This window comes from Entelurus aequoreus, linkage group LG26 (genome assembly GCF_033978785.1).
Source record: "Entelurus aequoreus isolate RoL-2023_Sb linkage group LG26, RoL_Eaeq_v1.1, whole genome shotgun sequence".
NCBI lineage: Eukaryota > Metazoa > Chordata > Actinopteri > Syngnathiformes > Syngnathidae > Entelurus > Entelurus aequoreus.
Genome location: NC_084756.1, coordinates 17,008,057 through 17,065,914, shown reverse-complemented (window position 1 = coordinate 17,065,914; position 57,858 = coordinate 17,008,057). Strand labels below are relative to the sequence as shown.

At 39.4% G+C, this 57,858-nt stretch overlaps 1 protein-coding gene across 1 annotated transcript; it reads left to right on the top strand.

The window, feature by feature from the left end:
* Window positions 1-6,394: 6,394 nt before the first annotated feature.
* ptpdc1a (protein tyrosine phosphatase domain containing 1a) lies at window positions 6,395-41,177 on the top strand. The gene is made up of 11 exons (XM_062037598.1): window positions 6,395-6,721; window positions 11,202-11,297; window positions 14,120-14,291; window positions 14,433-14,513; window positions 18,051-18,169; window positions 22,652-22,789; window positions 24,094-25,151; window positions 28,716-28,898; window positions 31,138-31,248; window positions 32,913-33,011; window positions 39,654-41,177. The coding sequence occupies exons 1-11, from the start codon at window positions 6,610-6,612 to the stop codon at window positions 39,813-39,815; spliced, it is 2,331 nt and encodes a 776-aa protein (XP_061893582.1). The 5' UTR covers window positions 6,395-6,609; the 3' UTR covers window positions 39,816-41,177.
* Window positions 41,178-57,858: the final 16,681 nt, after the last annotated feature.

The following is a 57,858-nucleotide window of genomic DNA, read 5'->3' as shown; positions in this document are numbered from 1 at the left end:
TTTACTTTGCAGCCAGTTCAGTTTTAGCTTGGTTTTGCATAGCCATGTCTAAGCTTCAATGCCTTTTCTTAGCAGCATTCGCCTTTTGTTTGTTTTTGGTTTAAGTGTTAGATACCTTTTTACTCACACGCTGCCTCCCGCATATCGTGATCACCACAAACCATGTTCCCGACATCTACAAAGCAATTAGCTACCTGCTGCCACCTACTGATATGGAAGAGTATTACACGCTTACTCTGCCGAGCTCTAGACAGCACCGACACTCAACAACTGCACATTTGCGGATTATAATTACTGGTTTGCAAAAAATATTTTTAACCCAATTAGGTGAAATGACATAATCTCCCACGGCACACCAGACTGTATCTCATGGCACACTAGTGTGCCGCGGCACAGTGGTTGAAAGACACTGCTCTACTGGCTGTAATGCGCGCATATTCCGTCTAAACAGTAAAAAGTAAGAAGTAGCAAACTGCAGGACATAGTCAGTACCCGGATGTTGCACTCACTACACCCCAAATGGTGAGTGTGTGTGTGCAGTGTTGTTCTAAATCCACTACTGTCGGTACATTGGCCTATGCGTCGACCTTCCTAAGGAGTTTGAGCTGGAAGAAGGCAGTTTTTACCACTGAGCTTATTTGCTTGTCAAGTTTAAAATAATTAAACAAGAAAGAAAGTTTTTTGCAGAAGGGTGACCGCAGCACTATAATGGATCATTTAAATAGAACAATTCCAGTCTTTTACCTCTTGCAGACATTTAAAGGGGACCTAATATTAAAAAAATATGTATAATTCTTACATATTATTACCTGTGTTGTGTATTAGGGATCCGGAAGTCCTGAACATTTGAAGTAAAACCTGGCAGAGATTTTTATGAAATAATCTTGCCTTCCTTCATACTTGCAAAACCTGTGTTTTTCCGCACCGATGACATCACCGGATTCATGGTAGAAATGTACCGTATTTTCCAGACCATAGGGCGCACCGGATTATAGTGAGCACTGCCGATGAGTGGGTCTATTCAGGTCTTTTTTCATACAAAAGGCGCACCGGATTATAAGGAGCATTTAAGGAGTCATATTATTATGATTTTTTTCTAAATTTAAAAGACTTCCTTGTGGTCTACATAACACGTAATGGTGGTTCTTTGGTCAAAATGTTGCATAGATGATGTTTTACAGATCATCTTCAAGTCGCTTTCTGACAGCCGCTTCAGGATGCGCTGTTTTGTGGGCGGTCTTATTTACGTGGCTCACCTTCGACAGCATCTTCTCCCCGTCATCTTTGTTGTAGCGGTGTAGCGTGCAAGGACGTGAGTGGAAGAAGTGTCAAAAAATGGAGCTAACTGTTTTAATGACATTCGGACTTTACTTCAATCAATAACGGAGCAGCATCTCCTCATCCGGAAACAACAAGACCGGAAATCTGTCCCGTGAAAAAACGTTCGACCGGAACTCTCTAATAACTAAAATTCCCTGGGTGAATAATGCTGAAAATAAGTCAGGGTTAGAGCTAGAGGTGGCATTAGGGTTGCATTTAAACACCCAAAAAAGCAAAATATTCAATCTAGTGTCCACTCTTGCATTGTCGGCACCACTGTGGGCATGTCTTTAAGACACGCTTCACTTATGTTGTCGTCGGCCGCCGGCCAAATTTTTTAAGCCCAATGCGGCCACCCCTGGCTTGACCTTTCTCTCGTAGTCCGACGCTGTAGTCAATAAGCTCTCATTTTTTTCTAGCTGTCCTTTTGTTGTGGCGAAGACTGATTCGTACATGGACATGATCCTGCGCTAATGCCATTCCTAATACAAAACCCAAAACCGGTGAAGTTGGCACGTTGTGTTATTTGTGAATAAAAACAGAATACGATGATTTGCAAATCCTTTTCAACTTATATTTAATTGAATAGACTGCAAAGACAAGATATTTAATGTTCCAACTGAGAAAATATATATATTTTTTTGCAAATAATCATTAACTTAGAATTTAATGGCAGCAACAGATTGCAAAAAAGTTGGCACAGGGGTATTTTTACCACTGTGTTACATGGCCTTTCCTTTTAACAACACTCAGTTAAACGTTTGGGAACTGAGGAGACCAATTTTTGAAGCTTTTCAGGTGAAATTCTTTCCCATTCTTGCTTGATGTACAGCTTAAGTTGTTCACGAGTCCGGGGTCTCCGTTGTGGTATTTTAGGCTTCATAATGCGCCACACATTTTCAATGGGAGACAGGTCTAGTACCCGCACTCTTTTACTATGAAGTAGTTTACGCTGTGTGTAACACGTGGCTTGGCATTGTCTTGCTGAAATAAGCAGGGGCGTCCATGATAACGTTGCTTGGATGTCAACATATGTTGCTCCAAAACCTGTATGTAACTTTCAGCATTAATGGTGCCTTCACAGATGTGTAAGTTACCCATGCCTTGGGCACTAATACACCCCCATACCATCACAGATGCTGGCTTTTCAACTTTGCGCCTATAACAGTCCGGATGGTTCTTTTCCTCTTTGGTCCGGAGGACACGACGTCCAGTTTCCAAAAACAATTTGAAATGTGCACTCGTCAGACCGCAGAACACTTTTCCACTTTGCATCAGTTCATCTTAGATGAGCTCGGTCCCAGCGAAGCCGGCAGCGTTTCTGGGTGTTGTTGATAAATGGCTTTCGCTTTGCATAGTAGAGTTTTAATTTTCGCTTACAGATGTAGATACGAACTGTAGTTACTGACAGTGGTTTTCTGAAGTGTTCCTGAACCCACGTGGTGATATCCTTTACACACTACTCCTTCCACATTTTTCAACCCACTTCAACCGTTCCACCGTCAAAACATTCCTCTTAATCAGGACAAAAAACGAAAATGTTTTTTTAACTGCAAAAATTCCCGGTTTTCCCGAAATTCTGGAATAGTATTTCTCAGATAAAAATGCTACTACTTCAACATATCTCGACCGATTTAGGAGAGGGGGATCCAGACTGAGGCCAAGAAGAAAAAAAACTCATAGCCATAGCATACATAAACATGTGTGTAAGAGGGAAACATCAAAGATCACAAAGGACATTAAAGGCATTAAAAGAGCAGAGCTGATGCAACCAGCCACTTCTACACACAGCCATAAAAGTAAAACACAAAAAAAAAAACACAAAAAAAAACCATATACAATGTGGTGGCCTCTGCGGTGTTCCACGCCATCGTCTGCTGGGTTGAGGGGAGCATTGCCAGAGACAGGAGCAGCAACCAAGAGAGCCGACTCCACCCTCGGCCGCCCACCAACTCTCGGCCAGTGTCCAGTCCGCATGGATGAGAGAGGATAATAAATAATGATAAATGGGTTATACTTGTATAGCGCTTTTCTACCTTCAAGGTACTCAAAGCGCTTTGACAGTATTTCCACATTCACCCATTCACACACACATTCACACACTGACGGCGGGAGCTGCCATGCAAGGCGCTAACCAGCAGCCATCAGGAGCAAGGGTGAAGTGTCTTGCCCAAGGACACAACGGACGTGACTAGGATACGTCTAAGAAGACCGAGGTGTCCAATACCTGCTCATTCAGCCAAGACACTGTGAAGCTTGTCCGTCCCGGCGCTCAGCGCCAGCTCCGCAGCCCTGTCTCTTCATCCGCATCTCCTCCAGTCTCTCCAAACGGACTCTGGTGTGGCAGAGACCCAGCAGCTGGTTCCATGGCCAAAAGGCTTCCGGGAGGCAGATCCAGAAGTTCACAAAAAAGCACCGCAGAAGTCACCAAAGTGGCACCCCTTGTCGCACAGTCCCAAAGGGTCCCGAACCAAAAGGCCAAAAAAACATGAAAACAAGAGGGAAATATCAGGAACACAAAAGGATGATACAAGAGTACAAAGCTCCTGCCAATTCACACGCAATTCCTTCAGGAAATGTGTCATCTAGTTAATATATATATATATATATATATATATATATATATATATATATATATATATATATATATATATATATATATATATATATATATATATATATATATATATATATATATATATATATATATATATATATATCAGTGTTGGGTTAGTTACTGAAAACCAGTAATGAGTTATAGTTACTAGTTATAACTAGTAACTAAGTAAGGAAGTATATACTTCATTTCAAAAGTAACTCAGTTACTAACTCAGTTACTTACACCAAAAAGTAATGCGTTACTTTGAAAAGTAACTATTTAGTTACTTATTTTTTTCTTTTCTTTTTTAAAAGCTCCCATTAATGCCCTTTAGCCTTCATTTCAGTACTGTTATTGCACTGGAGAATAATACAATCTGTTGATCAACTTGACATGCATTTGCATCACTGAACTCTGCTAAGCAATGTGGTCTACATACAACACACAAAGACAAAGATATGTTTCAAAGGCCAATTTGTTTCTGGCCAGAACAAATTGACAAAACTATTTTAAATAGCTGCAACATAATGGCACTTTAACTTGAACTTGAAGTAGATAGGATCTTTGATCCAAGACCCAACTTACATTTAACTAAAATGTTATTTTCTTTGTGCTCGACAAAAGAAAAGTATTGAGAATTTCTCCTTGTTAAAAAAATCGACTCTTGGCTTCGCCTTGATGTCTTGTTAGTTGTTATGATAGTAGCGTTTATGTGTGCGGGTGTGTGTGTGTGTGCGTGTGTGTGTGTGTGGCCCTTTAAGATATGACAGCATGTGGGTGAGGGACGTCAGTGAGTGAGTGGGCTAGAGAAGTGAGGGACCGGCGACAGTGAGTGCTTGCAGGTGCTCTCTCTAGCTTGCTGGATGGCTGCGTCCAATAAAGTCACAAAGTTGCAACAAACCGCCGGCCTCGTCATTCACCCTCAGCTGTAAAGACCACTTCCGGGTAAAGTGAAGGTTGTTAGCCCCGAAGGAACGTCTCCCCTGCGCTCCTCAACTACGGTATGGGAGTCCCCCCCCCCATTTTCCACCGCAGCGCTGCCACAAAACACACTCAGATCTTCAGTTTCTAGCCGATACTACATAAAAAATAACGTAAAATAATGCAGTAACGCGTCCTTTAGTAACGGTAACTGATAAATGATAATGATAAATGGGTTATACTTGTATAGCGCTTTTCTACCTTCAAGGTACTCAAAGCGCTTTGACAGTATTTCCACATTTACCCATTCACACACACATTCACACACTGATGGCGGGAGCTGCCATGCAAGGCGCTAACCAGCAGCCATCAGAGGCAAAGGGTCTTGCCCAAGGACACAACGGACGTGACTAGGAAGGTAGAAGGTGGGAATTGAACCCCAGTAACCAGCAACACTCCGATTGCTGGCACAGCCACTCTACCAACTTCGCCACGCTGTCCCTAACCTATGTATTAACATTCTATTGCACCTTGTTGGTCAGCTTAATGGAGGCTGGGACAAATGATAATTTAAGGCGGTTCGATTTGCATAGTGGAACCCGGAGTCTTCTCCCTGATGGCAGGGTTCTATATTCAGGGAAGAGTGGGTGAGTTACTGAATATAAAAAATAACGCGTTAGATTACTAGTTACCGCCGAAACTAACGGCGTTACAAAGTAACGCGTTAGTCCCAACACTGTATATATATATATATATATATATATATATATATATATATATATATATATATATATATATATATATATATATATATATATATATATATATATATATACATATATATATATATATACATATATATATATATATATATACATATACATATATATATATATATATATATATATATATATATATATATATATATATATATATATATATATATATATATATATATACATATATATATATATGTATATATATATATATATATATATACACATATATATATATATATATATATATATATATATATATATATATATATATATATATATATATATATATATATATATATATATATATATATATATATATATATATATATATATGTATATATATGTGTGTGTGTGTGTGTGTGTGTGTGTGTGTGTGTGTGTGTGTGTGTGTGTGTGTTTAAAAAGCGGCTACCAAACGAACTGGGAATTGTGTCTTATCGTTCACTTAAAAGAGCCGTTCATAAGACTCTGTTCGTTCGCGAACGCCACATCTCTAATAGCGATAACAAATACAATGCTTTGACGTTGATAATAAAGTATAAATGAGCAAGTTATGGTTTATTTTCAATATACATGTATTGAGATAGGCTCCAGCACCCCCCGCGACCCCAAAAGGGACAAGCGGTAGGAAATGGATGCATGGATGGATGTAATGCCTATTTGCTTTTTAATGGGAACTTGTGCACTTGTTTGAGTGTTCAGAGTGCGACATCCGGGTACTGGCAGTGTGACACAGCCAGTATTTTCCAGTATTTCAAAAGAAACACATCTTTAAAACCAGTCGTATGTTTGTTCCTTTTTGCTACTCCGCGCTCATCACAAACACATGAAAGAGTAATAAGTTTGACTCCATATGACTCAGAAGACAAACTGCGTCGCCGTGCCTTAGTGACAGCAGTGACGTGTTGTGACGTCACGCGTCATGGCCGGCGATCATGTCCGCCCGCTGAGTTTAGCCTAGCGAGCTAGCGCCACTTTGCTAACCAAAGGATGTGGCTGGAGGAGCATCCCCGGGTGTTATACACCGGCGACAACACATTCTTAGACGAGGACAATGCAAGGGGCGCTAAAGAAAATTGTCCACAAAACGTACAGGACAACGGTGAGTAGAAACATGGAAGCTACAATGTTAGCTGCAGCTAGCACGGTAGCGCAGACGAGCTAGCCTGAAGGCATCAAGTTGCAGCATCAGCACCATTCACTCTTCTTACACATCATGTCACAATATGTTCACATTCATCAAAATAATAACCATTACGACAACACACTCTCCACTTGGCATTAACGTCCACCCCAAACCTTCTTTTTTTACAAGTAATAATAACAATGTATCATGTGGCTAGACAATAATATCAAACATGAGTAAGATTGTATGCTACTAGCATTTAAAAGGTGATGACATTTTGCTGGTTAAAGCTACACTATATTGCCAAAAGTATTTGGCCACCCATCCAAATCATGAGAATCAGGTGTCCTAATCACTTGGCCCGGTGTATAAAATCAAGCACTTAGGTATGGAGGCTGTTTCTACAAACATTTGTGAAAGAATAGGCCGCTCTCAGTGATTTCCAGCGTGGAACTGTCATAGGATGCGACCTGCGCAACAAATCCAGTCGTGAAATTTCCTCGCTCCTAAATATTCCAAAGTCAACTTTATTATAAGAAAAGTGAAGAGTTTGGGAACAACATATTAACTCATTCTCTTTCTATGCCACATCAATATGGAATGTTCTCCCAACAGATGTAAAAGAAAGGGCATCTCTATCCTCCTTCAAAACCGCACGAAAAGAACACCTCCAGGCAACTTCAACCCTAAACTAACACCCTCCCTTCCTCATCATACCTCTTTGGATTGTAAATAATCAAATGTAGACACTTTTTCTTATACTTTCTGATCTCTCTCTCTGTGTCCACTACTTGCTGTACATATCCTACCAAGTCAGTCCTACACTGTTCCAATGTCCATTTCTCTGATGATGCAATTGTTGATGACTAAAGTGTTGATACCAACCAAACCTTTTGAATGCTCCAGGATACCAAAACAATTTGGACAATTTCATGGGATGGCACTTCTAGTTCATATGTTAGTAAAGGCAAGTGGCCAAATACTTTTGGCAATATAGTGTATATTAAAACGTTTTATGTGCGTGCATATTATACCATTTAGAAAATCTAGATTCATATATTTAAAAATATGGTCTAAATAAAAAATGTTTATTTTATTTTGTATATTTACTTTAGTCATTTTAAAACAATTGTAATGATATTATATGTGTTAGAGTTTTTTTTTATAATATGTATGGAGGGATGGCGATATGGCTTAAAATCTATATAACTCTTATTATATGGCAGCCTCCTGCAATATAGAATAGAATATATCTTTATTGTCATTGTACATTGTACACCGAAATTGTAAGCAAAACTAATTTAGTGCAAATTCATAACACATAAAACCATAAGAACATAGATAAATAGATAAAAATACACACAATACATAAAAATACCAAGCACACAGCTCACATGCACAGTCATTGTCGTCTTGTGTTCAGCGACACTATTGCTCTCGTGTAAAAAGTGATATTATTTGGCATATACAGTCATGGCCAAAAATATTGGCACCCCTGCATTTCTGTCAGATAATGCACCACTTCTCCCAGAAAATTGTTGAAATTACAAATGCTTTGATATTCACATGTTTATTTCTTTTGTTTGCATTGGAACAACACAAAAAAAAAAAACACCCAAAAAGCCAAATCTGATATGATTTTACACAGAACTCCAAAAATGGACTGGACTAAATTATTGGCACCTTCTACTTAATATTTGGTAGCACACCCTTTGGAAAAAACTACTGAAATCAATCGCTTCCTGTAACCATCAATGAGTTTCTTACACCTTGCTACTGGAATTTTGGACCACTCTTCTTTTTCAAACTGCTTCAGGTCTCTCAGATTTGAAGGGTGCCTTCTCCCAACTGCTGTTTTTAGATCTCTCCACAGATGTTCTATAGGATTTAGATCTGGACTCATTGATGGCCACTTCAGAACTCTCCAGCACTTTGTCTTAAGCCATTTGTGTATGCTTTGGGTCGTTGTCCTGCTGGAAGACCCATGACCTCTGACGGAGACCCAGCTTTCTGACACTGGGCCCTACATTATGCCTCAAAATTCTTTGGTAGTCCTCAGATTTTATGATGCCACGCACACAGTCAAGGCATCCGGTGCCAGAAGCAGCAAAGCAACCCCAAACATCAGTGAACCACCATGTTTGACTGTAGGGATGGTATTCTTTTCTTTGAATGCCTCATTTTGTTTTCTGTAAACAGTGTGAAGATGTGCTTTGGGTTGAGTTTTTCCTTGCCCTGATATGGGATCTGAGCCGAGGATGTCGTTGTCGCTTGTGCAGCCGTTTGAGACACTCGTGATTTAGGGCTATATAAATAAACTTTGATTGATTGATTGCTTTACCAAAAAGCTCCACTTTGGTCTCATCTGTCCACAGGACATTCTCCCAAAAGGATTTTGGCTTCCTCAGGTAAGTTTTTGTCTTGCTTTTTTATGTCTCTATGTCAGCATCGGGGTCTTCTTGGGTTTCCTACCATAGCGTCCCTTTTCATTGAGATGGCGACGGACAGTGCGAGCTGACACTGTTGTACTGTGTCTGCAGGTCAGCTTGAATTTGTTTGGAAGTGGATCCAGGTTCTTTATCCACAATTCTAACAATCCTTCTTTGCAGTCTTTCATCAACTTTTCTCTTCCGTCCACGTCCAGGGAGGTGCCATGGGCTTTAAACTTCTTGATGACATTGCGCACAGTAGACACAGGACCATTTAGATCTCTGGAGATGGACTTGAAGCCTTGAGATTGTCCATGCTTTTCCACAATCTTGGTTTTCAAATCTTCTGAGAGTTCTTTGCTCTTCTTTCTTTTCTCCATGCTCAGGGTGGTACACACAACACAAAGGTTGAGTCAACTTTTCTTCATTGTAACTGGCTGCAAGTGTGATTTCTATATTGCCAGCACCTGTTACTTGCTACAGGTGAGTTTAATTACAAATTAAAGGGGCATCACATGCTTAGAATACAAATATTTCTCACAATTTTGAATAGGTGCCAATAATTTCTATTTTATTTTTTATGTTCCAATGCAAACAAAATAAATAAACATGTGAATACAAAAGCATTTGTAATTTCAACAATTTTCTGGGAGAAGTGGTGCATTATCTGACAGAAATGCAGGGGTGCCAATATTTTTAGATAATAGAAACATTTTGAAACAGGTTACAAAGACTGTGACATATTGCATCTTTTCTGGTTGTATTTGTCAATGCTGTTATTAGTCACTTGCTAATGTATTGTTAATAGCTGGCTACTTGCTGTTAAAGTGTAGTCCGCACTTATAATTTTGATGTTTAGCTACTTTACACTAATACTATGGTATCGGTATCAGCTGATCTCACTCATGGATAAAAGGTATCGAAATCGGCAGCATAAACCCTGATCTGAACATCCCTATTTCAAAATTTCTAATAAATGATTTAAAAAAAAAAAGAAAGTGTTTTTGTGTTGTAAGTGGATCACACTGAAACGGTGAACCTGAAAGGTGCAGAATTTCACTCCCGCAAAAGCTCACACAGTGACAAATTGGATGAAATACACTACCGTTCAAAAGTTTGGGGTCACCCAAACAATTTTGTGGAATAGCCTTAATTTCTAAGAACAAGAATAGACTGTCGCGTTTCAGATGAAAGTTCTCTTTTTCTGGCCATTTTGAGCGTTTAATTGACCCCACAAATGTGATGCTCCAGAAACTCAATCTGCTCAAAGGAAGGTCAGTTTTGTAGCTTCTGTAACGAGCTAAACTGTTTTCAGATGTGTGAACATTATTGCACAAGGGTTTTCTAATCATCAATTAGCCTTCTGAGCCAATGAGCAAACACATTGTACCATTAGAACACTGGAGTGATAGTTTCTGGAAATGGGCCTCTATACACCTATGTAGATATTGCACCAAAAACCAGACATTTGCAGCTAGAATAGTCATTTACCACATTAGCAATGTATAGAGTGTATTTCTTTAAAGTTAAGACTAGTTTAAAGTTATCTTCATTGAAAAGTACAGTGCTTTTCCTTCAAAAATAAGGACATTTCAATGTGACCCCAAACTTTTGAACGGTAGTGTATGTTTGTTCCCCAACATGACCTACCTGTCAGAAACACAACACCTGTAAAATATACTGTTGATGATACTTGACAAATAAACAAGTCATTTTTTAAAAATGATTCTGCCACTTGTTTAAAAAAAACAACCTTATAGCGTCTTGTGTTACCTGCTTTGTCAGCATTGTTTGTAACTCAGCACCTTGCTTCTCGAGGTGTAGTTTGCGGCAGGACCAGCCAGGTCCCAGTAGGGCAGTCGTCAGGACACCAGCTGTTGACAGGATGCTGCACTTTGCACATTTACTTCTGTCTCCTGGGTCGAAAGCAACCGAGCAACAGTGCTCTCACTTAATGTGTACACACTTTGTGAGTGTATGTGTGTTTGTGTAGTGCTGACTTTAATGTTGTCGTTTACACTTTTCAGAGCATGCTATGGCAATCAGTGTCAGCGTACTGAGGGAGCTGCCTTGCTCAATGACTGGAGCTTGCAGTGCAGACATCAGCACAGAGATGGAAACAGGTAAGAGATCTATATTAATTTGGATATGATTGTTTGTATGTGATCTGCCTTAAACTGGCTGTAGTTGTATTTCACATTTTATTGCTTGGGAAAAAAAATTTGGGTTGAAAAATGTCCAAGCTGCACACTTTTACTTACTGTTAGTACAATTACTGCAATTAACTGTTACAGTTCTTTTGAAAGCCGATCAATTAATTTGATCATTGACGACTGATTATACATTACATTAAATTGAAATATAGTACAGTATATTACGTAATTAATTAAGGTCTCCTATTGAATTTGTAAATGAAAGTACAACATTAACTACTGCTTCAATCTAAAATAAAACTCTCATCTCTGAAGCTTGTTGTGAACTTGCGGTATATTGTAGTTGCTTGTAGTTGTAACTTGTAGTTGTGTACTTTCACTTTTTTCTTGTAGCACCTCTTTAAAAATGTTTAGATGAGCAACACATGATGCATGCATATGTGAGGTGATGTAAACAACAATAATTGTAGGTCATGAATGCATGAGATGTTTTGAAATACTTAGTTTGCAGCCAGAATGCAATTCTTCTTATTCCAATAATTGTTGATTGTTTGGATACTGTGTAAAATTAGAATGATGCGTGTAGTTTAGGGATAGGAAACCTAAAATCTATGTTGCCATATATATACTGAACAAAAATATAGACGCAACACTTGATTTTGCTCCCATTTTTCATGAATTGAACTCAAAAATCTAAAACCTTTGCTATATACACAAAATACCTATTCCTCTCAAATACTGTTCACAAATCTGTCTAAATATGTGTTAGTGAGCATTTGAGCATTTCAAATACAGGTGTTTTTGTCGACATGTTAAAGGTGTTTAATAAAAATACAAACATGTTTAACACATAGATTCCTTTCTTTCATGAAGACAAGAATATAAGTTCTGCTGATAACTTCCACATTTTTGAATGGAGGAGGGGGAAAAAAAATTCTGTCCAATACCACATGAAAGTGGTTGGTTTTCGGCATCTTAATTGTTCAGCTTCCATACTCGTTTTTATACACTTTACAAGAAACACAATGACGGAAAACTCTGTAGCCGTGTCCCAATTCAGGGTCTGCATCCTTCGGAGGACCCGGCCTACGCAGCCTTAGAAGGCGGGACTTTCGGAGGCACCTCCGAAGGATGCGTCACCCGTTGTTAAATGGGACAGTCTAGCCTGCGGAGGATTTCCTGGTTGAAAGTGTATTTGCTGCCGGTGCCGCTGCTTGTATTTGCCGCCATCGTCAAAAAGATCCGGGTTGAACAAAGTCGCGCAAAGCATCTTGGGATATGGGAGGCCACGAGGGATAGTCGCGGTGCATCCTCCGAATACAGAGAAAAGGAGGGCGCATTCGTCGACTGCATTTGGAGGAGCCTTCGAATTTGAATTCATTGGGACAGCCTTCCCGCAGCGTTGTGACGTAAGCGGCCTTCAAATTCGCCCTTCGAAGGATGCAGACCCTGAATTGGGACACAGCTTGTGTCTTGCTAGCTTGTGTGCGCTAGCTTTCTGACTCTTATTTTGTTAGCACAGGCAGGATGGAACAACGCTTTTATTGTAAAGTACAGGCACTGTGCGGTCGGTCTTAAGGCTTCTGACAGCAGGTACGGCACAAAAGTATGTTGAAATTAAAGTTCAAGTTAAAGTGCCACTGATAGTCACACACACACAAGGTGTGGTGAAATTACCCTCTGCATTTGACCCAACCCCTTGTTCCAACCCCTGAGAGGTGAGGGGAGCAGTGAGCAGCAGCGGTGGCCGCGCTCGGGAATCATTTGGTGATTTAACCCCCAATTCCAACCCTTGATGCTGAGTGTCAAGCAGGGAGATAAGGGGTCCCATTTTTATAGTCTTTGGTATGACTCGGCCGGGGTTTGAATTCACGACCTACCAATCTCAGGGCGGACACTCTAACCACAAGGCAACTATCCATCCATCCATCCATTTTCTACCGCTTATTCCCTTCGGGGTCGCGGGGGGCGCTGGAGCCTATCTCAGCTACAATCGGGCGGAAGGCGGGGTACACCCTGGATAAGTCGCCACCTCATCGCAGGGCCAACACAGATAGACAGACAACATTCACACTTACATTCACACACTAGGGCCAATTTAGTGTTGCCAATCAGCCTATCCCCAGGTGCATGTCTTTGGAGGTGGGAGGAAGCCGGAGTACCCGGAGGGAACCCACGCAGTCACGGAGAGAACATGCAAACTCCACACAGAAAGATCCCGAGCCCGGGATTGAACTCACGACTACTCAGGTCCTTCGTATTGTGAGGCAGACGCACTAACCCCTCTTTCACCGTGCTGCCCCACAAGGCAACTAAGCAGGTCTAAAAAATTAAATAGTTTCTTGCGTTCCTGCCGGTCGTTATTTTATTAATACCTAGTTCACAGCAGCCAACGTCATCTCACAAGATCCTCAGATGCCGTGAATTTCAATCAGTTGACAAAAGTGACGTCATAGTTAAGATTGATCACTAATTTTTAGATTTATTTTTTTAATGCCTGGCTGGCGATTGACTGACACACCCTCTGTGATCGAATGGTAGCTCACAATCGTCTGAATGGGCACTCCTGATATACAGTATATCCACTCATACAATATACATATATCTTTTTAAAATTAGTTTTCATGTAAAAAAAACTTTATTTTGAAGGTGAGGCGGCATTTATCTTGCCATGGTGGTGTTCCACGATCAATTACATGTAGGGGAAACCCTGGTATATCGGCAATATCACACAACCCTAATGTAGCATTGTTGAATGATGCTTTTGATGCTTCTGTCTGGTCTTTGCTTAGGCAGTGTTCGCATACCGACTGCAAAGTACACAAAAATGGGGGAGACTCTGAGATATGTCATTCCAAGTCACATGCAGTGCTCTATGGCTTGTGGAGGCAAAGCCTGTAAATATGAAAACCCATCTCGTTGGAGTGATGAGGAGCAAGCCATTAAAGGATTATACTCATCCTGGTATGTTCACTGACCATCTATGCTACTGTATGTACTGATTGTACTATATGTACTGTCATTAGAGGTCTTTTGTCTTCGTCCCTCTTGTTTTTTTGCAAGATATTTTAGAATTCTTCAACTTCTTCTGTCCTTTTTTTGTAGGGTTACAGACAACCTGCTAGCTATGGCAAGGCCTTCCTCTGAAATTATAGAGAAATATAATATCATTGAGCAATTCCAAAGGTAAAGTGCGATTTCTTCTTTTACAAAAGTCTATCAAGATTGCAAACATAGGTCTGGGCCGATAACAAATTTTGCTGGATTTTATATTGTCCAACAAATTATTGTCGATAAACAATGTTATTGTCAGCATTATTTTAAGAACAATTTAAGCACTAATGTAATCATGACATGTAATAACAATAATGCAAGTTAAAATTTCAAATGCAATAAACTTCTGTTTCTAATGAGTATTTTTTACCATTGTAATTGGAAGGTCTGGAACCTTTGATTTGATTGATTGATTATCGAAAATACGTTTTCTATTAGAAAAAATTGCACTTCATAAATATTGAACACCTTGAAGTGAAGTTTTTCCCCAGTTGTTTTTTTGTGTGTTTTTGTTTTCTCAGGCCATCCAAGGTAAATTTTGGCATACTTGCTCCATTGTTTGTGTTGAAAGACTAATATTGCTCATTTGGTTTGAAGCGAAAATATTCCCACAAAGGTATATTTGCTTTGCAATCTTCTTTTTTCCTCTTAATTTTTGTTTCCTTGCGGTGCGTCTAACTCGCGATTAGCGAGATTCTCCTGGTGTCGTAAGCTAGCAGTCCCGCCTCCACTCACAGAGACAAAGATTGGGAGTGAATGACAAGAGGGTTTACTCTGCTCAATGAATTGTATTGCGTGAGTGCGATGCACAGAGTAAACCATCCTGCACCATGATGTAAGATTGAGAAGAACGGGGCAATATATCAATGCTGGCAAAGTTATCAAGTTCATTATCATTTATTGTTCAATTAAATGACATATTTATTATCGACCCAGGCCTATGCAGATATACACACCTGCATATCTCATTATGATTCTTGATACTTATTTGATACCCATCCATCCATTTTCTACCACTTGTTCCTATCTGGTTCCGGGGGGTGCTGGAGCCTAACTCAGCTGCATTCGGGTGGAAGGCGATGTATACCCTGGAAAAGTCGCTTATTCGATACCGTGATAAAAAATAAAAAACCTTTAAGTTCACTACTTAATTGAAAAGTGTCAAGTGTTTCAGATCATTGTGCTTCAACTTCTTTTTGCACAGAATTGAAATTGCACTATCAGCTGCCAATAAGTATTTTATGTTAAAAAACAACAACAACAGTGTTCTATAACCTCCGAGTATATCAAAACAAATAATAAATATGCTCATAAATAACAAAAATAGTCAACTATTGTACATTCTAAAAAGAGCCTTTAGGTATATAGAACTTACAAACCCCGTTTCCATATGAGTTGGGAAATTGTGTTAGATGTAAATATAAACAGAATACAATGATTTGCAAATCCTTTTCAACCCATATTCAATTAAATGCACTACAAAGACAAGATATTTGATGTTCAGACTCATGAACTCTTGTTTTTTTTTTGCAAATAATAATTAACTTAGAATTTCATGGCTGCAACACGTGCCAAAGTAGTTGGGAAAGGGCATGTTCACCCCTGTGTTACATCACCTTTCCTTTTAACAACACTCAATAAACGATTGGTAATCGAGGAAACTAATTGTTGAAGCTTTGAAAGTGGAATTATTTCCCATTCTTGTTTTATGTAGAGCTTCAGTCGTTCAACAGTCCGGGGTCTCCGCTGTCGTATTTTACGCTTCATAATGCGCCACACATTTTCGATGGGAGACAGGTCTGGACTGCAGGCGGGCCAGGAAAGTACCCGCACTCTTTTTTTACAAAGCCACGCTGTTGTAACACGTGCTGAATGTGGCTTGGCATTGTCTTGCTGAAATAAGCAGGGGCGTCCATGAAAAAGACTGCGCTTAGATGGCAGCATATGTTGTTCCAAAACCTGTATGTACCTTTTAGTATTAATGGTGCCTTCACAGATGTGTAAGTTACCCATTCCTTGGGCACTAATGCACCCCCATACCATCACAGATGCTGGCTTTTGAACTTTGCGTCGATAACAGTCTGGATGGTTCGCTTCCCCTTTGGTCCGGATGACACGATGTCGAATATTTCCAAAAATAATTTGAAATGTGGACTCGTCAGACCACAGAACACTTTTCCACTTTGTATGTGTCCATCTTAGATGATCTCGGGCCCAGAGAAGCCGGTGGCGTTTCTGGATGTTGTTGATAAATGACTTTCACTTTGCATAGTAGAGCTTTAACTTGCACTTACAGATGTAGCGACAAACTGTATTTAGTGACAGTGGTTTTCTGAAGTGTTCCTGAGCCCATGTGGTGATATCCTTTAGAGATTGATGTCGGTTTTTGATACAGTGCCGTCTGAGGGATCGAAGGTCACGGTCATTCAATGTTGGTTTCCGGCCATGCCGCTTACGTGGAGTGATTTCTCCAGATTCTCTGAACCTTTTGATGATATTATGGACTGTAGATTTTGAAATCCCTAAATTTCTTGCAATTGCACTTTGAGAAACGTTCTTAAACTGTTTGACTATTTGCTCACGCAGTTGTTGACAAAGTGGTGACCCTCGCCCCATCCTTTCTTGTGAAAGACTGAGCATTTTTTGGGAAGCTGTTTTTATACCCAATCATGGCACCCACCCGTTCCCAATTAGCCTGCACACCTGTGGGATGTTCCAAATAAGTGTTTGATGAGCATTTCTCAACTTTATCAGTATTTATTGCCACCTTTCCCAACTTTTTTGTCACGTGTTGCTGGCATCAAATTCTAAAGTTAATGATTATTTGCAACAAAAAAAAAAGTTTATCAGTTTGAACACCAAATATGTTGTCTTTGTAGCATATTCAACTGAATATGGGTTGAAAATGATTTTCAAATCATTGTATTCCGTTTATATTTACATCTAACACAATTTTCCAACTCATATGGAAACGGGGTTTGTACAATATTGTTCTTAAAATTCTTTCAATAGGGTGGTACTGTGACATCATCATGTCATTTGGAATTAAATAGGCTAATAAAAAGGCTAAAACATATATTTTAAAGACAAACCTTCATGTTTCTATTCGTTACTGATATCAACATATCAGCCTTTTTTAATTTTGTTATGTATTTTATGACATTTTTCCTTTTTTTTTGGTTAATTTATTTCTACAATGTACATAAAAGAGCAACTTTAACCACAGCGTCAGTTTCTATGTAGAGTTGCGCTTTCCATCATTTTGAGTAGGCTGCTTTGCAAAATGATTAACCCCTCTCTTCTATTCACACGAGCTCCACCCAGGAATGGGGTCATATGAATCCCTTCCCTACTTTACCATATATACGCCAAAACCAACGGCTAAGTATACTTCCTCAGAATTCCCCTTCAACTTATTCTTTACTTCAAGCATTACTGCCACCTAGCAGGAGGTCTGTGTATCATTCAAGCATAAACTGTTTGCGAGAAACACAGTATAATCGGCACATTTGTAAGGTTTTGCTAGTTGTAATGCTTCTGTTGGTAATTGTAATACTTTTTGTTGCGAGTTTTTGTTTTGATGCTGAGTTTGGTGTACATGCAATGAAACCTCCCCCTGGTGGGATGCAAAAATGGAAATATGTAATATGGACAAATTGTTTTGCTCAGGTGTGACGTGAAGACTGTCATAAACTTACAACGTCCTGGAGAGCATTCCAGCTGTGGCAATCCACTGGAGCAGGAGAGTGGATTCACGTACCGACCTGAAACTTTTATGGAAGCAGGAAGTGAGTCTCCTAACTCAAGTTGGAGTTATCAAATGTCTCTAACGTAATTGATGTTTTGAAATGTTTGCGCCATGATTTTTGAGAGTAAACACAAGAAAACATCAGCTCTTTTACTCCTAAATTGAACATTTGCATTCACAAATCCATGAAGCCGCAAGACTCAGTCCTACCATGAAGTGTAAACCATGGACTGAGATGTCAACCAAGGTAGTAGACTGCTATTAAAGCTACAACTTCAAGCCCCACTGACATGTGCAGATGTCCAAATGGACAATCCAATGTCTTCTGGACTAAAGTTTGATGTTCAGATGAGATTAAAGGCCTACTGAAATTAAATTTTTTTATTTAAACGGGGATAGCAGATCCATTCTATGTGTCATACTTGATCATTTCGCGATATTGCCATATTTTTGCTGAAAGGATTTAGTAGAGAACATCGACAATAAAGTTTGCAACTTTTGGTTGCTGATAAAAAAGCCTTGCCTGCACCGGAAGTAGCGTGACATCACAGGTTGAAAGGCTCCTCACATTTCCCCATTGTTTACACCAGCAGCGAGAGCGATTCGGACCGAGAAAGCGACGATTACCCCATTAATTTGAGCCAGGATGAAAGATTCGTGGATGAAGAACGTGAGAGTGAAGGACTAGAGTGCAGTGCAGGACGCATCTTTTTTCGCTCTGACCGTAACTTAGGTACAAGCTGGCTCATTGGATTCCACACTCTCTCCTTTTTCTATTGTGGATCACGGATTTGTATTTTAAACCACCTCGGATACTATATCCTCTTGAAAATGAGAGTCGAGAACGCAAAATGGACATTCACAGTGACTTTTATCTCCACGACAATACATCAGCGAAGCACTTTAGCTACAGAGCTAACGTGATAGCATCGGGCTTAACTTCAGATAGAAACAAAAGAAATAAACCCCTGACTGGAAGGATAGACAGAAAATCAACAATACTATTAAACCATGGACATGTAACCACACGGTTAATGCTTTCCAGCCTGGCGAAGCTTAACAATGCTGTTGCTAACAACGCCATTGAAGCTAACTTAGCAACGGGACCTCACAGAGCTATGCTAAAAACATTAGCTATCCACCTACGCCAGCCAGCCCTCATCTGCTCATCAACACCCGTGCTCACCTGCGTTCCAGCGATCGACAGAGCGACGAAGGACTTCACCCAATCATCAATGCGGTCGGCGGCTAGCGTCGGATAGCGCGTCTGCTATCCAAGTCAAAGTCCTCCTGGTTGTGTTGCTGCAGCCAGCCGCTAATACACCGATTCCACCTACAGCTTTCTTTGCAGTCTTCATTGTTCATTAAACAAATTGCAAAAGATTCACCAACACAGATTTCCAGAATACAGTGGAATTTTGCGATGAAAACCGAGCTTTTTGTATTGGATACAATGTGTCCGAATACTTCCGTTTCAACGATTGAAGTCACGCGCATACGTCATCATACATAGACCTTTTCAACCGGAAGGTTAGCGGGAAATTTTAAATTGCACTTTATAAGTTAACCCGGCCGTATTGGCATGTGTTGCAATGTTAAGATTTCATCATTGATATATAAACTATCAGACTGCGTGGTCGGTAGTAGTGGGTTTCAGTAGGCCTTTAAACTTGTTATTTGTCCACAATTATAAGAAAATTTTCGAAGGTGTCAAGGTGAGGCTTTTAAAGCTAAGAACTAGAGATCGGTCACTGATTACCATCGGCTGTGAGAAGGTAGAGGATGACCTTTTCCGATTAATGGCTTTCAACGCCGATCCTGTCTGGCTGACGCTTCTTTTTTTTAGTCCCCCGGCTGACAAGTGGCTAGCTACTAAATTATGTGTCTCCATAGACAGTGTGGAGCCGCTCCTCAAAGCTAATGTTAATCACCTCCATTACGGCAAATAAACAGCATTTCTTAGTATATTAAGTATCATCATGTATTATAATAATAATAATTATAATGATTTATTTTATTTATACAACACTTTTAAAAGGCACACAATGACACTTACACATAAAAAAAGAAAACATGATCATAATCATAAAATCACATACAGTATGATACCAAAACAACCAATAACATAACATGGGCTCAATGAAAAATAACGAGATGGTATGTCCAGTTCTAAAAGCAGTTTTGAAAAGGTGGGTTTTTAATAGTCTTTTGGACATTGTGGGATTATGAAATGAGCGGATTGAAAGGGGAAGAGAGTTCCAAAGAATGGTGGCAGCAATGGAGAAGGCACGGTCCCCCCAGATTTGGTGTTCTGTGAGGAAGGGACAGCAGGTGATTGTTGGTAGAGCGCAGGTCTCTTAACAGGAATGTGAGGAGGTCAGAGAGGTAGAAGGGTGTCAGGTTGTGGAGGGCTTTATGGATCAGGAGAAGGAGTTTAAACTAGATGTGCTATGGGGTAGGTAGCCAGTGAGGTTCCTGGACTGGGGTGATGTGGTCAACAGTGATTATCACTGGAGGATAAGATGAACATGTTACAGTACACACTGAGAGCAAGCCGGGAGGGGCCAAGCTAGCTTTAAACAACACCAAGAAATAAGCTATTAACATAAAATGATCAAGTAAATTAGCAAGAGTTAGAGAGAAGATAATATAACAACTTTTGGTGAGTGGTACTGTTACAGCCAACGCAACACACAAGAGGGCAGATCGATCCTTAAACTGGTGGTGTATGATACATACTAGAGTGATTAAATGAAATGTCCATTTCTCTGATGATGCAATTGTTGATGACTGAAGTGCTGATATCAACCAAACCCTCCTCATCCCACCCTCCGGATTGTAAATAATGTAAATAATTCAATGTATATACTCTGATGATTAACTTGTGTGATGACTGTATTATGATGATAGTATATATTTGTACCATGAATTGATTTACGTGGACCCCGACTTAAACAAGTTGAAAAACTTATTCGGGTGTTACCATTTAGTGGTCAATTGTACGGAATATGTACTGTACTATGCAATCTACTAATAAAGGTTTCAATCAATCAATCTTTATTTTAATTTTCTCAAAATATATTTGGTTTTTGTTCATTTTTACAAATTCAGGAAATAATTCTGTTAAAAAAGGAGGTCTTTGAGGGCAAAAAAACCCAAATAAGAAGTAGATAGTACGATAGTTTTTGCTTTTTTTTTAGTTATTGTGTCCTATTGATTTTATTGTATGTAACAAAATAAAATAGGAAACTAATTTAAATATCGTGTTGATTTTGTCAAACTGTCATAAGCACTCACCATAAATATTAAGTGAGAAATTTACAGTTAATACTTCTGATCGATATTGGTATCTGCTGATCTTACTAAGGAAACGGCAGCATAAAATCCCACTAGCTGTCAATCATGTTAGTAACACCCTCTTATTTTGTTACTGCTCCACTGTACAACCTAGATGCAAAAATAAAGAACTGCCTCCATCACAAACCTCGACACAAATCCAACTGGTAAATGATCCCAAAAATGCATCAACATATCATTTAGAGTGCATAGAGCAATGTGAAAAGGTCAACTATCCAGCCATAATTATGCCATGAGTTTGATGCAAAACTTGCTCAGGGACATGAAAGTAAAAATTAGTGGAGATGTAAGGGTAATTTTGACCATGATTGCCGTTTTTGACTTTTGGGGCCAACTGGACACATTGACAGGTACTAGGGCAAACCGAAACAGTCGGGTGAAGCATGGGCCTTTTCAAGAGGCCCATGCTTCTACAAACCAAGCTAAAAGACAAGGACTGTTTCTGTATTACAAGTTTTCTGCCAGTAAAAATATCTAATTATTCCAAGTTTGTTGATTAGGCTAAGATTTTCAGATGACAAAAATATTTGAGGTGTTGGAGACTGTCAATGAAACAAGATCTCAAGTCTAATATGAATCTCAGGTAGAGTCCAGTAGAATATTTATTCAGGGTAAAAAGACTACACACCTTATCAGACAAGCAAGTCCAGATCCAGAAAATGTGCGCACAAAAAAAAATCTGATGTATTAAATTGTGCGCAAGCAATATTACAAGCATGTTTCTTTTGTACATCCCAATCAACCTGGATTTGGGCGCAGATGTTGAAGTAGCTTGGCCACTACCTGTCCATGCTCCCATTTAAATACACAAATAATATTTAAATTAACCATGCGCCTGAGATCCCGCACCCTGCACAGTCAGAAAACAATAATGAGCAAGACAGCAAAAAATAATTTGACCAGTAGTTGCTAGAGTGTAAACATTTACTCTGTTCCTATTGTTGCACGTTAATGCAACAGTGCATGCGCCACGGAAAAGGTGTGGTTTAGTATTTCACACTTTACGTACTTTTTAGTGTATTACTGTAAATGTAAAAAAGGTACAACATTTTTTAACAGTAAACTGGCAGTTCAGTTGCCAGAATTAAAAAAAATGGCATTGTTTTTTATTGGGTAAAATGTAACCCTGGTTCTTAATTGCATTGCTGTTGTGTTTTTGTTTCAGTTTATTACTACAACTTTGGGTGGAAAGACTATGGTGTTGCATCTTTGACTACACTTCTTGATATGGTAAAGGTCATGTCATTTGCTATCCAAGAGGGGAAGATCGCTGTTCACTGCCATGCCGGTTTAGGAAGAACAGGTTAGTAACTCCCAAAAGTAAATCCTGAACCAAAGCCCTGTTACATGCATTTCTTCACTTGGTTGAAGTACATTGTTAATAGTTCCAGTTTGTAGTCTTGTTTTCCATCTCTACTATACAATGGCAGCACACTGATTTATCTTATCCACCTGTCTTTGTTTACGTATTTAACTGCAAAGGACAAGTGTTCCTAAACAGGAAACCTTAACTAAGGATGAGGGTTTTTAAGACCCGGCTTTGCTTTGGCACCATTATGAGTCATGAGTCCAAGACTGAACTGCATTGTATTAGTTTACAAATTAGATTTGTGTTTAGGGATGGTTATTGAATTTGGTACTTTTCAAAGTACTGATCAAATTCTGTTACTACCAGTAGGGATGTGAGTCTTATAACAATTCAGTTCGATTCCGATTCTGGGGGAGACAATTCGATTCAGAATGGATTGTCTATTTAACACGAGGCTCGATTGAAATCGATTCTCACAAAATATATTTCAAAACGGGTTACAGGTTGCAAGAGTTTTCCTCTTGGCTGCTGGCGTATAATGTAAACACACAGCAAGTAAGCACAGAGATGGCCTAAAATACATCTTTTTAAGAATTGATTCTTAAAAAAATAAAAATTCAAAAAGACTTAAAAAGTTATGAATTCATTTAAAGAATTGCTATGTGGATATGAGTCTTAATAAAATAAATAAAATATAAATGTTCTCATTCATCCAGGCCATTGTAACTTATGTGGATTTGAATATTTACCTAATTTATAGATGGATATGCTATATACAAAGGGATGTTTACCAAATCCTGTACTTTTTTTTTAGCACCAACCGAATCCCGCCGGTTCTACCGATTCACGTAAAATCCAAAGGAGCCATGTTACGATACCGTGGTTGCGCTTGACGTCACACCCGGTTGCACTTTGGCACTTTGGCAAAGACGTAAAAACACAGAAAAAAGGCACACACGCTGAAGCACTGAATAGTGACTGACAAGTATTGTACTGCAATGCGCAGCAAGTGATGTGGAGGGCTGTGCCTCCTCAATAAAATGCTGCGCCCTATTTTTTGCTGGCAGGCTGAACACAAAATGAATGAAGCGTTCGTACACAGAGGCATGGTTCGAACGCAGGTTCATGGGGCTTGATCTAAAAGCTTTTAAATTAAAAAGTTTGCAAAAAAGAGGGGTTTGCAAACTGTGTAGCGTCACGTGTTATGTAATAACAAGGATGATTTTATTGAGTGCTTATCATACAACCGACAGGTTTGAAAGAAATTTTGGTTTTTGCTTGCTGGTTTTCTCTCACAGGTGTGCTGTTGGCTTGTTACTTGGTCTTCACGTGTCGGATGAACGCTGACCAAGCCATCCTGTTTGTGCGAGCCAAGAGGCCCAACTCTATTCAGACGAGAGGCCAGCTGCTGTGTGTCAGGGAGTTTGCCCAATTCCTAGTTCCTCTCAGAAACATATTTTCCTGTGCGGATTCCAAAGCCAGCGCTGTCACGTTGTCCCAGTACCTAACCAGGCAGCGGCACCTGCTGCATGGCTACGAAGCGCGACAGATGAAAAATCTGCCCAAGTTGGTCCAGCTGGTTTGCAGGCGTCTCGTTGACATTGCCGCCAACCGGCAATTGGTGATGGAAGGAGAGTGGCTGGAGATCCCCGACCTCACAGCTGAGGTGGAGAAGACCGTATCCCAACAGGCCCTTCAGCAGCTTGGGAAGGAACTGAGAGGGAAAGGCATCCCGGTTGCTTCTTGCTCATCCAATCCTTTCAGCCTAGTAGAGACCACGCCTGCTCAAATTCAACCTCTCATCAGTGATCATGAGCTTAACCCACTTTGGAGGCAGAATGCAGCTACCCTTCTTCGATCCTCCCTCTCCAACAATAAGAACCTCAGCTTCAGCGATTCCGTCCTTGACAAACTTGGAGCACACCGGCAGGATTTGGCAATTTCTAAGAGCAGCACACTACCGATTCACTGTCTGACCAAACACTCCCTGTCTCACAGCAACATCACTTCCTCTTCATTTCATCCTCAGGACATTGCTTCAAGTATTCTTGAAAGCGGTTCCCCATTTGTGAAAACTCTTTTGAACATGGGGGATCCTGCTTTGCCTTTAGGGATGTCTAAGCAGCGAATGCAAGCTGACTGTGACACCATACTGCATGTTTTGTCAAGCAAAATGCTAGCCAGTCAAGAGACGCAGGGAATGCATGTCCCAGCGAATGATGGTGATAACGCCGGGTTTCCAGTACTTACCCTCCATTCTGAGCTGTCCTCAGAGAGCAGAACCCTGCAGGTGGCCAAAGCCTTGGCTATGGACCAGACAGACAAGGACGTCACTGCCCAGGTCTCAGTGTGGCAGGTACGATCCTCAAACGACATACCCAAAACTACAATTCAAAAGATCTGACACGATCATTAGGCATGCTTATTTTCTAAAGTTTGTTCAATGATTGTCAAGTTTAGCCACATTTAAAATGCAAAGTTAATTTCCCAACATCGTGCAGCAAGAAGCTAGAAAGATGCATATGAACTATTTCTAAGTCACAATTCAAATCAAAATTCCTCCGTTCATATACAGTAGAGAAAATAAGTATTTCATGTAGGATTGTGGCGATCATTACAACTTTTTGTTATTTTTTAAATGTGTACATAGTTTGATGCGACGTTTAAAAAATGTCATCTTCTTACAAATGACCCATTCTACTTTCGGCCAATACTTTTCGGTGGCCGATCTTCTTGTAAAAGTATATGATCGACATTGCCGATTACAGCATTTAAATGCCGATCACAAACTCTGATCCCTCGGCTAATATTATATTTCTTTTTAGTCCCCCAACTGACAAGCTAATGGTGTATCTCCATACACAGTTAAATAAATGTACAGAATTGAATAAAAGAAAATAAGGAACTAGTTTGAAAATAGTGCTGATACTGTTCCGGCAGTAAGTCGGACCTGTTTCCAGTGAGGGTTGGACTCCGCCAAGGCTGCCCTTTGTCACCGATTCTGTTCATAACTTTTATGGACAGAATTTCTAGGCGCAGTCAGAGCGTTGAGGGGATCCGGTTTGGGACAGTCGATTTTTTGGGACAGGATTGGGTCTCTGCTTTTTGCAGATGATGTGGTCCTGATGGCTTCATCTGGCCAGGATCTTCAGCTCTCACTGGATCGGTTCGCAGCTGAAACAAGTAAAGGCGGCCGAAATGAGACCACGGGGAAGACTCAGGACACGTTGGGAAGACAATGTCTCCCGGCTGGCCTGAGAATGCCTTGGGATCCCCGGGGAGGAGCTGGACGAAGTGGCTGGGGTGAGGGAAGTCTGGGCTTCTCTGCTTAGGCTGCTACCCCCGCGACCCAACCTCGGATAGGCGGAAGAAGATGGATGGATGGACTGTTAAACTGTCAATAGAACTCACCAAATATATTAAAACATTTACAGTTAATAAATGTGATCTGTATTGGTATTGGCCGATCTCACTCATAAAAGCAGGAAATGGCAGCATTAATCCCTGATCGGAACATCCCTAATTTCATACCAAGCTGATGTTGTAGCTCCTCAGAAATATATGAAAAGTACAATCATTTTTATGCAAGATTTATTTGAACAGGAAGAACCACAATGTAAAAAACAATAAATTAGGGCTGTCAAAGGATTACAAATTTACATGATGCTTTTTGCTCTATTTTTCAATTATTATCTTTTTTCGGCACCATAAAAAAAACAGCCACGTTTCATGGGTGGCCCGCACGTCATCAATTTGACACCCCCTCTTGACCTAATTGTTTGTCATGTGAAATGTATAATTAATGACAAAATACAAAAAAGGTTGTTATTTAGGGATTCAACTCAATACGACTGAACTCATGTGAAAGAGTCCTTCAATGCACAATTACATTTCCGCATTCCCTGGATTCATACGCATACGCAGATGCAGGGGATGCATTAATTCCAATGGGAGCCCGTCTCGCCAGAACACCGGCAAGAAATGCATTGTTGGAACTAGTGTCTCAACATTCTATTTAGCATGATGGTTAGCTGTTAGTCCTGCTAGTGCAACTCCATTGAGACAAGTAGAGCAGCGCATTGTGCAAGCATCCAAAGACTTAAGAATGAGTTTAACACGGGGTGTGTGGGGAGAGGGGCAACTGGATAGATCCATAAATTGTGAGCAGAAAAATATCATGTAAAAATGTACTATACACCACAATACACTACATCACATCAACTGTTTTTTTTTAAGAAATAACTTTCTGACATTAAAAAAAAACACAATGTAAAAAAAAAACATGGTGTTTGCATTTTAATATCAATTTAAACACAAAGCAATTTGGCTAATGGAGATAAAGTCTAATAAACAAGCGTTGTTCTCCTCCAACAACACCATGTTATCAGTGCAACAGTTTGGCCAAAAAAATCAGTAGGAGTGATACCTCTCACATCTAATACGCAAGCTTGGTGCTTCACTGGCAACATACAAAGTATTTTATTAAAGCAAATGGGACCAAAAAGTATTTGATAAATATGTTATAACATTGTTATCAAATACTTTTTGGTACCATTCATCATAATATCATTATGCTAACTAACGTTTTTATGAAAGGTAAATATTTCCTTCTTTTTCTTGTTATTTTTAGGTACAAGCTATATTAACAATATTTAGAGCATATGAATAAAATGTAAAAAAAAAATCCTCTAAAGGAATTTATGTCTCACCTGAGGCCTCATGTATTAAGAGTTGCGTGGATTTCCTCCTAAACATTGGCATACATTAAAATTCAGATGTATTGAAGTGTGCACGCACTAATCTAAGCACTTTTATTTTACATCCCAATTAACATGGAATTGACCACACACGCTTATAAACCTGCAAATCATACCGAAATTAACCATGTACCTGAGATCTGCACACTCTGCCCAATCAGAATTCAGTAGGAGTCATTAGGAAGTGATTCTTTCCCGTGTGTACAGCGAACGAAAGAGTGGGCTAGCGTATGCGAGCCTGTCAACGCTGTGAGAACCGCACACAGTCTAAAATATAAAATAAATAGTCGGACATCAGAAAGAAGGTGAAAAGGAAGATGGATGTGCATGGCCAAAACAGGCGGGGACACCGAAGATATAGTGCTGCACCCCTTTTGAAAAGATAGTCGCTGCAATTATACGTAAAACTTCAGAAGAGGTGGATGACTCTGATTGCCCGCAATATAAGTATCACTTATGTATCTTACATCAAAATAGGTTCATATTAAACGGCTCACCGACAAATTAGTTTCATGTGAAAATGATGTAATATTTGGTTTGCAATATTTTAAATCGAAACATGCCATCATATCAAAAAGGATACCAAAGACTTTGACTCTAGTTTCATTACTCAATTTATTATTATAACACAGGAGAGCTACTTGCGGCTGCAGCCGTACCTGACACAAAGTCGGCCCAGTACTCCACTGGTGGCTGCTGTCAGCCCGACTGGCCATTAAGCTGTGCTGGAGTCACAGGACCACATTGAGACAGCAATAGGTGTTAAATTGATCGCCCGAACAAATTATTACGCGTCCTCACAAATGTTAATATGAATATGAAGCATTAAATGCATTGGCAAATAAGGGAATTGTGGCCACGCCGCCATCTTTTTACACTGTTGAAATCAAATGTTTGCAAAGCCCAAACGACTACTTCTGTGTGTCGTCAAAGTATTCACAGCCTCTAAAAATGTGCATACGACACCCATGAAATTGGCATTTCCATGCTCATTTCACCCGGCCTCGATACATCTCAACTTTGCCATGAAAAACTGCGTAGCCCAGGTGTTTGTGTGTACGCAAGCTTACTACATGAGGCCCCTGGTATGATGTAGTATGCTATGTACATGTACTGTGTCGCATGTATTTCTTGATTTAACATGTGTTCTTTCTGGCTCACAGACAGAGTTAAACTCCAAAGAAGGGGCGTGGGAGAGGCTATGCATGGAAAGAGACCCTCTGGTGCTGTCCAGTCTCATGTGGTCATGGCTGGAACAGTTGAGGGACCCTGTCATCAGCAGTGGAGATGTCAAATCTCTGACTGACAGTGCAAACCCACGGAGAGCACTCGACTGTTTGGAAAAGGTAGTTTGTGTTCTTCTGCTTCTTGTTCATTTCAATACTCATCGCAGAACTTTGCCAAAGTAAAGCTGGTATCAAAAGTGGAAAAAGAATCATCAGTCAGCAGGCCATTTCCTGCTTCAAAGAAGATGTCACTTTTGTATTTGCAGTAGACCACTTATACCATTTACACCATATACCATTTGGACCTGGGTGTGAATCCTGATACATGGATTTTTCTTTATGTTGTTCTGGATTTGTTGTATTGTATTAGGTGGAGAGTGTCGCAATCACTTTATACGATATGTCTTTATTAAGTAAATGGTCATGGAATATACGGCATGGGAGATGTGGGTTTGTGGAATCCTGCCCAAGACTACGTCTTCCAATTGTGTAAAAGAAGGGCAGTTTTCCTGGACGTGGATGTGTGTGCTTGCACTAACCAGGGCTGTAGGTGTTAAGTGGGCCAAAGAATGGTACAATTGTCCTAGTGTGATAATGTCCTTAAACGCTGGAAACACAAAATGTTGTCTTTCTGGTTAAAGCTTTTTTTTTTTTGATTGAGACTTTTATTAGTAGATTGCACAGTACAGTACATATTCCGTACAATTGACCACTAAATGGTAACACCCGAATACGTTTTTCAACTTGTTTAAGTCGGGGTCCACGTTAATCAATTCATGGTAATGATTGGTAATGACAATTATTTGATTAAGTCGATTATTTTTATTAGAAAAAAACTTTGATTAATCATTTGATAAGTGTAACTAATACAAATTGATCAAAGCCGGACCACACGGAGTGCCTGGAACTTTAAATATGATTTTTGCACGAATATTGCAATTGAGCGCTCAAGAGAGCGGTGGCGTGTCGGTGCTGTGATCTGTGTGGTGGCGAACAGTGGAGATATTTTTTTTATATAAATGCACACATGTAAAAAGTGCATTGTCAATGTTGATGATTTATTATTAAAAAAAATAATGAAGGTTATGGCGATACCAGGAGAACGGTACATTTCGGACTGCATTGTGCCGAGTGTGAAATTTGGTGGAGGAGGAACTATGGTGTGGGGTTGTTTTTCAGGAGTTGGGCTTGGCCCCTTAGTTCCAGTGAAAGAAACTTTAAATGCTCCAGGATATTAAAACATTTTGGACAATTCCAAGCTCCCAACCTTGTGGTAACAGTTTGGAGAGGGCTCTTTTCTCTTCCAACATGACTGTGCACTAGTGCACAAAGCAAGGTCCATAAAGACACGGATGACAGAGTCTGGTGTGGATGAATTTGACTGGCCTGCACAGAGTCCTGACCTGAACCTGATAGAACACCTTTGGGATGAATTAGAACGGAATCTGAGAGCCAGGCCTTCTCGACCAACATCAGTGTGTGACCTCACCAATGCGCTTTTGGAATAATGGTCGAACATTCCTATGAACACACTCCGCAACCTTGTGGACAGCCTTCCCAGAAGAGTTGACGCTGTATATAGCTGCAAAAGGTGGACCGACATCATATTGAACCCTATGGATTAGGAATGAGATGACACTTTGAGATCATATGCTAGTCAAGGCAGGTGGCCAAATACTTTTGGCAATATAGTGTACATGACTTCTGTCGGTCGTGCGAAACTTCATTACTTCTTTCAGAAGAAGACATCCTACGTGCTGCCTGCACAAAATGTCTTGCTAACACTCAGCGAGGAAGAAAAAAAACACTTGTTTTCGATATATCAAACTTCACTAGCCACCCGACACGCCGCCAGCATTCATGCCTTAAAAGTCCACAATAGACTTTCCGTCGGCAAAGTAAATGCGGAAAGTCGGCCGCAAAGAAAAGCCGTCGGCGGTTCTCATTACTGCAGTGTCCGAAAGGTTTAGAAAGCGCACCAGAGACAACCCTAGAGCTAAAGCAATCTGCATTTTCCTCATGGAAATAAAATGATGGCACTGGACAGATCTATTCTAGAGCCTCTGCATTCCCCACGTTAGCTTGGCGACTGACCCGCTCAGGTGGGCATGAAGGAGCGAGACACACACTCCTTCATTTGAGTTACATGTCGTGTGTATGTCCAGGCAGGCTAAACTGTCAATCATATCATCAGAGATAAAACAAGACAGCCAAATGTGTGATACATTTGACCGAGATGTGTATGACTCCAGCAGGAAGTTATCAGTATCGGCTTGAAAAAAATCAAAACCGTGCATCTCTAAATGTTTTATAATGCGATTGTGAGTAATGTTGGTGAACTGCCCATTCCTTCCTGCAGGGTCAGCGCCTCACATTGTTGTGTATCCTGGACTGTGCTGCTCATCTCCTGCCAATGCCTGCAGAATTGGAGACCAGTATTCTTCAGCAAACTATAAAAACCTTGACCAAGGTGAGTAAACTTACCGTAATCCCTGGAGACTCGCAGTCACAAGTTACACACCACAGGCATTTACGTCATGTCCGTTTTGTCCAGGGTGGAAAGATTGTACAACGGACATGTTAAAGATCAAGTGACAATAACATTTGAAATGAGTTGAATTAGATCTTTTTTTTTTCCGTTTGCTTGGATTATTGTTTATCTCTGAAGCCAACTCTGGGGTGGTGAGAATGCTCCGACTTACTGAGTCGGAAAGCCGACCTCGAGGGGTGTTCCAGTTTAAATTCCGACTAAGATCTTGGAAATTCCGACTTCCTAGTACAAATGGAACGCACCATTAGACCTACGTCTTGTCGCTAAGCCCTATGGGTAATGTAGTATATAAACATTTAGCAACAAGTCCTCACTTCCTAGAAACATCAATTCAAATTAGTGTGGCATATTATATATATTTTAAATCAGATGAATCACCCTTTTGAATTTGGATTAATCGTGACAAATCTCAGTAAATGACTTGCTTAAATGTACCTAAAAAACACCCAAATACTTGGACATTTATTGTCGGAATGTCATACACAAACATTTGTTTAGTGTTTTACATCTATGTCAATCAATCAATCAATCAATGTTTATTTATATAGCCCTAAATCACAAGTGTCTCAAAGGGCTCTACAAGCCACAACGACATCCTCAGTACAGAGCCCACATGTAAGTCATTTATTTCCATAAACCTGCTAACAGTGTTATCTGAAGTATAAAGGGTGTATTTTAAAATGAGATTTGCCAGCGTGCACACCAGTCGGAGTCTCCTCACTCATCTTTGCAGTGACAAATGTATTGACCTGATCACTGACCTAAAACAAACCACGCTGCCTTTCAGGTAAAACTTGCGGTTAAACTGAAGGAGCATGTGCGCTCAAAATATATTGTGTGATTAATCTGCGACTATATATGTTTAACGCAATTATTTTTTGTCATTTTTGACTACCCTCATTTAAATATTTAACCCTTATTCAGTTTGAGTAAGGCAAATAACATATTTGCAATTCTGACCCAGCAAAGAGGCAGCCTTTACTTGTACATGTCAGCAATGTTAAAGTGTGATATCTCATCATTTCTTCTACGAACAACATTTTTTGCTATATATCACTCAACAATTTTAAATTGCTCTTAATGTGTGGAATAAATGTTTTGGCACATAAATTAATGTTTAAGATGGAGAAACACTAAGTGTAAAACACATACGGAGATTGTCTGCAATTTGTGAATGACAAAGCAGACTGGACAATAAGAAAGCCTTTAGTGGTGTTTCTTTCTGGAAATACAATTATTACTGTTAATAATTATTATTAATCAAAGCAGTAATTTGTTAATCAATGAGCTCTGAGTATGTGATGTTACTGCCCTCTAGTATCTATTTCGAAGTCTGTCTGGTATAAAACGTGTGGTTTTTTTTTTACAATATTTGTTTAAGATCCTGTGCTTTTTTTAGGTCAAGGAACACCTAAAACATGTATAAGAATTTGTTTAAATCACAGGTTGTTGAGGAAAAAAAACTGCTGCTACTTCAGGCATTTTAGCCTGCAACAATCACAAAAAAGCCTGCGAACCTATAACTTACTGTATTTATTATAAAGTAGTATATACAAATTGTTTTTTTTTCCTTTCCTCTCAAGATTGACTCTTCTTCTACCCTGGAAGAGGATCACTTTTTATACTCCACACTGAAAGAAATCCTGACTTCTATTCTTCATGATCTGCACAACAAAGCACAGGTGAAGAATGGTAACTTTGAATCAGGCCACTAGGTGACAGTCAAGCAGGGTTAAAGACTACTTTACAGACTAAAAATACAATACTGTACTGTAAAAATACAATACTGCTTGGCCAATGATGGCTGAGTAGTACATTCCATATTATTTGTACCTCTTACTACTTTGACGCACTGCCATACTTTACCATAATGTGCCACTGTTTGTTTTCTTGTTATTAAGTTTGTTTTCGTGTTATTGTTGAATATTTCTCAGCTTAGAACGTTGCTGGCTTGTGTATAAAGCAACGTACTATATGCTAACACACTAGCAGTGTCACGGTACCCCATCATCACCGTACCGTACCGCACGTATCCTTACGGGTTTCATCAAAGGTTTCTCGCGGCCACTACAGGGCCCCAAACACCGACATCATCCGTTGAAAGCCATGGGCCCCCAGGACAATTCCTGTTTCGGGCTTCCAAGATGTCCAGAACTACTCCTGTTTCCATCTTATCCACCTGTTTACATACAATGTACCGGAAAGTATTCACACCGCTTCACTTTTTCCACATTTTGCTGTTACAGCCCTTTTCCAAAATTTATTAAATTCACTTTTGTACAAAAAAATACAATACTCTGCGCCTAAAAAAGTGACAGCACATCACAGTAGCTCCTTTGACGTCCTTCATTTTACTTTATTTTTGGTATTATTCTCAACTTTTCTTTCTTTTTTTTATCACTTATCTTTTCCATAAACCACTAATTATGGTTCTTGGGCGCTTTTGTGTGTTTTCGTTACTTTTCGGGCCATTTTGTGTTTGGCTTTGATCAGTTGAGCAGCCTGCCCTTTGTTTACACACGCGAGGAGCTGTCTGCGCTCTCTTTGCCAGCGCTATGGGGATTGCGGCCGGACATTCCTGTGGAACTTTGGAAAAAGCGCCGGGGATGTCGTGCCGGCACAAAGATGAAGAAACGGAGAAGGAAATTTAAGCCTGCAATTCCCTTTGTCCTCATGGGGAAGGTGCGGTCTTTGGCGAATAAAATGGAGGAATTGTTCGGGCTCGTCCGAACTCAAAAGGAGTACGCCGTGTGCACTATCATGTGCTTTACGGAGACTTGGCTACACGCGGACTTCCTGGACCACAGCGCGTCTCTACCCGGCTTCCCAACCTCACGGGTGGATAGAGACACACTCCTGAGCGGTAAGAAGAAAGGCCATCTTGGTGAAAGAGAGGTGTTGTAATCCTGGACATATTACTGTTAAAGAGTGTGTTTGTATGCCGGCCATCAAACTACTGGCTGTTGGAATTTGACCATAAAAATGCCAAGGGAGTTTACTTCTGTAATCTTCATCCCTCCTCCTGCAGACGAGGCTGCTGCTTGCAACACCATTCATGCCGCTGTTGCTCGGCAACAGACCAAACACCCCGATGCCCTCGTTCTCATTTCGGGTGACTTTAATCTTGCTTCTCTGCTTCTTTCGACTCAATTTTACCCAGAATGAACCATTTCCCTCGTGCATCCACAAAGTTTGTCTAAGTCTAATACTTTGTTGATGCACCTTTAGCAGCAAATACAGCCTCAAGTATTTATGAATATGATGCGACAATCTTGGCAAACTTATCTTTGGGCAGTTTGGCCCATTCCTCTTTGCAGCACCTCTCAAGCTCTATCAGGTTGGTTGAGAAGTGTTGGTTTTCATCCAGGATGTCTCTGTACAGTGCTGCTAGTCTCCCAGTTCCTGCTGTTGAAAACCAATCCCACAGCATGATGCTGCCACCATTATACTTCACTGTAGGGATGGTATTGGCCTGGTTTCCTGCAACATGACCAAAAAGGCGAGGCTGTAATTGCTGCCAAGGGTGCATCAACAAAGTATTGAGCAAAGGCTGTGAATACTTCTGTTCCTGTGATTTTTTTATATTTTATTTTATTTTTTAATACATTTGCAAAATAAGATTTAAAAAAATACCTTTTAACATTGTCACTATAGGATAATGTGTGTAGAATTTAGAAGACAAAAATAATTTATTCAAAATGTGGAAAAATTTAAGCGCTGTGAATTCTTTCCGTATGCACTGTATTTCACCCGTAAGGGCAAGTGTTCCCAAACAGGAGATTTTAACCAACAAAGGTGGTTTTCAAGGTCTGGCTTCTCCTTGACAATATCACTAGCCATGACTTAACCAAAGACTGCACTGTACTGTATTTGTTTACCAAGTAGACACCATGAAAACACTTCGTCTCTCACTTATTGTGTACCTCGTGGGGAATTATAAACCAAAAATCAGATTAGGACTACATAAAAAACTGTACATTAACATCTGGATATAACGTTGACCAGGGGTGTCCAAACTTTAGTTAAAAATAAAATATGGATGTCACTTTGATACATTTTGTCCATTAAAGATGTAAAAAAAACGCTCCAGTAGAGGTTAATATATAAATATCTTAGCTTTGATTTCTAGCTGACAAAGCTAATTAGTGTAATATCTAATGATATATCAGAATCAGAATTTGTTGTATTGCCCAAGTATGTTAAACACACAAGGAATGTGACTTGGCAGGCAGATTTTGATATATCTCATTAATATTAATTTCATATGTACGATAATAGATAATGTTTTGCAGGTGTGTACATGTCAGCTATTTACACAATAATGCTATGTTAAATATAATTTCAAGCTGTACACTGACTACTTTGTAGGGGTGTGAATCTTTGGACACCAAATGATTCGATCCGATTCCAATTCCTGGGGTGACTATTGGAATCAGAATCGATCCTCGATTCAAACTGAGTCCCGCAACGTATTATTTGGTATAATAATTGCAATGAAACTTTTCCAAAAACAGGTTACAGGTTATAAAAATATCATTCTGGTTGCATGACGTATTTTTTCAATTCCTATTTAAAAAATATATATATACCTGTGTATATAAAAAATTTTTTTTTACATCAGATTTTGAAAATTATGAATCGATTTAGAATCGGGATAATTAAGAATTGTCATTCGAGTGTGAATTAACTTATTTGTGCACCCCTACTACTTTATGTATTATTGTCTTTTGAGAAGCACAACTAAAGAAGTACTGTAATTATTTCAGTGATTTCCAATGCAAATGTCAAACATGGGAACGAACTGCAAGCTATTTGTTTTCTTCCATCTGAATGTCCTTCATGTTTGCATATTAGTCAAACTGCCACATGTATGCTGATGTTGTGTATCGCTCTGCTTCATCTCTCACCTGTATGCAGCAACTGTGCAATATGTAATATAGTGTAGATTAACACTGAATTATTGAATTTACAAACAATATTTGTACTGGTTCAATGGGCAGCTTCTTATGGATTCAAATATGAAATAAACACTCAAAGTGTGCACGTTGTTGCTCTGCAGTCTTTCTGTCAACATTACTGTAGTACTGTACAGTATATCTGTGTGCTTGTTCCAAGACAAACAGAAATAATCACTGATTTTGTTTTTGATGAGTTGCTGGAAAATGTTTTTGTATTACAGAGCCAAAGCTGCTTTGAGGCAAAAGCTAATAACTGATATCTGATAACTCCATAACTATAACTGATATATAATAAATAAATGGCTAATAATTAATAGCTAAAAACATTATACAGTATTTAATAACTAGCTAATGACTGATAGCTAGTAACTATATCCAATAACTGGTAGATTATAACTATTAAGCTAATAATTAATAGTCAATGACTGATAGCTATTAAATCGATAGCTAATAACTAAAAAGCTAATTACTAGATAGCTAACAACTGAAAGGTGATAATTAACTGGAAGGTAATAACTGATAGTCAATAACTGTATGGCTATTAAGTATAAAGCAAGTAACCATTAAGCAAATAACTACAATATATAGCGAAAGACTAATAGCTAACATATAGCTAATAATGATATAGCCAATAACTAATAGCTAATACCAATATATTGATAGCTAATACCTATACAGATAGTAACTAATAGCAAATAACTGATAGCTATTAGTTATTGGATATATAGTTATTACTTAACTGATTCCAAGTAATTGATAGCTAATAACTAATAGCCAATAACTAAAAGCTAATAACTGAAATGTAATAACCTAACTGACTGGTAATACCTGATAGCTAATAACTGTATAGCTAATAACTATATAGTGAAAAAATAAGAGCTAACTCTTAGATAATAAATATATAGCCAATAACTAATGGGGGTGGATGAGTAAAAAAAAAATTGGTCTCAGACTGGGCTCCTGGGGAGGGGGTCCAGACTTAGGCCAAGAAAAAATAACTCAATAGCCATAAGCACACATAAATATGATACATAGAAGCCACAAAACTTGCAACAGAGAGGAGTGAGTTGGGGCTACGATGGCATGTTGCTGCTATCTAAAGCGTTGCTCAGCCATCCATCACCTCTAAGGGATTCAAGCGGTGGTGAAGGTGTGGGGTGGGTTGGGGTTGTGTGTGTGCATTTGCCTATTGTCCAGGGTGTAGTGCCGTTGTGTCTATAGGCCTGGAGTCGCTCTGCAGGCGTTACGAGCAAAGTTAAACTCCAAGGTGTTGTTGAAGGAGGGAGGGAGGTCAGAGCGGCTATCACTGAGGTGTCCTTGGGGGATGTTTTTAGAACAGCCTTCTTCTATTATGAGCAGCGTCAAGGCCATTTGAGGGAGTCAAATCGTAGATAAGAATTGTTTTCCAAGCGAGCAGACATTTGAATGGCTTGTCTGATCTAATCGTCCATGCAGGCTCTCAAGTTGATACATTTTTACATTTCAGTTAGCCTCTCAGTGATGTGATCCAACCTACGATTCAGTTCAGAAATCGCCACAGTTTGTGTTCCCACAGCTCGACCCATGCCTTCCATTGCGACGGGCAGCCTTTGGGCTCCTTGAACGGCTGCCATCGTCTTTCAAATTTGACAATACACCAAAGCAATGCCCAGCCCAATCAGCAGATGCCCTGCGATCACGGTCCCAAATAGGTAGATGTCTTCCACGTCCTCGACGGGAAGCACACATGATTCCCCATTTCTTTTAGGCGTCTCTCACGTACCCCGCTGCAATTGTTCCATCAGGGCAGCCAGAACCTCTTTTCCTCGTTAAGAAGATTTTGTCAATTGAGTCAAGAGTCCAGCTTATCAATTCCATCTTAGGTGTTTAGATTTTGGAGGACTGCACAGAGAAAGAGGCTCTTAAAAAGTATAGACAAGACAGAAAGCAAGCAGGGAGAGTCAGAGAGAGAGGAAAATGCAACCGCCTTCACCGAGTACCAAGCCAGAAATAAATATCTAATAACTATATAGTTATAAATGTATAGCTAATAACTACATAATAGCCAATAACTAAAAGCTAATAACTGAAATGTAATAACTGACAGGCAATAACTGATAACCAATAAATGTATAGCTAATAACTGTGTATAGAAAAACTAAGAGCTAACTCTTTGTAATTAATAGCCAGCTAATAGCCAACAATTGATACCAAGTGAGAGGGGTGGGGTGAGAGAAACAAAATTCAGTCTCAGCCTGGGCCCCTGGAGAAGGGGACCAGGCTGAGGCCAAGGAAGAAGAAGAAACCTCATAGCCATAGCACACACACGTGTGTAAGACGGAAACATCAAAGAATACAAAGGACATTAATGACATTAAAAGAGCAGAGCTGATGCAACCAGCTGCCACTCCAGCAGTGTCACTTCTACACACAGCCACAAAAGTAAAACAACAAAAAAAGCTACGAAAACAAAAGCTACCTAAAATATACATTACACACACACGATTGCACCATGCACAGACAAGCAACCAAACAAAAACATAATTTCAGCACCCACACACACACCATTCCACGCCATTGTCTGCTGGTGTGGGGGGAGCATGGCCAGAGACAGGAACAGACCCAACAAAGCAACCAAGAGAGCCAACTCCACCCTTGGCCTCCCACCAACTCTCGGACAGTGTCCAGTCTGCATGGATGAGCGAGGATGCGTCCAAGGAGACCGAGGCGTCCGATACCAGCCCTTTGTTCTTCAACTGTGGTTGTTTTTAAAGGGCTTTATAAATAAAGTTGGTTTGGTATGATATGGATACACGTAAGACACCATGAAGCCCGTCTGTCCCGGTGCCCTGCGCCAGCTCCGCAGCCCTGTCACTTAATCCGCATCTCCTCCACGGACTCTGGTGTAGCAGAGACCCAGCAGCTGGTCCCCATGGCCAAAAATCTCCCGGGAGGCAGATCCAGAAGCCCACAAAAAAGCACCACAGAAGTCACCAAAGTGCCACCCTATGTCGCATAGTCCCAAAGGGTCCCGAACCAAAAGGCCAAAAAAAAACTAAATCATTGGCTCATTTGCATAATTGATTACAATGGACGTTGTAGGAGAGAGGAATAGCCTAGTAGAGACATTAAAAGGGAGTTAAAAATGCAAATGATTAGAATTGTAAATGAATTTTCTTCTATTGATTCTTAGTTTATCTGAATTTTTTTTGTTCTACATAGTTAAATGTTTGAGTATCAAATTTGATCAAAAGACTGAAGGGTTGTGATATTCACGAATGAACCAAATCTATTGACTGTCTCATATATGTAAATGCTCCAAAGCATTCACACATATGGTTTTACACCAAAATTCATTTATTTATTCAACTTTTTCTTCTTCTCCAGATTTTGGCGCACTCTGCCTTCCACATTTTTCATCCGATTCAAACAGTTCCAACTTCAAACTGTTCAGCCTCTTCGGGAATCGCTGCCTTTTCCCTTGACAAATTCCAAAAATTCCCAGATTTCCCAGAATTCCAGGATTTCCGGGACATTTTTCCCATTTAAAATGAAATTTTTCAAACTTCCACCATTTCCACATTTTTCAACCTACTCATACCAATCCACCTTCAACACATTCCACCATCCTGGAAATTCAAACTACCCTTTTTCCAAGTTCAAAAAAATTCCAGGACTTTCCAGTATTCCTAGTTTTCCGAAGCCCTATTTCCACCCTTTTTTCTGGCGATTACTCCTTCCACATTTTTCAACGGATTTTAACCGTTCCACCGTCAAAACATTCCTCTTAGTTAGGACAAAAAATGAAGTTGTTTTTTTAACTGGAAAAATTCCCGGTTTTTCCAGAAATTCCACAATACCTTTTCTCAATTGAACATGTTACTACTTCAAAATTTCTCGACCGATTTGAAAAATGTCAACACCAACCATTTACAACTCATTCAGACCATTTAAGTTTTTTTACCATTTTCAAAAAAATTCCCGCTTTACCCGAAATTCCCAATTTAGGGGGAAATTACCATTAAAATCAATGGGACATTCCTCAGAGTTCCACAATTCCCACATTTTTCATCTGATTTGAACTGTTCCAACTTAAAATATTCAGTCTGTTCAGGAATTGTGTGCTCTACTTCAACAATTAGTCATTTTGAAGTTCGACTTCAGCATTGGAGCATTTACACATTCAGGAATTGCTTCATCCAGTTAAGGTTAAGGATTGTTTTTATTTGCAGCGTGACAGTAATTAAACATTTACATTAACATCTCACTCTGTAAACCAAGGCAGAAACAGCAGCAGCTTTGCACAGAGTGGGTGTGAGTGTTCTCTTGCTCTGACTGGAATGTAACTTAATTGGCATTGCACTTAAAAGTACAAGGAAACATGTTTTTAAGTATCAGTGATGAAACATTTACATTAACATCTCAGTGTGTAAACCAGTGAAGAAACAACGGCAGCTTTGCACAGAGTGGGTGTGCGTCTTCTCTTGCTCTTACTGGAATGGAACTTTATTGTCATTGCACCTAAAAGTACAATGAAACTGTTTCTACTAGCTGTCTAAAAGCAGACATTCAGTAGACAGGGGACCACCTGTGCGGAAAGACTCACGGCAGTACAGTTTGTACGTTAATAATATGTATATATAATATATAAATATTGTATATGTTATATTTCATATTGCTACTATGGTACATTTTTAGTCTACTTTATACCTTTTGTTTTCGCCCTCTTGTTGTGCCCTTGTGTGCATTGTCCTTTCTATCCTTACCTTTTCCATCCTTTGTAACTGAGCTACTGTGTGGAACCGTGTCCCTTGTGGATCATTAAAGTTTGTCTAAGTTAAGGGTATTAGAGTGATACACACTTTCAGGTCTCCAAAACATTTAATAGCTAATAGGTAATAGCTAATTGCTGAATGGTCAACTAATGACTAATAATTAATGACTTAGACTTAGACTTCCTTTAATTGTCATTCAAATTTGAACTTCGCAGTACAGATGAGAACGAAATGTTGTTGCATTAGCTTGTTGTAGTGCAGGATAAAAGTAATAAGGTGCAGATATAAATAAATAGATTACTGTACAGATAAATATATTGCACTTTTGCATATGCATCCATGTTTATGGATGTATGTTATATTGTCTTTATGTTCCAGCGAGTTCATCCGGTTTTGGGGGAGAATTGAGGGGATTATTATGATGCAAGATTTATTTACATCTAAAATTGTCTGGCAAAGAAGTTAACTTTGAAACGTACAGAATTTACCGATACATTTGCCAAAAAAGTTCCATTAATACCACGAGCCTCTACAGCCGCAGCCGAACAGGGCGCCGCCACCTTGAAAAAAAAAACATTTAAAAAAATGTATATTAATAGCTAATAACTAAAGTATTTCAAGAAGGTGTGTGTCAGACAACTATTTTTGTTCACGCGCAGTTTGTGGCCCACGGGCTGACCACTGCTATACGTAATGGAGGCCAGTCTGTGTGTGTGTGCAAACTGGACGCAGAGGCTGTACCATGCACACATTGAACATGTACGGATACAATATTCTACCTTCTAAAACCAAGATGAATTATGATGAAATCTCTTAAAAAAAAACAAAAAACACTAATTCACAGAATTGAGTTATTTAATGTTCTTTTTCAACCACTGTGGGGATACAGTCTGGTGTGCCGTGGGAGATTATGTAATTTCACCTAATTGGGTTAAAAATATTTTTTGCAAACCAGTAATTATAATTCGCAATTAATGTGTCGTTGTTGAGTGTCTGTACAGCGCAGGCAGTTATTTGTTTTTTAGATGTCGGGAACACGTCGCTTGAGACAACGATGGTTTGTCATGATCACAACATGCAGACGACAGCGGGAGGCAGTGTGCAGGTAAAAAGGTATCTAATGCTTAAACCAAAAATAAACAAAAGGCGAATGCCGCTAAGAAAAGGCATTGAGGCTTAGGCATGGCTACGCAAAACGAAACTAAAACTGAACTGGCTGCAAAGTAAACAAAACACAAAATGCTGGACGACAGCAAAGACTTCCAGCGTGTGGAGCAGAGACGGCGTCCACAAAGTACATCCGTACATGACATCAATCAATCAATGTTTATTTATATAGCCCTAAATCACAAAAGTCTCAAAGGGCTGCACAAGCCACAACGACATCCTCGGCACAGAGCCCACACAAGGGACGTCGATGTGAATGACTATGACAGGGGTCGGCAACCCGCGGCTCCGGAGCCCACTGTGATGCGGCTCAGCTAAACACATTTCTGGAGAACATCCCACCGTAACACAACATAAACACAACACAACCATTACCCAGAATCCCATGCAGCCCTAACTCTTCCGGTCTACATTATACACCCCCGCTACCACCAAATCCCCCCACACATCAACCCCCCCCCCCCCCCTCTCCGTGCGTTGGTTGAGCGGAAGAGTTAGGGCTGCATGGGATTCTGGGTATTGGTACCGTCAGTGTAAGATGTGTGGCTGCTGAGGTAGTACGCCTTGCTGTCGCTTAAGTGAGCAAGCTGAAATTGCATTCTACGTGTGGTTGAGCAGGTACACTGTTAGGGCAGACTGTAGAGGGCGCCAAATGCAGTGTCATCACGCTCTGATGTTTGGGAGTCTCCCGGGAAAAATGAGAGGATTGGCAAGTATGACGCTATCAAGCGCCATTCATTCAAAACTCGCGGGCTGCACTAACATCAAATTTCCACATTAAAGTGTGTGCCGGTACGTGTGTCGGAGACCCCTGGTTAACATAGCACAAAGCATTTAAGCTTTGTATGCGGTGTTTTTCATTTTAAATTTTAAAAATTTTTTTGTGGCTCCTATTACTTTCTTTAATTTGTGAAACTTGCCAAAATGGCTCTTTGAGTGGTAAAGGTTGCCAACCCCTGGACTATGAGAAACCTTGGAGAGGACCGCATATGTGGGTAAACCCCCCTCTAAGTACAGTCCCTATTGGATCCACATAACAGTAGGGTTGGGTATCGTTTGAATTCGAACGATTCCGATTCTTTGTTTCGATTCCGATTCCTGACGATTCTCGATTCCGATTCTTTTAAGAGGCAGGGTCAAAAAAAAGTTTAGGATATTTTAAATGAGCTAGCTAACCTACAGTCTTTCTGAATGAAATAGTCTGACATTCTCCATCAATTTTAATTCTATTAACTTTTTATGAACTTTACTATAAATTCCTCACAGGGCTGTTTTCAACTAGAATATAAATATCAAGTCTATGAACTTGAATATAAATATTATAGATTATGAATACATTTTCCCAGGGGTACACTTTCCTCAAAAGAGCTTTATTTTTGAAAACCTCATGAAAACACATTTACACATAAGTGTATGATGCTGCAGGAAACCTCATGAAAACACCTTTACACATAAGTGTATGATGCTGCAGGAAACCTCATGAAAACACATTTACACATAAGTGTATGATGCTGCAGGAAACCTCATGAAAACACATTTACACACAAGTGTATGATGCTGCAGGTACTTAAAAATGTTACCGTGCTCCCACTGATGGGCTAACCTGGTGCAGAAAAGCAAATAAACAATAAGAAACAACTTGCAAAACCCAGTCCAGATTAGCAGCAGGTACAGTATAAAATCAGAGACAGTTCTTGTTTAGGAAAATGACCATATCCGCCTTCTCAGGCAGGATGCGTGAGCGTTCTGGACAGATAGTGTCTCCTGCTGTGGAAAATACACGTTCGCTGGGTGTGGAAGAAGCTTGAACACATAAATAGGAGAAAGCGAGATATGACAGCAAAGGATAAGTCTTTTGTTGGTTCCACCGGACCACCACCATGCAGCAGGGTCGTCAGACATAAGTATCGGTGGAACGTCCTGGTACATCTGCAGCTCTCTCTCCACTCATTTCTTGATGGACATGGAGCTCTGTTATTTCGCGGTTATTTCATTTTTTTTTATAAAGTAAAGCCACACTTTCGACAGCCGACGCCCGCTATCCATGCTTGAGCTTGACTGACTCGGCTCGGCTATGCTAACACTTCCGGCGGTGGGCGCTTCTTCGTTGGTGTTCAGCGGCTTCTTCTTCCGGTTCGGCGGACATATTTTTTTCCGGTCGGCAGACTGGGTATCGAAAATAGGAATCGAAATTTTTACTTTTGAACGATTCCGGGAGAATCGGAAAGTTAGTCCCGGTTCCAATCGATACTCGATACCCAACCCTACATAACAGTGAGAGTCCAGTCCATATTGGGGCCAGCAGGAGACCATCCCGAGCAGAGACAGGTCAGTAGCGCAGAGACGTCCCCAAACGATGCACAGGCGAGCGGTCCACCCCGGGTCCCAACTCTGGACAGCCAGCACCTCATCCATGGTCACCGGAACCGGAATAACCCGGCAAGGGGGCAAAGGAGAAAAGAAAACGGCAGATCAACTGGTCTAAAAAAGGGGAATCTATTTAAAGGCTAGAGTATACAAATGAGATTTAAGATGGGACTTAAATGCTTCTACTGAGGTAGCATCTCTAACTTTTACCGGGAGGGCATTCCATAGTACTGGAGCCCGAACAGAAAACGCTCTATAGCCCGCAGACTTTTTTTGGGCTCTGGGAATCACTAATAAGCCGGAGTTCTTTGAACGCAGATTTCTTGCCGGGACATATGGTACAATACAGTCAGCAAGATAGACATCAACAATGTCCCCACAAAGAAGGATAGCGTCCACACAACTTAGGTAGTCTCGATTGCGAAAACAAAGCAGGTGCGGAGAATAGCGCTCAAGGAAGACATGAAACTGCAACAGGTAAATACCAACAAAACAGGAAAAAACACCAAAATAGGAGCGCAAGACAAGGACTAAAACACTACACACAGGAAAACAGCAAAAAAACCTCCAAATAAGTCACATCGTGATGTGACAGGTCGTGACAGTATACCTACAATGATTCCCGGGCGTGGCCACTGCTGCTGCTCACTGCCCCCCTCACCTCCCAGGGGGTGATCACGGGTGATGGGTCAAATGCAGATAATTTTGCCACACCTAGTGTGTGTGTGATACGGTGAAGACCTCAATGGCGGAGCAGGCGGAAGACGGTAGATTTAAGAACTACCACAACGGCTGCGATGGCGGAAGAAGGCTGCAGCAGAAAATGGTCCCCGGACTCCATGCCACTGGACCGTGACCCGATTGTGTCAAGGATCGTGTGGTGACTGTCTGTGCACCAGTTTCCCCACGTTAAACGAAGTCACGCACAGGCATCCTCCATAAAGGGATACACCCCTACCAGGAGTCATACCGCTGATGATGATGACAATCATTGGTACTTTAACTTTAACTTTGAGACCAGGGGCCGTACTTATCAAGCTTCTTAGAATTACTCCTAAGAAGTCTGCTAAGAGTTGACTTAAGAGTAAATAAATTATTCGCTGAAAGCTGCACTTAAAAGTTAGTTATCAAGCGTCTTACTCACACTTTCAGCAAAGTGTAGGACTGAATCTTAAGTGTCACACTCAGAGCTGAATTACGACATTACTATGTGCCGTAAACGGAATTTTAGGTGACGTCATTTCTGTGTCCATAGAAATGACCAATCACGGAAGGGAATCCGTTGTCTAAGAATAAAGAAATATCTTGGAAATATTTAAGTGGACAATGGGAGTGTATATTTTGACAATAAACTACAAAATAATACAAAACAAACTAGTCCCCGCCGGCACTCACGCTACCGCTCCCTCTCTTCTATCGCCCACACACTCACTGACGTCACTCACCTCACGGCCACACACATACGCTACTGTCATAACATTTTCTTTCCAATTCATTAATTAGGCAACTAATTTGAAACTGGTGTGGGTGGCTCTATATATACTAGCCCACTGCAGCCACATGCAGAAATCAACAAAGAATCGAAAAGTATTAAATCTGTGACAAAAATAATATCCGCTCTGTCCAAACGATACCGTTTGATCAGCTGCTCGTCATCAAAAAAAACAAAAAAAACATTGTTCCGTTCCCTGAACGTTCGCGCACGTCTCTCTCGCCTCAGTGCCATCGCCTGCTGGCAACTCCTAACCACTTAAGACACCTCTGAAGGTCTCTTAAATATCGTGGAGAGTAGGAGTGATTCGATCTTAGACTTAAGAACGTTGATAAAAAGCTTTTATTCTTAAGTTTGAGAGTAGGACTAAATTTCGCAAATTCTCAGGACTTAAGTGTAAAATGGCACTCTAAGAAGCTTGATAAGTACGGCCCCAGAGCTATAGTGATGCATGCTTGGTTATGGTGATAGTATATATTTGTACTACCATGAATTGATTAACGTGGACCCCAACTTAAACAAGTTAAAAAACTTATTCGGGTGTTACCATTTAGTGGTCAATTGTACGGAATATGTACTGTACCGTGCAATCTACTAATAAAGGTCTTAATCAATCAATCAATCAAGAACGACTTTTTATTGTCAATATCGGCTACTGAGTTTCGTTTTTTTAATGATTTCTGCTTGTGGTGTGCCTCAGGATTTTTTTAATAAAAAGAATGTGCCTTGGCTCAAAAAAGGTAGAAAAACACTTGATTTAATACAATGTTCTTCACATTAAAATAACACTCCCACCCCGGCGGCAAAGGTGGCGCTGTGCTCCCACTAAGCTGCTTGGCAGACGTCATTAATATTAGCAGGAAGTGTAACGTGGGTTGCTTGCCAACTGCCGGTAAACCAAAGAAGAAGACGAAGAAGGGTAACGTGTGTGCAGAAAAAGACAACCACGGTGGAAGTACAGCTAGTAAGTATACATTTCTAACTTACAGTAAGAAATTAATCATCTTAAATATTGGTAAGTATACTTAACAGCACGGCACGGAGTTGCTATGTATAAATGAACATGTTGCGTACACACGGAACATGCTTTAAGCTAACTATTAGCTTAATAGCTACGACGGCTTAGCGAGGTGTTTCGTTAACGTAGCGTAACGCAGCTCGGTAGAAAAAAGACTTTTTCATTTTTAATCGTCACGATATCCAGTTTTACTGTAAGATATTAGTGAGTGAAAGTGTGTTCGTATAAAGTCTCCTGCGGCTTTTGGGAGTGGCTAACATGGAAGCTAATGTTCGGTGACGAGTTCACTGTCGCAATTCTTCCGTTTGAATTTTTTAAAAGTCGACTTTTTTCTCCCCTGAACAGATTTAATTGAAAACATCGAATGGATATTCATTTAAAAGCTTAGAACAGAAGTGTCTTAACCTTTTCCAGTGATGGCCACATACTATATCAACGAAAAACACGTTCACATGTTTTGTTTAAAAAAAAAAAAGAAAAGAAAAAAAAAAAATATATATATATATATATATATATATATATATATATATATATATATATATATATATATATATATATATATATATATATATATATATATATATATATATATATATATATAAATATATATATATATAAATACAGTGAGGTCCACAAGTATTTGCCCACCCTGCAATTATGCAAGTTCTCCCACTTAGAAATTAGGGCGAGATCTGAAATAGAATAGAGTTTTATTGTCATTATTACAGTGAACAGGTTCAAAGAACAACAAAATTGGAGCAGATCCCCTAAGGTGCATACACAATAATATAGTAATATAAATAGTAAAAAAGAAGATATATATATTAGGGGTGTAACGGTACACAAAAATTTCGGTTCGGTACTTACCTCGGTTTAGAGGTCATGGTTTGGTTCATTTTCGGTACAGTAAGAAAACAACAAAATATAAATTTTTGGGTTATTTACCAAATTTGCAAAATCTTCCACCAAAAATATTTTTCTTAGTGGAATATTTGATGTGAAGTAATCGGAACCTTGGATAGGTCAATAATTCATAATAACATTGATTTTGATTCAAAATTATGTTTTGAGCAATGACAGTTTGAAAGAAAAAAAACCAGCTTTGTTTTATTAGTCAACATTGCAACTTTTTCTAAATTACATTTCACCTTTAAGCTTTTTTATTTCACTTTTGTTATGTTTTTGTTTATTTTAATTGTATTTTTAGAATGTGCCGTGGGCCTTTAAAACATTAGCTGTGGGCCGCAAATGGCCTCCGGGGCACACTTTTGACACCCCTGCTATAGATAATAAAAAATTAAATCTGATAAATCTATGGATAAAAAGCAGAGCCTAGCCTCGCATGCGCGTTTATCATAACTCTGTCGCTCTCTCTGTCTCTGCCACTCCCTCACGAATGCTGCTGCACGCACAATTTGTTTTGTTTTTAACCCCTTCTTAACCCTGAACGTACATTGAAAATACACGCAACCCTAACTCAAAATGCCGGACATTTGAGGCATTTAAGAAACTCCGCCCTGACATCCCCGCAAAAGAGGACATGTCCAGTGAAAAGAGGATGTATGGTCAGTCTATTGTAGCCCGTTAGCTGCTAGCATGCCGTGTGTTGTGCCTCGGTGTGCATTGTTTACACAACGTGCGTTACGCTACTTAATATGTCCGTGTGGAAACTCGTTCGGTACACAACCGAACCGGAACCCCCGTACCGAAACGGTTTAATACAAATACACGTACCGTTACATCCCTAATATATATATATATATATATAAGTGACAGGTTATTGCGCATTATTCTGTTTCACATTCCAGTATTATTGCACTTATCAAGAGGCCATTTGGGATATATTGCACAGTCCAGCATTATTGCACATTATAGTCCGAAAAATAAAAGACATGAGGACATGACGGACACATTGTGCTCACTCAGGGAATGTTCATCATAGATGTATTTCCACTGTTAGCTTAAAAGAAAAATCCGGAAATCACATTGTATGATTTTTTTTTTTAATGATTTATTGTTACTGGCGTTCATAAGTATTTGCACACATGAGAACATCAGTGTTAATATTTAGCGCAGAAGCCTTTGTTTGCAATTACAGAGGTCAAACGTTTCCTATAGTTCTTCACCGGGTTTGCACACACGGCAACAGGGAATTTGGCCCACTCCTCCACACAAATCTTCTCTAGATCTGTCAGGTTTCGGGGCTGTCGCCGAGCAACTCAAAGTTTCAGCTCCCTCCAAAGATTTTCTATTGGATTTAGGTCTGTAGACTGGCTAGGCCACTCCAGAACCTTGATATGCTTGGTATGGAGCCACTCCTTGGTTATCCCTGGCTGTCATTGTCATGTTGGAAGACCCAGCCACGACCCATCTTCAATGCTCTGACTGAGGGAAGGAGGTTTTTGGCCAAAATCTCACAATACATGGCCTTTGTTCATCCTCTCCTTAATACAGTGCAGTCGTCCTGTCCCCTTTGCTGAAAAGCACCCCCAAAGCATGATGTTTTCACCCGCATGCTTCACAGTAGGGATGGTATTCTCGGGATGATACTCATCTTTCTTTTTCCTCGAAACCCGACGAGTGGAGTTTATACCAAAGAGTTCTATTTTGGTGTCATCTAACCACATGACTTTCTCCCATGACTCCTCTGGATCATCCAGATGGCCATTGGCAAACTTCAGACGGGCCTGGACGTGGGCTGACTTAAGCAGGGGAACCTTCCGTGCGATGCATGATTTTAAAGCACTACGCCGTAGTGTTCTACTGATAGTAGCCTTGGAAACAGTAGTCCCAGCTCTCCTCGGGTCATTCACCAGCTCCTGCCGTGTAGTTCTGGGCTGATTCCTCACTTTTCTTATCATGAGTGATGCCCCAAGAAGAGAGATCTTACATGGAGCCCCAGTCCAAGGTAGATTAGTCGTCATTCTTCCATTTTCTAACAATTGTTGCAACAGGTGATCTATTCTCACCAAGCTGCTTCCCTTTTCCAGCTTTGTGGAGCTCTACAATTTTGTCTCTGGTCTCTTTTGACAGCTCTTTGGCCTAGCCCATGGTAGCAGTTGGACCTTGACGGACTGTGGACTGCACTGGTGACTTTAGTGAGCTCAAAGGGGTGGTGGGTGGGGGATTAGTTGTGGGGTAAAGTTGGACTTTTTTAAAGGTAGACTGACAGCTCTTTGAGAGTCATAATTCTTGCTGATTCTCATGTGTGTAAATAGTTATGAACCCCAGTAACATACAAATAAATTATTAAAAAATCATACAATGTGATTTCCGTATTTTCCTTTTTAGATTATGTCTCTAACAGTGGTAATACATCTATGATGAACATTTCAGACCTCTCCTTAATTTCTAAGTGGGAAAACTTGCAAAATTGCAGTGTGTGCAAATACTTGTGAACCTCACTGTGTGTGTGTGTGTATATATATATATATGTGTATATATATATATATATATATATATATATATATATATGGTATTTTTATGTTGACATGTGTTTTAATATTTATTAACTTAATTATCACTAAGCAGTGACATAACTACTGTTTAATTACACAACATGAAAATATGCACACTCACTTCCAGTCCAGTACAAAATAAGAGCATGGCAGTGATAATCTGCATTCTACCAGAGCAACAAAATATATAACATTTTATTACATTTATTCTATGTTATCCACTGGAAAAAGATGTGTGCTTGTAAGAAAAGTTTGTCATTGAAGTCAAAACATGCAAGCAAATTAGCATGGTGTGTCCCTATCCAATTTTTAAATCTAGTGTAAGCAAAAAATAAATATCAAATTATATGGGCTTGTATGTAAAATGTGTGCTATAGTCTCATGTACGATCAGTCCTGCAGTGTGTTTAGGTGTGCAAAGCTGCACAGCCTTTTAACATCTAAATGTCCTCCAACAAACACACAAGGTTGGTCTTTTCTGGAATTGTAGTCAAGTCATTTACAAATTGTTAACATGGTAGGCAATAGGCTACAATAGCTAAAAGCTACACAACAGCAAAGCACACAATAGAAAACAAGCTAAACATACATAAGGGTCCTTAATTGAAAACATGTATTGAATAATTATAGTTTCATATTACTAACTCATACTAATTCTCCAAGGCTGAAGGGTATTAGGAAGTATCCAGTTACAAATATATCTGCACCATTAAACGTCTTGAGTCCTGATTTAAATGTCATTAATTATTGTGGCCACTGGATGTCACCATAAAAACAATTACCAGTCCACTAATGTAAAGACAGCGTAAGTCCATTCCAGACTAATCGTATCAGATCAATATCCGTAAAAGGCACAGAAGTAAGAAAAGTTCTATCAGGTCACTGTTACTTGGTAAAGCAGCTCTGTTAGATAAGAGTATAAAATATAAGGAAAACATTTTAATAACAATATACACAAATTTAGGAAAACAATGTCAACAAAAATCTTTATCACTATAGCTGAGGAAATTGTGTGTTAATGGTGGTAACTTTTATTTAACTTTCATTTATTTCATAATGTTAAAAAAATGGTTAGTCATTAAAGCAGTAGCAGGGGTGTCAAAGTCAAGGCCTGCGGGCCAGATCCGGCTTGTGAATGAATGATCTATGGCCCCCGCATGATATGTGATTAGTGTTAGAACCGGCCCGCAGGCCGCAGCCACCTGCTGCTATTTTGCACGCACCAATATTCCCATCAGTGTTGGCGCTAGGACCCCATCAAGTCATAAAAATGGGGTCCCACAGTAAATTTTTGGGGTCCCACTTTTTTGTAACCGTTTTGAAAACAAATGATAAATGTATTCATTATCCTGTTATATCTCACATTCTTTATTGGGTTTTGGAAAAAGGTTGTCATAAATGTTACTAAATTAATTTTAAAAAATCATACAAAAGAAAACAAATGTTTAAGCATATGTAAATGTATTCAGTTATAAACATTCATTTACCGCTGCACGATATTTTTTCTATATTTTTATTGTAATATTTTTAGAATATGTTTTCTATTTTTGGCCAAAGTAAGACAAATAGATCTTTCTGAAGTTGTCTTTATTTTTTATTTTTAATGCCATGATTTTAATAGTCAGGCCCGCGTGTGCACAGATTTTCCTCCATGTGGCCCTGAGCTAAAATGAGTTTTGACACCCCTGCATTATAGTAGTGACGCATGGCAGGAACACGTTACCAGGTTAAAGTTGAAAGAAAAGTGTAAAAATGAAAGCAGCCACTAGAGAGCAGTGGAGTCTGTCGTGATGCAGGTGTAAATCCCCCACACCTGATGATCTGCTGAGCACAACCAAACACCTGCTAAGGCGCCTGCTTGTCCTCTGTGCAGATGCAAGACCCCACACACCTGTACGAGATGTTTGTGTCCAACCTGATGCTGCTGCCATGTCATGAAGATGTGGATTGGCAAGAAGGTCTCGAGCAGGTCTCATGTTTGCACGGTGGGATGAGGTAGTAGGTTGAATAGTTTTAGGGTCGTACCCACACTCGGAGATAACTACTCAACCTACTGTCTTTCTCAAAGTGACACACGTCCGCCATCTATTTCCGTCTGTCCAAGTGGAGAGTAGTTGCTGACGCAGTGTGAGGTAGTAGTTTGTATAGTTGGTGGGTCGTTATTTGGCCTTCTTTTGGAGATAACTATACAATCTATTGCCTTCCTTGAGCAGTGACCGTGCACATTCATATCATGTATTTACAATAGGGATGTCACTAATAACAAGTTAGCTCGAACACGAAATTATCACATTAATCATGTATATACGTGGGTTATTTTCGCAATTTCATTTGACTGTATGTTTTTCTTTATCCTAACCGTGGTTGGCTGATGGTTAAGGTCAGTGCAAACATGTGCTTGCAGGCGAATTCCGCTTCCAAATAAACCCAGATGGCACTTCAGATAAAACTCTGAGCAAGTTTTGAGCAAATGAATGACATATGTTGAAGTAAATATTTAAAACATGTTCCTGTATGACATAAAATTTGATTTGCATCCATATATTGGGCTAATTTTTCAGTTTATTTAAATAGTACAAGCGAGTGTGATTAATCAAGATTAGTCCAAATTCCAAAGTAATTGAGATGAATCCAAAATCCAAAGTGTGATTAATCTGATTTAAAACAATCCTTTCACAGCACTAATATATAATTGTTTTTGTTTTTTTACGATTGCTGTCATACTATTCTTTTTTTAAAAATCAGATTAATCAGAGTTTTGAATTGTAATTAATCACAGTGACTTGTTAAAAAAGACCTCAATATTTTGACAATTATATTGTCAGAATGTTAAATAATATTTTTTTATTTATGTTTTTTGCTTCAAACTTGCTAAGTTGTTTTGGTGTTTATACAATTCACAGGGAGTCTCCTCACTTGTCTTCCATGTCACTGACCTGATCACTGGCAGTTTAATAACACAACTTTCAGGTAATAATTGTAGCAGGAATTATGCTCACCTGAATGTGACCACATTATCTTACTCGCTACTAGAAAGTACACTTTTCAACATTCTGTGTCTTAAAGCAGCGTATCACCTGTCATTGCAAATACGGTATTAAAATACCACTGCTGTGAAAATGCTGCATTTTATGACCATCAATGTTACCCACATTCTGTCATGTATTGACTTTACCTTTATTATTAAACTATACTTTTGTATAATGCATTTATACAGTGTCTGTTATTTATTTGCTATTTAAATAAAACAATTTGATGTTTATGTAAGTGTATTATGTGTCTGGATCTTAGTAAGAGATGCCATAAAAGAAGACTGGGTTATTTTGTCAATAAACAAAAATATTGAGTGGAAACATCCAACTACAACATGTGAAGTGTGATAATGTCTGTTTAATGGAACACATGCATATGGAAACAAACATTTTACTAATATTTTGGATATTAGTTATTAGCTGTTATATATTAACTACGTCATTTATTAGTATCTTTTAGTTATTAGCCGTCATTTAATAGCTGTAAGTTATTGGTTATTAGCTTTCAGTTATTAACTATTGGCTAATAACTCATGTATGAGTTGTCAAGTTAGTGATCAGTTATCTATTATTAGCTTTCGGTTTTTAGGTATTAGTTATTTTCTGTCAGTTGTTAGCTGCTGTCACATATGCATGTACAGTAAATACCAGTATTGCCCTGTTTAAGTGTCACAAAATTGCTGTTGACAGAAGAACTGCTTTACGGTAGACCAAAAACTGACTTGCTCTTGTGTGTTGTTACCATAGACATCTTATAAGGGTATGCAGTAGGGCTGTGAATCTTTGGGTGTCCCACGATTTGATTCAATATCCATTCTTGGGGTCACGATTCGATTCAAAATCGATTTTTTTTTTCAATTCAACACGATTCTCGATTCAAAAACGATTTTTTTCCCGATTCAAAACAATTCTCTATTCATTCAATACATAGGATTTCAGCAGGATCTACCCGTCTGCTGACATGCAAGCAGAGTAGTAGATTTTTGTAAAAAGCTTTTATAATTGAAAAGGACAATGTTTTATCAACTGATTGCAATAATGTAAATTTGTTAACTATTAAATTAACCAAAAATATGACTTATTTTATCTTTATGAAAATATTGGACACAGTGTGTTGTCAAGCTTATGAGATGCGATGCAAGTGTAAGCCACTGTGACACTATTGTTCTTTTTTTTTTTTTTTTTTTATAAATGTCTAATGATAATGTCGATGAGGGATTTTTAATCACTGCTACGTTGAAATTGTAACTAATATTAATACTGTTGTTGATAATATTCATTTTTGTTTTCACTACTTTTGGTTTTGGAATTGGATTGCATTGTTATGGTATTACTGTGTATTGTTTGGTTGGATTAATTGATTTATAATTTTTTTTTAAATAAATTTAAAAAAAAAAAACATTTTTTAAAAATGAGAATCGATTCTGAATCGCACAACGTGAGAATCGCGATTCGAATTCGAATCGTTTTTTTCCCCACACCCCTAATGCAGCATCGAGCGCTACTGCCTACTGGCGCTGACGAGACGCAGGGCCGCCATCTTGGAGTGGTGATCCGCTCCACTCTGTGCAATTCATTTGGCAGGAGCAATGAACTGTCAGCGCATTTAATTCATTTTACCTCACTGAATACCACTGATTTTCACGCGTTTCTTTGTCATACGTGTAGCTATGATAAAGGACACATGTTTTGGCGTGTTTTATTATTCATAGTTTGCTTAACAGTAATAGAATATTCTTATATGCTATAAATGACCAGACGTCCGAGATCAAAACTGGAAATATAATCCCAGAGAAGGGCGAAAAAAACAGTCAGCTAATTTTAAATTGAAGAAACAATATGATTAGGTTATATATACATGCGTATATCCTATGTAAACAATGTATGAATACATTAGATATCTATATATCTTAGGGCAGTGTTGTTCAACCTTTTTTGAGCCAAGGCACATTTTTTTCGTTGAAAAAATGCGGAGGCACACCACCAGCAGACATCATTAAAAAACTAAACTCGGTTAACAGTAAAAAGTCGTTGTCGCAATTGTTGGATATGACTTTAAAGCATAACCAAGCCTGCATCACTATAGCTCTTGTCTCAAAGTAGGTGTACTGTCACCACCTGTCACATCACACCCTGACTTATTTGGACTTTTTTTGCTGTTTTCCTGTGTGTAGTGTTTTACTTCTTGTCTTGCGCTCCTATTTTAATGGCTTTTTCTGTTTTTTTGGTATTTTCCTGTAGCAGTTTCATGTCTTCCTTTGAGCGGTATTTCCTGCATATACTTTGTTTTAGCAATCAAGAATATTTTAGTTGTTTTTATCCTTCTTTGTGGGGACATTGATTGTCATGTCATGTTCGGATGTACTTTGTGGACGCCGTCTTTGCTCCACAGTAAGTCTTTGCTGTCGTCCAGCATTCTGTTTTTGTTTACTTTGCAGCCAGTTACGTTTTAGTTTCGTTCTGCATAGCCTTCCCTAAGCTTCAATTACTTTTCTTAGGGGCACTCTCCTTTTGTTTATTTTTGGTTTAAGCATTAGATACCTTTTTACCTGCACACTGCCTCCCGCTGTTTCCGACATCTACAACAATTAGCTACCGGCTGCCACCTACTGATATGGAAGAGTATTACATGGTTACTCTGCCTAGCTCTAGACAGCACCGACACTCAACAACAACACATCATTTGCAGACTATAATAACTGGTTTGCAAAAAAATGTTTTTAACCCAAATAGGTGAAATTAAATCAACTCCCACGGCACACCAGACTGTATCTCACTAGTGTGCCGCGGCACAGTGGTTGAAAAACACTGTCTTAGGGACCTATAGACTGCATGTATCTCTGTTGCTGCAGCAGCAGAGCGTTTATTCTGTCTTGACACTTTGTATTGATATTTTGTATTACATTCTTCCCTTAAATGATAATGTTTACAGTGATTGTTTTATATGTATTTTTTATGTATGTACCATGAATTGATTTACGTGGACCCCGACTTAAACAAGTTGAAAAACTTATTCGGGTGTTACCATTTAGTGGTCAATTGTACGGAATATGTACTGTAGTGTGCAATCTACTAATAATATAATAATATATCATATCATATCATATATTATAATATCATATAATGGTTAAAAGCAGAGGGGGGCTCACCTGGGACGCCAGGTGTTGCCGATGAGCCCTCTGAAGGTGTCGTGGGCCTATCATTGAAACACCGGTGAAGGAGGGTGCCCACCTAATGACCCCAATGAAGCTGTCAACCATCCCCCCTCTCCTCTGTCCCCTATTTTGTAATCCCACCCAACTAGGTCCAACACCATAACCGCTTTGAAGTAGCTCCGAAGGAGGTAGCCTACTGTTACCACTCTACTCAGGTTATTTGTATCATGGGATTGTTCCATCTAGTCCTAAAATTGAACTGTAGTGTGCAATCTACTAATAAAAATGTTAATCAATGTCGCTTTGGATAAAAGCGTCTGCCAAATACTTAAACATAAACATATATAAACACCTGAAAGTCTTTATATCCGCTAAAATCACCAATCTGTTTCACTGGATTCAGAATAAAACCAAATTCTGTATTACCCAACAATGTTAGTATTTGAATATTGTTACTTGAAGACTTATTACTGGTTACAATTATACTGTTAAGAAAGTATTGTCTTATACTTTGTCTAAAATGAGAATGCATCATAATCAGTGGCGGCTGGTGAATTTTGTTTTAGGTGGGGCTGAAAGTTTGTAAACCAAACCCCTGTTGGGGGGTCATCCTCCCCCAGAAGATTTTTTTTGTGATTTTCACATACAAATGAAGCATTCTGGTGCATTCTGACAAAATAATGAAGACAAAATAGAACATTTCATAGGTTTGCAGAGAACTATATACAATATGCACACTGAAGCCATGATGCCACCATAGGTTTCAACATTATGTTATTGAAGTATGACATTTTTAAATGTAATTAATTTAATTGATAAGCAATTCTATTATGGTCATACTCTTGTTTGCTAGCGGCTACGATTTCAGTACTTTTGAAAATCTTTGCTCCTTCTCAACTCTGTGGTAATATTATTTTCACAAAATACAACCAATAGTACGTTAATGTTAAATCTTACTTGTGAAAAGTACTCCCCTGATTCCTATTTTCAACAGTCCGCTCATTTGAGCAGGAAAACGCTGAACACCAGCCCGGCATCTTTGTTTTCTACCTGTCAACTGTCAGTTTAGGCTGCTCGCCGGCTCCTCATCACCACTTCAAGATGGCGGCCGAATTTCTCGCGTCACAGC

What these genes read in the sequence shown, in the direction of transcription:
- ptpdc1a (XM_062037598.1), top strand. Translation starts at nt 6,610, where the DNA reads ATGTGGCTGGAGGAGCATCCCCGGGTGTTATACACCGGCGACAACACA. An exon ending in ACAAAACGTACAGGACAACG is followed by an intron (nt 6,722 to 11,201) that starts GTGAGTAGAAAC and finishes TACACTTTTCAG; the next exon opens with AGCATGCTATGGCAATCAGT. An exon ending in AAAGGATTATACTCATCCTG is followed by an intron (nt 14,292 to 14,432) that starts GTATGTTCACTG and finishes CTTTTTTTGTAG; the next exon opens with GGTTACAGACAACCTGCTAG.